Source organism: Cryptomeria japonica, chromosome 7 (assembly GCF_030272615.1).
Source record: "Cryptomeria japonica chromosome 7, Sugi_1.0, whole genome shotgun sequence".
NCBI classification, from domain to species: Eukaryota; Viridiplantae; Streptophyta; class Pinopsida; order Cupressales; family Cupressaceae; genus Cryptomeria; species Cryptomeria japonica.
In genome coordinates this window covers 450436347-450508435 of record NC_081411.1, presented here as the reverse complement: position 1 = coordinate 450508435, position 72089 = coordinate 450436347, and the positions used below count along the sequence as shown (strand labels likewise).

General features: G+C 36.4%; 1 protein-coding gene across 1 annotated transcript; it reads right to left on the bottom strand.

The window, feature by feature from the left end:
* Positions 1-31921: 31921 nt before the first annotated feature.
* LOC131030448 (uncharacterized) lies at positions 31922-63217 on the bottom strand. Its single transcript, XM_057961281.2, has 2 exons — positions 62956-63217; positions 31922-32195 (listed from the first exon to the last, which is right to left on the bottom strand). Exons 1-2 carry the CDS (start codon positions 63058-63060, stop codon positions 32109-32111), a joined length of 192 nt encoding a protein of 63 aa, XP_057817264.1. The 5' UTR covers positions 63061-63217; the 3' UTR covers positions 31922-32108.
* Positions 63218-72089: the final 8872 nt, after the last annotated feature.

Genomic DNA, 72089 nt, shown 5'->3' with positions numbered 1-72089 from the left:
GTTTTTCTTCGTATGTTTCGAAGATGAAACATACTAGGCAAAGAGTAAATGTACCTAGGGATATGCATTATAGTGTAATAAATAACTTATTGGGTGCATATGGTTGTAAGTCATCACACTAGATAGTTGAAGTATTTATCTCACATGCATGGGATAGTAATTGTCTATATATTGGAAGGGCTTACTAAGTGTAAATGATCAATTTTGAATAGTGTAATTGTATTTTATGATCTATAGTAGGTTCACCCCCTCAAAGTAGATATTATATGGTGATGTCATATCTTAAGGGTTTGATCATTTTTTTATAATGCAACATTTCTATTACTTTATGTGAGATTCATAATTTATGTCCTCTACAAACTCAAGAATTATCCCCTATCTAGCAACTTGGAATGCTCTCTTGTTATTAATAGGGACTCTCCTTCAATAGGAGGTGAAATTATATAAGGTCCAACTTCCAACTAATGAAGGGGAACTGATGGTAGGCCCCAAACTTAGCTACACACTACAAGTCATGATAAGTATGAGCCAAGATGTCAACCCCCCAATTGCGCTTCCTCAATTTTTTCTCAATCTCTTCCACTAATTTACCAACTAAAAATTAACTTGTATGATCCCTTCTCATCTTTAAAAATAGTGTCAATAATCCCCATATCAACCTTTTGAATGGTTGGGATGGTCACTTCATCTACTAATCTCATCCCCATCCTAGGCTTGACACTCACATCAACTATAACATCACCAAAATAAGAGCCACAAGCATTTATATATAGCCCATACAAAGATTTTGTACGATGAGCCTCTTTCTAGTAATGAAGACACTCATTATTTTGCATCTTAGAAGTGATAGTCTACTCCCCCTCCAACTATAAGAGTTAAAAGGAGTTTCAATATGCATCCCAATAAGTCAAATATTATCTTGTTGGAGGGTGGCAACAAGGAGATTTGTGTCTCTCATAAGCCATTCCCTCTCCAATTTAACCCTCTCCTTATTTGTCAATAAATATAAGGTCTATACCGACCAATTCTACTCATGAAAACTACTCCACATAATATATCCACCTTGTGCACACCCATAAAAAATTATCTCGTATCGTTGAAAAAATGTGTAAATTATTAAAAATAAGTATTCTTTCCACCTTAACATTTCCCCTATTTCATCAATAAGAATTTCAACACAATTTCAATGATTTATTATTTTCAAAAGGAGTTGTTCTCAAGCACAATTAATGAATTCATCATGTAGCAGTAAATTTACTGACAATGGCACATAACTCAAAAATCATCATAAAAACACAAGCTAACCAAATTTTAAAACATCATACTACACTTATATTCTAGACCCATTTCAATAATCAATTCTACACTACTGGTTCCTAAATATGTTATCCTTATGTGGAAAATATAATAGTTTTCCATTTCAAACAAAAAAGGAGGCTTATCTCTTATTTTATAACTATCTTTGTCTATTGCCCTTTCATTGTCATATTCATTACCATCAGATCAAGTTCTCTACATTGACTACACATGTGCTTAATATGGTCATCAATGTGTTTGAGATCTAAATTTGGTAGGTGTGTAGGTGAAAATGGCCATGAAACTCTAGATATGTTAATATTAGTATATCTAACTTCAAGAAAAATAAACCCTCTTGTAGGTACATCATGGAAAGGAAACCCAAATAGTCACATAAATTCCATGTGCATGATAATGTCTCCCATCTCCCATTTTGAATGAAGTGTTTTCTCTAAAATTTCATGACTTGAGTTAGTCTTATTTTTAATTTTTAGGTACTTTATGGACAATTGATTATGGACAAGAGATCCATATCATACCCTATGTAAACAATAGGCTATCTTGCCCGTCTAGGCATTCATTTTTATTCAATATTTCTATATGTTTCAATTGATTTCATCCTTTTATAATTTGTGATATCAAGTGCATGAAAACAACCACACATTGTTGTTGGTATGAATGGGTCAATGACTCAAAACACTTGTCTCATTTCAAAAAACTATGTTTGCTAATTAATCTAACAAACATATATTGATAACATAAGCATTTGAAATGACTCTCGTAAGGTCTCCCACTTCGGTTGCAACGACTCTCACCACTCCGGCTAAAACAACTCTCACTATGGTTGAAACTACTCCTACAGCTCTTGCCCCTATCCCTATGATTTTTGTGCCCTTGACTGCTCTTGTGGGCTCTTAGTCAGGGTCCTTGCTTCCTATTTGTGGGTTTTATGTGCCCTTTTATGGTCTCGTGGGGTCTACCTCTTCACCTCTGGCTTCTGTAGTGGATTTGGTAGTGGAAAGTGGTGCTTTTGAACTAGTTCTCTTTGCTACTCAAGTGGAGGATTTTGTGGTGGGTGTTGAGGGTGTCAGTGTCCCTTTTGTGGTGGGTTTTATGGGTGTTGGGATCCCTCCTCCCAAGCCTTTTCCTACTGCTAGTGGGTGAAGCTTTGCTCATGTTGCCAAATTTTTCGTTGCTCATCCTACCAAGGAGAAATGTCATCCTCTTCCTTGTGCCAAGACTTTCTTTTTTGTGGTTTGTGGCCAAGATGTGGTAGAAAATGTTGCTTTCTACCAACAATGTGGGTTGTTGTTTAGATTTGTTGGGCTCTATCCTTCCCTTTTGAATCTACATCACTAGGTGATTGATTCTTGGAAACCATTGGTTGTTGGTACCATTGAGATTTTCTCTTATGCTAAGGGTTTTTATTGCTTCCTTTACTCCTTCTGATGATTGTGACTTGGTGTTGAACAAGTTATGGGCTTGGGGAGTTAACTTTCTCTTGGTCAAATCCTAGACTGCTTCTTTTAACCCTCTTATTGAACCACTCAATGTGAGTTTAGTGTGGGTTCGTCTTCCCAAGGTTCCCCTTAATTTTTAGGAGTATTCTTGGTATGAGGCCATTGGCAACTCTATCGGTCGCTTCTTAGGGGTTGATGATACCACTTCCTTCATGGGTCAATCTACTTTTGCTCACAATTTAATCAACATTAACATCTATATGCCTCTCCCTAGGGATGTGGTTCTTATGGTTGGGGATAGGCCATGGAATCAATCATTAGATTATGAAGGCCTCCCCTTTCATTGTCGTAGATGCTTCTCAATTGGTCACTTAGCTACGGATAGTTCTCTATTGCATTGTAAAGGTGCTACTACTTGGTGTAAGGACGCTAATGGTGATCATTTGACTGTCAATGCTTTCGATTTTGATGACTCTTCACATGTTGATGAATCCTCCTAGGATGAGATGGTGCCTCTTACTACTAATGTGGCCTCCTCGATCCCTGTGGATCATACTCCTCCTCTTGTTATTGGTGTGGCCTCCTCTGGCCCTACGAGTTTACTACTATTGAGTCAATTTTGCAGCAATCTTTGATGGTTGGTCAACAGTTTGCTCCAAGTGTTGACAAACCCTCTAAGAGGATTTTCCCCTCTTGATCCCACTTGCAATGATGTTCCTAACAGTAGTATTGCTTGGACTATTGTTTGTCGTAGGCAAAAAGGTAATTCTTCCTCCCCCCAAACTTTTTCTGAGTTGTGGGTGAAATTTCTCCCCATTCTTGAGTTGGGTTCCTAGTTGTATTGCTAGTGTTTTGTTGAAGGTCTATTTTGGCCTTTGTTTTTCTAACAATGGTCTTGTGACCTACTATTAAGGCAAATATGTACGCAACCAAAAACATACAAACCAACACAAATCCTAAATGTCAATTCATGGCATGTTAAAATTGAAATTGTGATAGCTAGTTTACATGTCCAAGGCAAAATCATACATATTAAATCTCCTAGACCCATCTAGTTGTCTCTAAAAGTTTTCCTTTGCCTCTTGTTATTCTTTTGTACTTTCATGTTTGTCATTAAAGTTAAATTTTTCCTAGCTTGGTGTTTTCACTTCTTTCTATAGGTAGTGAAAGATTTTTTTCACATGTCAAAAGCATCGCTCTATTGTGCACATATTTATTTCCAGAAATGCAACTTTTTTCATTTCTCCTCCAATTCTACCCAATTGAGATCTCATTTTTGTGTTTATTTATCCCAATAGCACTCCCATACAAAATATTCAAATGAATAAATTTGTAAAGTGTGCAAGAATGTACTATAAAACAAATCAAGCTTTGTCTGAATTTCCTTATGACTACAATCTAATCAAGCCAATCACACATTATTTTCCCACCACTCAAAATATTCCATTTTCTTCTTCTTTCCTTGGAGATAAAGCCTATTTATTTGTTCACAAGGAATGATATTTAGAGAGGATTTGGTATCAAGAACTATCTAGAACTATTTAGTCACAACCTTCCTCCATATCTAAAACATGTCTATTGGAGTGGATTCTCTAATTTTCCTATTATATTAGTATTAGATTTATTGTTTCAATCAACTTAGAACTCTTGCATTTAGTTAGTCTAGGTTGTTTTATTTAATTAAATAGATTTAATTTACTACTCTATTTGTTAAATTCCAAAATAGATATTTATTTATTCTTAACAAAATGAGTTGTTCTTAAATTAACTTGTTTTGTTTTATTAGACCTGTGAATTAGCATAATTGTTGCAAAAAAAATATAAAGAATTCAAAAAATACGGTAGGAATAATTCACAATCTAAACCTCAAACTCTTCTCACTCACAAAAAAAGGTTTGTAAGTGTTATATTAGATTTCATGGACACCTAAATTGGCTTAGTGGTGGAGAAATTACACTCTTGAAAGACAGGTCACAAGTTTAAATATTGCAGGGGGTAGGGTATATATGCCTTGTTTGTAGCATAGTTAGGTTGACTTCTACATGGAGTACAAGATAATTTCCATTTTTAATTTTTACAATTTTGTAGTCTTCAAAATCCAAACCTATATCGCCAAACCATTTTGTCAAATCTCATTAGAAAATTTATAATATATTATTCTAACCAAGATAATTTCTATATAGATTTCCTCTTGAAAACCTTAGCATAGGAAATTTCATTTAGAAAACATCTAAGAAAACCAGATTGAGATGATTTTTTCTTCAAAATTCTCATGTGAAAGCATTAGAAGAAAGAGGTGTTTTTTAATCAAGAAAAGTAGGAAGTTTGTTTCGAAGAAATTTTCATTCTCAATTTGTCATGAATGATTTAAATAGTTTGTGTACAAAAAAAATTTTGTGAAGGAATTTAAGCTTACATTAAAAAAAATCATGTATTTCTATTAATAGTAGGTATTTTCATTAATTAAATACTTTCATTATTTTATTTAAAATTGATGAAAAAAGGATATAATTAGGCATACTAACACATTTCTTGCAAGTTAAAATAGATTATTTTCAATATTTATCTTTTGCAATTAAATAAAAGATAACCATAATTTTAGTAATTAAATCAATGTTTGTGGTTAGATTGTTTCTTTTAATTAAAAATAAATAAATAAATCAAAACATTATAAAACAACTAAACTATTTGAAAAATTTCACATTTTTTTAAGTGGAAATATTTAAACAAACCAATACAAACATTTAAACAATCTTATATATTCATCTAAGATTAAGTGACCATGCAAAACCCCTATCTAGAACTTCCCTATAGGACAATGTGTGGTGCAATGCTCATGACTAAAAACTGGCCTTGGACTATGGGAGTTTGTTTTGCCTCCACCTTGGTTCTTCCTGTTATTGTTGACTAGTTGAATAGTCTAAATGAGCAAGTCATTTTCATAAGAGGGGAACAAGTTCTAGGGGTGCTTGTTAAGCCTAGGCTAAGGTATAGATAAGCCTACTTACTTTATTGCTTGTATTTCTACTTTATCGTGGTTACACATAGAAGTTACAATTTTAAGAAATTTTAATGATGTTTACTACATGTTTGCTTCAAAATTAGCAACTAGATCAATAAAAATTTGATTGTGATAATTGGAGATTCATGTTCATAAAAGAAGAAATTAAATAGAGTACTTTTGGTAGAAAAATATGTGAGTTCTTTTTTAGTGTTTCAGTTCATGCTTCATGATCCATCATCAAGTTCTCCCTTGCCTAATGATGGATCTCAAAGTGTGATATAAAGCATTGCATTAAAAAAAATTAAAATGCTTTTATTCCAAAAGCACTCAAACTCAAGAAATGAACTATTTACCCTATTTACAAATCAAATATTCAAGATGTTCATCAGACAGGTTAGAGTTATTACAATGATGTTTGTAATCTATACATTTGGTAGTTGCATGTCATCTTGTTTTTTATTAGGTAAGTAGGGATTAAACCCTTATACAAAAAGAAAGATTAAGCAACAATTGTTATAAAACAAAATAGGACAACTAAGAGAATCAACTATAGCACAATATAAAGATGTAATTCCTGTGTGTGTGAAAAAAGTGAACCTATAGCTGCAAGCACAACACTTCAATTAAGTCATTATATGCATGGTTAGTAATCAATAATCAATAAGAAATAAACCATAGCAAAGCAACTAATTGCCTTCTAAAAGATGCAAGTATAAGATTGCTCTCAGATTTTTATAAGCAATACCAGTGACTAGACTACACCAAGATGAAGGATTTAATCTATATGATATTAAGCTATATGGATGCAAGATGGATGAGTAATTCAAGCAAATTCAAGCAACAATGCATGCAAGCAATAATGAATGTAAAATGGATGCAAGTAATCTAAAAAAGCACAATGATTTCAATGACTCCAGAGCGAAATTAGCGTGATAATAATTTCCAAGCGTGTTCTCAAAAATCTCTGGGGTGAATTGGAATGAGAGTTGAAGATTGAATTTATAGAGAATTACAAAAAAACTCAATTTAGGATTAATTGAAAATAATTGAGAAATCAGGTTGAGTTAACCTTGAGATAGATTCCAATTATAGTTTAATTGAAATGCATTCAAATTAGAAGTCCAAGTTGCATTGAAAAATAATAATAAATTAGTTCCATGCATATCTATTAAAAATAGATAATTCTTCAATTTAATCAAGAAAAGAGTTTTCTTAATGTGACTGAACTTCTTTTTCTGAAAAGCTTTGAGTTCCAATTTTAGAGAATAATTCAACAATTCAATTAAATTGATTTTCTGATTTCAAGTTCTAAATTTAGAAAAAAGAAATAATATCTCAAGTTTGATTTCTCTCTCAATTCAATTCTTTTTTTTTACTTTTGTTTTGTTTCAATTCAACTCTTTGTAATAAATTAATTCATCTTTTGTAATAAATTAATCCTTTCGCATGATTGAATGGCAAATTTATTAATTAATTAAATATGCAAAGATATTTAATAAATTAAAATGGGATAATTGATCAAAATGATTATTCTTGAAATAATTCAATTAATTAAATAAATATTTAATTGATATTGAGTGGTTGATTTGCCATGTGATTTTTGATAATTAAAGAATTAATAATGTGCTCAAGATTGATTTAATTGCCTTTGGTTAGAACCTTGGTGATGTTGTCGAGATTAGGGGCCCATGGTTTAGATGACCAATTTTAGGGTATTACATTTGCCCCTCTTTGAATTAATGTGCGAGCAGTGCTTTGATTCAAAGAATGTGTGATGTCTAGAAGATGCTAGTTCTGAACTTGATTGATCACGAACTAGATAAAAAGCGAGATGTTAGCTTGATTCGAAGAAACAAAGCTAAATGAGGTCTGATTAAAGTGATATCAATCTTGAACTTGATTGAACTGAGGAACGATAGAAAACAAAGATACCGAACTTGAACTTGATTGATCAAGAAGCAGATCTTACTGATCTAGAACTTGATTGATCTTAGATACAGTGAATGATGATAAAAATTGATATTGAACTTGATTGATCAAGACATGATGAGCGAAGAATAAACCATCCAGCTTGATCAAGAAATGCTTAGATTTAGAATGACTAGAGAAACTCTTTAAACTTTTGATTGAGTTTAAATGAATAATTAGTTTGATTTGAAGTGATGAAACTGATTAATGTTAAGAGATTAATTCAGATGAAAGACAAATATCAGCTTGATTTGAAGCGATGAAACTGATATGCCCCTAGCGATTGATTGATTCAGATGATCGAGAGATTTCAACTTGATGTGAAGCGATGAAGTTGAGATGCCCCTTAGCAATAAGGGTTTTTTCCTTTAATTGGAAAGATTTAATTGGAAAGATTTTGCTCAACTTTTGATGAAGATTTGAAAAAAATTCTCAACTTGTAAGATGTGAAGTCATAAGGTCATGAGTATGCCCCCTTAGGAGCGAAATCAAAAGATAGCGAGGGTAGTTGATTATAGGCAATTGTTTGGCAAAAATAAGTTATTTGAGCACAAATTGATTTTGAGGATTTTTCTAAAGATTTGGCAATGATTGATGAGAAATTGAGCGTAGAGTTGATTGGTAGAATTGAAATGTGGATGTGTAGAATTGAAATTGAATTAAGATTTAGCGTTGAAATTGAGCATAATTTGAAGTAAGAATGAGCATTAATGAAAAAAGCGCTAAGTGGTCAAAATTGTGAAATTGACTAGCAAGACGATCTTGAATTTTGATTTTGATCCCGAAAATGGAATCAGAGCAGGCACATTAGCCAAGGGTACAATTTTCGTGTCCATCGGAGCAAGTTGAAAAATTAGGTTTTAGGCTATATATAGGACAAAAGTGGCATTTTCAATTCACTTTAACCCTCCAAGTTTGAAAATTCAAAAAGCCTTCTGAGAAGAAAAATGGTGGTCCCTACTCGTCAGCATCGATTTGAGCGCCAGAGAAGACATAATCGACCCCGAAACTACAAGCCAGCGGTAAGTGATCGATCTTTAGCCTCTGTATGTTTCCAATTTTGAATTTTTTTGTGTATTTTTCACGTTTTTGATGGGTTTTAGGTCGGGTTTCTCGGTTTATCGTGCGAGACAGGATCCTGTCTCGTACGAGAAACCAACAAATTTTGTTTTATCATTTAAACCCATTAGAATTGTCGTACGGAAGCAACCCTTGTGTCGTACGACAAGTTAGTTAAAAGACCATTTTGTCGTGCGTTGTATAAAACTTTGTCGTTTGGGGTTGTTTGCTCGTACGAAGGCCATTCCTGACTCGTACGAGATGTTGTTTAACTGTGTTTTGTCGTTCAGAAAACAGTGACAATTTTTGAAAGTGTAAACATGAAATTTTGGTTTTGTATTTAACTTATTTGGATTTGCGTGATGTTTAACTTCTCTTGTAGGCTAATTTGGAATGTTTTCTGACGTTCGTTGTTGGGTTTTCCAGGTTTGTTTACCTCCTGTGCTCTTCAGATGTGTATATCTGCCCATGATGGCTTTAGTTCAGGATTTGTCTGAGGTTGAGCAGGCTCATGTTGATTTATGCGGCTTGGCTCATTTGATGAGGTTACCTGATATCCGTGTGAACCACGGGATGCTCACGGCATTGGTAGAACGATTTCATTCAGAGCATAATACCTTTCATTTTCCAGTTGGGGAGTTGACCATCACTCCTGAGGATGTGTACAGGATTCTTCGTATCCCTTTTGTTGGGGATAAGGTGGACTATGATACTGCATTGTTACCTAGACTGCAGGCACTGAGGAATGTATTTAGGGATCCAGATATCTTGACTCGTTCTATGAGTTGGGATATACTGATGAGCAGGTACAGTGAGGAGTATCCACTGGCATGTGTCGTAGTAGGTTTTATTGGGTGCTTTTTGATGGTAGACCGAGGGCAGCAGGGTTTCCAGAGCGGATGGGGTCGGATGCTCGAGCGATTGATAGAGTCCCCTCAGAGACTTGGCTGGGGTGCTTGCTTATTGGCCCACATGTATCGAGAGATGCATGAGAACGTCTATAGAGAGGGGCGGAGCATGGCTGCTGGGGTGTACATTTTGCAGATGTGGGCTTGGGAGTACCTTCCCGTGTGTCGGCCGATAGTGACAGACAGTCGAGAGCCAGGACAGTCGGTCATCTTTAGATATGCTAGATATATTATGCAACCCCATCTAGGCAAGACAGACTTCTGGAGACGACAGCTCGATGACTTGATAGTTGTCGTATGGCGACCATATAGAGGTTTAGAGCCATGGGATGACTGGCGGGCAGTGCACATAGATCTATTTGTCACACGCCCATTTATTGGGAGATCGCAGACTGTTGTGGAGCGATTCATCGTGTCACGAGTGATGAGGCAATATGGCCGACCTCAGGGGATCTCACAGGAGTTTACAGCGTATGCTAGGTATGTTGACGAGGAGAGGTAGGGTTGGGCACCTAGGCTATCTTATGCCTTGGCTATGCAGGAGCTGACAGGTTTACACCGCCTGAGGTGGGATTACCTAGAGGATATAGAAAATGTGGGGGTATTGCCCTAGTACAGGGATTATTTGCAGCAGCATCCATTCCCTCGGTTTATGGATCTTGGAGAGCATGCTCCTCATATCGAGGATGTGGAGGATGATGCCCCCGCACCGACACAGGGACAGGCACAGAGATAGGGTCATAGGCAGGGACAGGGCTAGAGACCAGATGCTCCACGACAGACTGGTGGTGATCCTGGTGCCAACAGCAACAGAGTGCGAGTTGACATTGAACAGCAGAGGGGTGAGGGTGGATCCCTTGGGAGAGTAGGCGTGAAGTTGGGTGGGGGAGAGGAGGAGCGAGCAGCTCCGAGGCAAGTCCGTCAGCAGCAAGAGGAGTAGGGCGGAGCCACAAGTGGAGATGGTGGTGGAGATGGCAGCGAAGAGCCTGCGAGAGAGCAGGGGGCTGACGCGGGTCGATCGATGAGAGCACGTCTTGCAGAGCTACAGTCACAGTTGTTAGTGGTGCAGACTCAGCTGGCGGAGCGAGACCGACAGCTGGCTGAGGTGAGGACTGAGCGTGATCGCCAGATTGCGGCTATGAGAGCAGAGTCTAGAGCAGAGATAGAGCCTCTACAATAGGAGGTCCTTCTCCAAAGCAGTAGGGCATCTTATTATGTAGTCGTGTATAGTGTTGTAGTTCCTGTTGCACAGCAGGTGCAACCTTATTCACAGTATATGGCCAGATCGGAGGGAGCGCGAGCACCTCGACAGGATCCCAGGCATCAGGCTCCTCCTCCTCCACCAGGCGATGAGGGAGAGGGTGCCAGCTAGATGATACTTTTTGTAGCTTGGATATTTTTTTTGTAGACACACCCATTTTTTTTAGCCTATACGATTCTTTCTCCGATGGGAGTTTGTACATGTCATTGGACATCATTTTGTACTCTTAGACTTGAGATGATATATATATACGAGATCCGATTTGACTTCATTGTACTTGTGTCAATTCGATTATAAGATGTTTCTATATGCTTTATTCTATATGTATGCATTTCTTTTTTAGCATGAATGTATGTATTACAAATGATAATGGATGTCTATGCTTTTGTTTCTTTTTTCATATGCAAATAAATGAATGAAAATAAACAGTGCAAAAAAAAAATTTGTTTTCTATGTAATAAGATGAATACAAATGATTAATAATAAAATGAATGAATCTATATGAAATGTTATGTATGCAGCTAAACATGTCAAAACACAAGTACTCGATCGGAGAAATAATGATAAATAGACCACCTAGCATAAGAAATGATGATGCTTTCAGCTCTCATTCTGAAGATAAAGAGATTATTATTATCACACCAAAATCACCCTAGATTCACTAAAATGCAGAATGAAATGCAAAATGATGTGCAAAATGATATGCAAAATGCAACCTAAACCTAGTCACTGGATTTAAAATACTTAAGATTCATCACTGAGCATAACGAACACAACAGGAAAGGTAGAGTTCCTTTCTTTTTCAATGTGCAATATTAATTATCTTGTCCGCAATGACCCCTTTTTTGTTCATATCCTTGGACAGATTTCGCAGGGACCCGAATTGCATCATAAAGAAATTCCCTCAAAACAGACAAAGAAATGACATGGACCTCCCTGTAGCATACAAATAAATGGAGTCGAGGTATGTGAGGCAATTTCACCTTAATGTGAAGGCTCTTATCACAGACACCCAGCTAATTTATATGTTTCCAGATCATCAAGATCATTCCTACAAGCAGAAAACAAAGAACATATTATGCCCCAAATCCTTGCACCTCTTAGTCAATACAGACTTCCTCGAGTTACTCAGGGGGATAATAATCGAAAACCAATATAAAAGACAACATACAAAGAAAATTTTCCATTCATAGCTCAAACTGTTTAGTAATTGTTCTTCGTTATGTTGTTTTGCTTGTGACCTCAGTGATAGAAACTCTGTAGTAGTTAGGAGACAGGTGACTAACTTGGAGTGGCTGACCAGGTTTCACTGACGGAATAATGACTTGGTTGACACTGCTTAGGATATGTAATGTGCTATGTCGAGTAACCTAAGACTAAGACATTGATCTGTTTCAAGTCATGAGGGTTCCAATGAACCAGGATGTCACAAAAGTGACTAAAAATATGTACAAGCGAAAACAAAAGATACTTGAAAGTGGGAAATGCCAACGTTGCGTTGATAGATGGAGCGCTTGAGTACAAGAGGCGCCTGTTTGCTAGGTTTTCACCTGTTTGGCAGAGAGTCATCATCATCATTTTTTTTTTTACCAAGGTGCTTGTTTACCAGGTTTTCACCAAGGCATTTTCTCTCTTTATGTTTTTTTTTTCTCTTTTTCTTTTTTTTTAAATTTTTTTGTATTTTATGATTTTTCCATTTTTTTTTTTCTTTTTTTTCAAGACTTTTCCAATTTTTAGGATTTTTTTCAGGACCTTTTCAGCTGTACAGTTTGTCGGAGCAAAGAATGCTAAGTAAAGAATCTTTTCAGGTGGATGGTGTTAATCGTTTCTCAGAGTTGTTCTCCTTCTGATGTTGAGAGTTGATAGGCACCAGAGCAGAAGACTGCAGTAACGATATAGGGACCCAGCCAGTTGAGTTCAAACTTGTAAGGAAGTTAAGTAGCGGAAACAACTTCCTACACTAACCTTGAGAGGAGGGTAATGCAAAAAATTTTCAGATTGTTACAACAGTTACAGAAAATAGAAATAGACATAATAGCATTCATACCACAGCACAGTGATTTACGTGGGGAAAACCCTTTCGGGAGAAAAACCCCACCCTCCAAAAGCAGCTCAATATTTTATTCAGCAATCAAAAACAGATTACAAAATACTTGCAGAGCAAGCTCTTCGCAGGAGTATCACTAATCAGAGATTCAGAGGCAACTCAATAGCCATAAGACTCTTACACACAACCTCTATCTCACACACCTCATAAATAGGAGATACAATACAAGAAACCGTCAAACGGTATTACAAAACCATGGGCTAAAACCACCCAATAAGGTGTAGCCGACCTTATCTCCCTTCTATGACATGTTAAAGCACACATCAACACGTGTCGCTCCCTTTTACAGCTCATTTATGTATTCGATACAAATTATTTTTCCTATTTCAGGAGTACAAACTTCCGGAGGCCATAACTTGAGAACCGGGTGTCCGATTGACGAACCGTTTGAAGCGCCGGAAAGCTCGCGAAGTGCTCTATCACCTCGTAACCCACTTCGTCGGTTACGGCAACTTTTCAGGGCGTTTTGGAGCCTCTAAAGTCCCCAAAATTAAGTTTAAACATTTTATTGCACCCCTCCAAGACGAAAACTTTAATATCTTCAAAACTAGTTGTGACCTTGCGACGAAACTTTACCGGAATGCTTATCTAGCCAACCAGAAGCTTTAGGGAGAGTTTCGCACCATTTCGTGCTCAAATGAAAACTTACTATAAATAGTAACCTCACATAAATGCAAGGTTGAGACACCATTTTTCCCAACAAATCTCCCACTTGTCGAACACCTTGCATGAGCGGAAGGGAATGTCAACACAATAAATCAATTGCTAGGGGCCATAAGGCCCATAGACTCTGAACACCATCTGAACTTCTCTGTGCTCACAGCCTTAGTTAAAGCATCTGCAACATTCATCAAAGTTTCCACCTTAACCAGCTTTACCCTACCATCTTCGACCATATCTCTAACAAAATGATACTGAACATCAATATGTTTGGTCCGGGCATGAAATGTCGGGTTCTTAGCTAGGCTAATTGCACTCTGACTGTCACAGTAAACTGTCACTGTACCTTGTTTTATTCCAATATCCAAACACAGTCTCTTAAGCCAAATGGCCTCTTTACAAGCATGAGTAGCTGCCATATACTCTGCTTCAGTAGTGGATAAAGCAACCACAGCCTGTCGCTTACTCATCCAACTAATTGCACCACCAAACAAAGTAAACACATAAGCACTGGTGGATCTTCTGCTATCAATATCACCTGCCCAATCTGAATCCACATAACCATGGATATCAAGGGAAGTCATGTCTCCAACTAAATTACCATGATAACACAAAGAATACTCTGAAGTACCCTTCAAATATCTGAAGACTCTTTTGACTGCATCCCAATGAACTCTACCAGGATTAGACATATATCTAGAAAGTACTCCCACTGCTTGGGCAATATCTGGTCTAGTACAGACCATAGCATACATCAAGCTTCCAACTGCACTCTGGTAAGGCACTCTGCTCATGTCTTCCATCTCCAATGGGGATGTAGGACAATCTGAAACAGATAGTTTCGTTCCAACTATAAAAGGAACACTCAATGGTCTACAATTCTGCATGTTGAACCTCAGTAACACTGAATTCACATACTTACTCTGGCCTAGCCATAGCTTTTTGTTCACCCTATCTCTTCTAATTTCCATCCCAAGAATGTGCTTTGCTGCACCAAGATCTTTCATTTCAAATTTAGCAGCGAGCTAAGACTTCAGTTCTGAAATCATACCTTTCCCTTTACCAATGAATAACATATCATCAACATACAATGCAATGAATAAGAAATGATCACCATAAGATTTATAATAAACACAGTGATCTAATTTAGAACGTTCAAATCCCAAACTCAACACATATGTATCAAATTTCTGGTACCACATCCTAGGACTTTGTTTGAGGCCATACAAAGATTTCTTCAATTTACAGACCAAATTACTTTTGCCTTTCACCACATAGTGCTCCGGCTGTGTCATATAAATATCTTCCTCCAAATCACCATGAAGGAAAGCAGTTTTCACATCCATTTGCTCAACCTCTAAATCATAAGCAGTAGCAATAGAAAGCAAAAATCTAATGGACGTCATTTTTGCAACAGGAGAAAATATCTCACCGTAATCAACACCCTCAACCTGAGAGTAGCCTTTTGCAACCAACCTTGCTTTATACTTCTCAATGCTTCCATCTGAATCAATCTTTTTCTTGAACACCCATTTACAACCAACAGGTTTTCGTCCTTCAGGCAACGGTACAAGATCCCATGTATCATTCTTTTTCAAAGCTGCCATTTCTTCCTCCATAGCAATCTTCCAGGATTCTGCATCATTCATACCTAATGCCTCTTCTACAGATTTTGGTTCATCCACACTAGTATTCAGAGCAAAAATACATCTCCAATCATCAGGTGAATACCTTTCAGGTGGTTGTCTATGTCTTGTAGACCTTCGAACAAGCTGAGTTGGAGGTTCTTCCTCCTCTTCTGAAGATTCAGAGCTAGACGAGCTCTCCTCAAATTCTTGCCTATCTAGGGGTCTCGATTCAACTCTTTCAGGTGTAGAAGGAAGTTGAATCACATCTTCTTTTTTAGTCTGTTCTGGCTGCAATGTAACAGAAGGAGACTTAATTTCTCTAAAAATAACACTTCTACTGTGAATTACCTTTTGTGCAACAGGGTCCCAAAGCTTGTATCCTTTCACACCATAACTATACCCAATGAAGATACATTTCACAGCCTTGTTCTCCAACTTTGTTCGCTTCTCCTTTGGCACATGTGCATATGCCTCACAACCAAAAACTCTAAGATGTCTCAATGAAGGCTTGTGACCTGACCATGCTTCCATAGGCGTTTTAACAACAAGAGCTGATGTAGGAGACCTGTTAATCAGGTAGCAAGCAGTCGCAACAGCTTCAGCCCAAAACTTTTGTTCGAGACCAGCACCACTCAACATACTCCTAGCCTTCTCCATCAGTGTCTTGTTCATTCTTTCTGCAACTCCATTCTGCTGTGGAGAATACGGAGTTGTCTTCTGCCTGTTAATTCCACAGTCTTTACAGAATCTATCAAAATCATTAGAGCAAAACTCACCGCCATTATCAGTTCTCAAACATTTTATTTTCTTTCCAGTCTGCAACTCAACCATTGCTTTAAATTCTTTAAAACGACTAAAAACTTCAGATTTACTCTTTAGAAAATAAACCCATGTCCTTCTACTAAAATCATCAATAAATGAAACATAATATGTGGATTTTCCAATCGAAGAGACATCTACTGGACCAAACACATCAGAATGGATAAGATCCAAAACACCACAAGTTTTATGAGAACTCGAGTAAAACTGAACGCGGTTTTGTTTTCCATAAATGCAATGCTCACAGAAATCAAAGTCAAGATTACAATCATTCAAACCTTCAACAAGATTTTTATTTTTCAAGGTCCTTAGACCCTTTTCTCCAATGTGGCCAAGTCTCTGGTGCCATAACATAGTCTTCTCTGCAGGTAACTTTTCTTCAGACGAAAGAGCACCCTTAGGTACCCAAAAACCATTTCCATCTGCTGAAGGTGAAACCTTCAAATCTTCCAGTGAAGTATCCGCAGATTTACTTTTTACAGAAGTGCTATTACACTCAACAGTGTATGTTTCAAGCTTATACAAAGTGTCAAACCTGACACCTCTAGCAACTACCATAGCACCCTTAATCATCTTACATCCTGCTTCAGAAAAGACTACCTGCACACCCGCATCTATCAGTTTGCTCACAGATAACAAGTTTCGTTTTAATCCAGGGATATGCAGCACACCATTAATCCTTTTTATTCTACCATCAGAAAACCTGATTCTAACTTTACCTCGACCAACAATGTCTAGTTGTGAATCATCACCCAAGTACACCTTACCTCCATTAAATCCTTCATATTCAGAAAACCAATCTCTATTGGAAGTCATATGAAAAGATGCACCTGAGTCAATTAGCCAGGCATCATTACCTGCATGAGTCGCCAAAGTCGCAATAAATGCATCGCCATCTTCCTTGTCGGACTCAGAATCAGAATCGAACTTTTTCTTTTTCTTCTTCTTTTCTTCTTTGCAGTCCTTACGGATGTGACCCGGTTTACCGCAATTCCAGCAAATGACTTTGGACTTTCCAGGAGATTTCGATCTCCCTTTGGATTTGGACTTGCCGCGCTTCTCATTCTTCTTGCCTTTCTCCTTAGGTCTTCCACGAATGGTTAGGGCTTCCTTTGAACTGATGGATACCTTCCTTCGCATCTCTTCACCGAGTAGGGCACCCACCACGTCTTCAGATTTCAAAACAACAGAAGTACTACCGATAGCCATAACAAGAGAATCCCACGAATCAGGCAAAGAACAAAGCAAGATCTGACATTTCTCCTCCTCATCCATCTTAACACCGACGGATACTAATTGAGCCACAATCATATTGAATGCTTCTAGGTGGTCTGCAATTCGTCCACCCTCTTCCATCTTCAAGGAATACAATTTCTTTCTTAAGAAAATTTGATTTAATAAAGATTTCACTTGATACATCTCACCAAGCTTAGTCCATAGCTTCTTTGCAGAGTTTTCTTCATGGACATTGATTAGAACAGAGTCTGCCAAGCACAGTCTGATTAGACCCTTGGCTTTTCGGTCCATAACATCATATTGAGCTGTCGCAGTAGGATCTGAGGGCCTTTGGACATTCGTATCAACAGCATCCCAAAGATCTCGATCTATTAGCAGATCTTCCATCTTCAGCTTCCACATCTCAAAATTACTTCCATTAAATTTCTCCACCTCTATTCTCCCTGACGAACTCGCCATCTGAATATTCCTGCAACAAGATCAAAAAGTGTCTTCTGCACAAGCTCCCACTCAAATCTAGATTAGTTCAAAAAACCCAACTGCCCACAATTGAAACCAAAGGTGATCAGGCTCTGATACCACTTGTAAGGAAGTTAAGTAGCGGAAACAACTTCCTACACTAACCTTGAGAGGAGGGTAATGCAAAACTTTTTCAGATTGTTACAACAGTTACAGAAAATAGAAATAGACATAATAGCATTCATACCACAACACAGTGATTTACGTGGGGAAAACCCTTTCGGGAGAAAAACCCCACCCTCCAAAAGCAGCTCAATATTTTATTCAGCAATCAAAAACAGATTACAAAATACTTGCAGAGCAAGCTCTTCGTAGGAGTATCACTAATCAGAGATTCAGAGGCAACTCAATAGCCATAAGACTCTTACACACAACCTCTATCTCACACACCTCATAAATAGGAGATACAATACAAGAAACCGTCAAACGGTATTACAAAACCATGGGCTAAAACCACCCAATAAGGTGTAGCCGACCTTATCTCCCTTCTATGACATGTTAAAGCACACATCAACACGTGTCACTCCCTTTTACAGCTCATTTATGTATTCGATACAAATTATTTTTCCTATTTCAGGAGTACAAACTTCCGGAGGCCATAACTTGAGAACCGGGTGTCCGATTGACGAACCGTTTGAAGCGCCGGAAAGCTCGCGAAGTGCTCTATCACCTCGTAACCCGCTTTGCCGGTTACGGCAACTTTTCAGGGCGTTTCGGAGCCTCTAAAGTCCCCAAAATTAAGTTTAAACATTTTATTGCACCCCTCCAAGACGAAAACTTTAATATCTTCAAAACTAGCTGTGACCTTGCGACGAAACTTTACCGGAATGCTTATCTAGCCAACCAGAAGCTTTAGGGAGAGTTTCGCACCATTTCGTGCTCAAATGAAAACTTACTATAAATAGTAACCTCACATAAATGCAAGGTTGAGACACCATTTTTCCCAACAAAACTTCCCTTTGTTGTCTCGAAATTGTTGATTTTTTGGATTTTCTCTTAGAACTAGGTCACCAACTTGAAATTCTCTTTGTCGAACTTTCTTGTTATACCCTCTGGACATTCTCTTCTGATACACTCTGAGATGATCAAATGCCACTTGTCGACGCTCATCCAACAATTCAAGTTCTTGCAATCTAGATATTCTATGATCTTCATCAGTAACAAGACCTTGCAATGAAACTCTTAGAGATGGTATTTCTACTTCAATAGGTAATATTGCTTCGAACCCATACACCAAAGAGAAATTTGTAGCCCCAGTAGGTGTTCTAATACTTGTTCTGTAAGCCCATAGTGCTGGATTGAGCTGCAGATGCCAATCTTTCCCGGATTTGTTCACTGTTCTGTGCAAGATAGTCAGTAGGTTTTTATTAGACGCCTCGGCTTGTCCATTACCTTGAGGGTAATATATTGATGACCATTGTTGCTTTATTTTGAATTTCTCACAAAGTTCATCCAGGTCTTTATTCTTGAACTTTCCTCCATTATCAGTCACGATGGACGAAGGTATCCCATACCTGCAAATTATATAGTTTAGGATGAATATGGCGACTTGTTTACCAGTTGCTTTGATGAGAGAAATCACCTCTACCCACTTGGTGAAATACTCAGTGGTCGTTATGATGAATTTATGTCCATTGGATGAAGCAGGATATATCTGGCCAATGAGATCAAAGGCCCATTGTTGAAAAGGCCAGTGTGTAATGAATGGTATGAGATCCCTCGCCGGGGCATGTATGAGATTTCCATGAAGCTGACATTTCTCACAAGTCTTAGCAAATTTTATGGCGTCGTTTTCCATATTTGGCCAGTAGTAGCCAGTCCGTAATAGTTTCCGAGCTAAAGTAAAACCTTTCGAATGAGATCCACAAATACCTTCATGGACTTCCGATAATGCACGTTTTGATTCTTCAGTTTCTAGACATCTAAGCAAAGTATCGTCCAAACCTCATCTAAATAAATCGTTAGCTATGATAACATATCGTGAGGCATTTCAAGTTAGGTTTCTTTTCTCGTTACGAGTAAGGTTTTCAGGGATAATTTGGTCACAAAGGTAGGAATAGATATGGCTGTATCGGAATGAATCATGTCCAATAATAGAACAGACTATTTGGGTCTCAGGAGAATCATGACCAGGGTAATATAACTCTTCCACCAGGAAATAAAAGCGAAAATTGGACTCCTGTAGCTCAGGTATAGATGCCAAGGTAGCCATAGCATCGGCTGCTCTATTCGCTGATCTTGGAATTTTGTTGGAATGATACAAAAGCAAAATACTTCTTGAAATCATCTACCATCCTCTTGTAAGGCATCAATTTCTCATCCCGAGTCTGATATGTATCGTTGATTTGATTGATGACCAGCTGAGAATCTCCATAAATATGTAATTCAACAACCTTCCATTCAATAGCTAGTTTTATTCCATTTACCAATGTTTCATATTCTGCAATGTTATTTGTGCAAGGGAATAGAATCTTGTAAGACTTTGGAATTGAGTATTTCTGAGGAGTAATGAATAGTATGCCAGCACCTGAACCATTTTGAGTAAAGGACCCATCAAAGAACATCTTTCAGGGTTGTTGAGTAAGATGCATTATTGATTCATCTGGGAACTCAATGTGTAGTGGTTGAGTATCCTTAAGTGGAGCTTCGGCAAGTTGATCAGCAATTACCTGTCCTTTTATGGCTTTGCATTCCACATATTCAATGTCAAACTCTGTAAGGATCATTACCCACTTTTCCAATCGTCCAATGAGTGTTGCTTTATTAAGAAGATACTTGAGTGGATCAATTTTGGCCACCAGCTTGACTGAATGTGCGAGCATATAGTGCCTCAGTTTCTGTGATGCGAAGACTAATGCCAAGCATGCTTTTTCTATTATACTGTAGTTCATTTCATAAGACACCAATGTCCTGCTGATGTAATAAATAGCTCTTTCCTTTTTGTTGTCATCCTATTGCGCCAGAAGTGCCCCCAATGATGAATCAATTGTTGATACGTATAAGATTAGTGGCTTACCCTGAATAGGTGGCATCAATATCGGTGGATTTGACAGATACTCTTTGATTTGCTGAAGATGTTGTTCACATTCTTGATCCCAATTGTATAATACGCCTTTCCTTAGTACCTTTGTAAAAGGTTGAGCTTTGTCTGCTAGTTGATAAATAAATCTTCTAATGGATTGGAGACGTCCCTGTAGACTTCTCATTTGACTGATGTTCTTTGGAGGCGGCATTTCCATTATAGCCTAGACCTTCTCAGGATCAACCTCGATGCCCTTCTTTGAAATTATGTAGAGAAGTAGTTTACCAGATGTCACTCCGAATGCACACTTCTTTGGATTTAATTGGAGCTTGAACTTTTCCATTCTGTCAAGTATAGGACCTAGCTCTTGAATATGCATTGATCTTTTCATAGTCTTCACTAAGGTGTCATCAACATAATCTTCCATATTCTTATGCATCATGTCATGAAAGATAGTTGTAACTGCTCTTTGATAGGTCGCTCCCACATTCTTTAACCCAAATGGCATAACGTTCCAACAAAAGGTTCCCCATGCACAGGTGAAAGTTGTCTTTTCTTGATCTCCAGGAGCGATTTTAATCTAATTGTAGCTGGAGAATCCGTCCATTAGTGAGTACATCTCATACCCAACTGTCATGTCAACTATCATATCAATATTTGGCAATGGAAAGTCATCTTTTGGACATGCTTTATCGAGATCTCTAAAATCTATACAAACTCTGATAGATTTATCTGCCTTTGACATAGGTACTATGTTGGAAATCCATTCAGCATAATCTATCGCTCGGATAAATCCAGCTATGAGTAGTTTCTCTAGTTCAGCTTTGACCAATAGTGCGACATGCGGGTGCATCTTATGAAGTTTTTGTTTAATTGGTTTTACTCCTGGTGTGATTGAGAGATGGTGCATAATGAGATCAGGATCCAAGCCTGGCATATCAGAGTATGTCCATGCAAAATTTATTTTCTTCTCTAGGAATAGCTGAGTGAAATCCTTCAATTCCTCTGCTGATAGTGATTGAGCTACGTGAATAATTTGTGGTGTGTCTTGATTCCCGATATTCACTGGCTGAGTTGGCTCGATCAATATGGAAGACCGCTCCTGAAAATGACTGGGCAGTATACCAAGTATCTCACCTTCAGGTGCCTCAGAGAGGTTTTCACCTTTAGGTACGTCCTTTATTTTCTCTTTTTTAGATTCTGACACCGCCACAATGTGGTTTTCACCATCAGATCTTTTATTTTTATCTTTCCTGTTTTTGCGACTAAGATACTTGATATCCTCTTCAGTCATATTTTCACTCCATTCACTGGTGGAAGAGTTAATAGGTTCGACTGCATTGAGATAATAGGATAATGTTTAGTCATTGGCAAAAATAGGTATATCCATGGGTTGATTCTGTAAAGTACAGTCAATCAATTCGAGATGTATGAAGGACAAATTTTTGATAGGTTCAAGAGCGTTCACGGTATTGTTATCACAGCTGCGGATCGAAAAGTCGAGTTCCAGAATGATACCTTGCGTAAGTGTCTCGAGACCAGGAAGAGTCAGATCATGATTATTAAAGTTCACGTTAATATTTAATCTATCTAATCCAATAGGCATACTTATAACATCATTGACTAAGTCGGACTGGACGTCATGTCGTGGTTTAACAGCAATAAGACTAGTAGGCAAATTTTCATTGTTTGTATCAGATGATTTAGAATTTGAGGATGAGTGGGTATCATCATGAACAAGACTGTCATTAGAGTCATCAGAATCATCAGATTTATCTGATGAAGTTTCCAAGTCTCTTTCAAGTGATTTAGTAAGCATATGTATGGTATCAATACTAACATCTTTAATGCTACAAATTCCTTCATATTGTAGTTCATTTGTCATTTGTATCTGACACACCTGTTGACATGGTCTCATTGTTTCTACGAATTTCTGTCATCTACTCCATTCAGCTTCTTCTAGACTGACAACTGGTTCTTATTCTGCAGCTTCTAACTCTTCCTATGTAGTGCTATAACTGATTTGTTTTGTTTCAGGATAAGGACACATAGATGAGAAGCTTTCTGGTATTGTTCCTTCTTTCAGTGCTTGTTCATAATTTGCTTGCCTCTTTTGTCTAATTTCTTGTATTTCCTTCTCTAGTTTTAGGTGCATCAACTCTTGAGTATCATCTATGACACCACTAGATTCTTCTGGAGTTTCTGTAGCGGATGTGTCTGAAAGATAGTCAGGACCCCATTCATACTCATTTGAATCAGTCTCTGAATCATCTACCTGTTGCCTGCCAATATATGTGACCGGAAAATTTAATGGTGCAAACAATTCTCTAATTCTTACAAATTCATCTATTATATCTTCAAGAACCTCAACTTCTTGTATTATCGTAGCCGATACCGTCGAAGCTTGAGCACTGACTATTTCTTCTTTCTTGATTGTTGATTCCTCTCTCTCTTTTCTACACTCTTCTTTTGTTTGTTTAGCGTTTGCTTCATGTAATGTTAAAGGCGATATCTTTTTCAAGCCTTTAGATTTAGAAACATGTTTTTGTTCTGATGTCTTTTTAGGATTGTATCCCAGTCCAGCTTTATCATTTGTGGATTTGGTTTGTAGTTGAATTGGTTCAGTAATACCTTCTTTTTGTTTTCCCAAAGGACCAATACCTGAGTACCCCATGCGCTGAATCATTTTGTAACCACGACCATACTGGTTTGAGGAAATCTCACAATGTCGTACCTCCTCATTTGGACTATCTTCCTTATAGAGCCAGTTAAGTACAGCATCCTCTTCTATTTCATCTGCCAAGGAGGTAGAAGACTGTATAAAGAGACCATCATATATAATATTCGGAGCTGGAGTTTGTGTTCTCATAGCCTCTGATGGCTTGCCTAACTGTTTTGGCAATGGAGAAAGAGAAACTAATGATAATATTGGTTCTATCTTGTAGCTATCCATGCTGGTATCTGTAATCTTCAATCTCTTTTCTAAGTCTTTTATCAATGTTTATGGATCTTCATTTGGAGAGGTTGCCCTATTATGAGGCACAAAAGTATCTGCACCTTTTGTCAATGCATTACAGATGACATTTGTATCAGCCGAAATATTGACTTCAGCTCCATTATAAGGAAACTTTAAGCATTGGTGATATGTTGAGGGTACTGCCTTCATTTCATGAATCCATGGCCTGCCCAGCAATATATTGTATGACAATGGAATATCGAGAACCTGGAAAAGGACATCTCTCTCTACCGGTCCCACTCTGATTGGTAATGATACCAAACCTTTGGATGTCCTCTCTTCTTCATCATAGGCTTTAATTGTTATTTTCTTGCCTGGATCAATGACATTTTCAGAGAATCCTAGTTGTGTAAGCAGATGATAAGTACAGATATTCAACCCCGCGCCTCCATCTATCAAAACACGTTTAACCCTGTGTTTGTGGATCATGGCTTCAATATGCAATGGTTGGTTATGTGGATGATTTAATGAGTTGTCATCTTCCTCAGAGAAGGTCAAATAGTGAGGTGAAGTCCGATGACCCACCATAGACTGAAACCGATCAATGTCTAAATCTTTTGGAACGTTGGTAGTGAGCAATGCTTTATGTAGAATTTCCTTGTAAGCAGATGAGAGCTATATCAATTCAAAAATTGAAATTTGAGCATTTTTCCTTTTCAACTGTTCAACCACGCTGTATCCAGAGGATGATGAGGAGGTTAATCTTTTAAATTTGTCCAAGGTTGATTCCTTTTGTTTATTTGGCACAGCTGTCGGATTTGATGTTTCTTGAGCCGGTTTGGAAGAGCTAGCTCCTTGGAGGGTGACTTTCTTTTGAGATCTGGTCAGAGCTTTTGCATATCGTGATTCATTTGGTTTATCTTGAACTATAATCACATTGCAATATTCTGAGTGTGAAGGTTCAATCATGTTGATAATGTTGTCCTGGCTGGCATAAGCATAATTTACCTTCGCACCTCCTTTGGTCTTTGAGGAATCACCTTGTTCATAAGTAGGCAAAGGGTCTTTAAATGCTTTATGATCAGCATTGATCTGGTGATTCCCAACAACAACTTTACCAGTGTTTATGAGATCCTAAATCTCATGTTTTAGCTTCATGCAATTGTTTATGTTATGACCCTTATTCCGATGGAAGTCACGGTATTCATTTTCTCTCCACCATCTTGGTTTGACATCTGGATCATATGGTCTGGAGTTATCTGGAAGTGTTATCAAGTTGTTTGCCAATAGAGTTTTGAAAGCTAACTCATATGATTCTTCAAGAGGAGTAAATCACGCTTAGGTCTGGAAAGCCACGGCTTTTCTTTGAACCATTCCTTTGTTTTCTTTGGCTGATTTTTTGTTGCAATTTCAGCGGCTTTAAGCGCTTGTGTACCGCTAGCCAGGTTGAATATTGTTGATTTTGAGTTGGTTTTGACAGTTTCTACTACTCCATCATTAACAACATTCTTGTTGTTGTCTTTGGCAAATTTCCAATACTTGTTCTTCTCTTTAGAACTGGATCCTGTTTGTGTTTCTTTCCAAGGTGTGATATCTCCCTTTTTTATGAGCACATCTTCCATTCGAATGGCATTATCTACCATTTTGTTAAATGATGGGTGTACTTGCATTTGTACGCTATATTTCAGTTCGGGGACCAAGTTATTGACAAATATATCCATATTCTCAGAGTCTAGGATAGGTCGTGGGTACCTAGAGAACATCCTTCTCCAGCGTTGGAGAAAAGTAAGAGGTTCCCCTGTTTTCTGTTGAGTATTACAAAGATCGATCATAGTCACAGGATGTCAAATGTTGTATGAGTATTGTTGTAAGAACAGTTGGATTAGTTCTTCGAATGTTTTTATTCCTTTGGGTAGACTTGAGAACCATTCCATTGCTTGAACCGGGTAGCTTCTAATTTTAAATTGGATTTAGTCAGGGATCCGTTCGGCGCGTTGAGGTATAAACTCAATTAAGAGGTCTCCCAGCCTTGAAAACCAAGGTTTAATATACCTGAAGGTACAGAGGAGAGCTATTCCCGAGCACTGTCGTTGACTTGATTTTCATCAAATCACGTTTATTTTATAGTGGGTTGGAGTACTTGGCGTCTAGCCATTCTCACTTAGGTCGTTCCCCTCACACCGGCCGTAACGGCTTTAAGAGTTTTTCAACCCCTCGGGAGGGTAGGCCTGCTAAAGATGTACAAATCTCAAACAAAGAAAAAGCTTCAAGGGTCTGGATTTCTGATTGTCTAGAAAAAGACAAGAGCATACTCTCCTACCTCTCAAAATCTTCTAAAAGCACAAAAGACAGATTTGTTCTTTAACCAGATAGCAAGTTAGGCTCCTAAAAATGAATTTAAAGAATACATGATGTTTAGTTGATTCTCCTTAGGCAACCTGCAAAGACAACGAATCAGTAGTCATATTGTCTTTGTGCGACAAGCAATATTCTTTGACAAGCGTTCTGCAAAAAACTAGTTAGGCTGTGAAAAACTCTGAGACAGACAGATAAACAGTCAAGGTCAGTCGTCAGAAATGAAAAATATGAAATTTTGCCTCTTTTACCAGAAAATACAGAATCGTACAACAGAGTCTCGACTCGTACGAGACAAGATACAGTACGAGACCAGATTGCTGATGATGTTGACTCGTACGACAGATGATTACTACTCGTATGACAGAGGATCTGCTCGTATGACTAGCGTGTCTACTCGTACGATAATATGTTTGTAATTCGTGCGACACCTGCAATTTGTCGTTTCAGCCTATGGGAATTGTCACACGAGATGTACGGACGAAAAACCGAAAAATCTGAAACCTGGAAAATAAGAAAAAATAAAGCAGTCAATCTTGGAGGCCGAAAAAAATGTAGTCTTCGGGCCCCACGGTGGGCGCCAAAAATGTGTGTGTGAAAAAAGTGAACCTGTAGCTGCAAGCACAACACTTCAATTAAGTCATTATATGCATGGTTAGTAATCAATAATCAATAAGAAATAAACCATAGTAAAGTGACTAATTGCCTTCTAAAAGATGCGAGTATAAGATTGCTCTCAGATTTTTATAAGCAATACCAGTGACTAGACTACACCAAGACGAAGGATTTAATCTATATGATATTAAGCTATATGGATGCAAGATGGATGAGTAATTCAAGCAAATTCAAGCAACAATGCATGCAAGCAATAATGAATGTAAAATGGATGCAAGTAATCTAAAAAAGCACAATGATTTCAATGACTCCAGAGCGAAATTAGCGTGATAATAATTTCCAAGCGTGTTCTCAAAAATCTTTGGGGTGAATTGGAATGAGAGTTGAAGACTGAATTTATAGAGAATTACAAAAAAACTCAATTTAGGATTAATTGAAAATAATTGAGAAATCGGGTTGAGTTAACCTTGAGATAGATTCCAATTATAGTTTAATTGAAATGCATTCAAATTAGAAGTCCAAGTTGCATTGAAAAATAATAATAAATTAGTTCCATGCATATCTGATAAAAATAGATAATTCTTCAATTTAATCAAGAAAAGAGTTTTCTTAATGCGACTGAACTTCTTTTTCTGAAAAGCTTTGAGTTCCAATTTTAGAGAATAATTCAACAATTCAATTAAATTGATTTTCTGATTTCAAGTTCTAAATTTAGAAAAAAGAAATAATATCTCAAGTTTGATTTCTCTCTCAATTCAATTCTTTTTTTTTACTTTTGTTTTGTTTCAATTCAACTCTTTGTAATAAATTAATTCATCTTTTGTAATAAATTAATCCTTTCGCATGATTGAATGGCAAATTTATTAATTAATTAAATGTGCAAAGATATTTAATAAATTAAAATGGGATAATTGATCAAAATGATTATTCTTGAAATAATTCAATTAATTAAATAAATATTTAATTAATATTGAGTGGTTGATTTGCCATGTGATTTTTGATAATTAAAGAATTAATAATATGCTCAAGATTGATTTAATTGCCTTTGGTTAGGACCTTGGTGATGTTGTCGAGATTAGGGGCCCATAGTTTAGATGACCAATTTTAGGGTATTACAATTCCTTCCAAACAACCAACCCATATCTAGGGTGGCTTGAAACTAAATTGCTACAATAAGTTTTGCTTCACAGTGCACAAATCTACCAACTCAAACTACTTTTTTGGCAGGAGGAGGATACACAAGTTCACAAGCAGATTTATCATTCAACCTTGAATCCTTGAAAGAGATATCCATCTCTATATAGTCAATGGGGGCTTTCCCCCTTTTTTCTACCTTGTGCGCATCCTTGGTAGTACAACCCTACTCAACAACAACCAGAGTTTGTTCTTTTTTCCTCCAAATAAAATGACTTTTCTTGTTACTAGGGAACCCAACAATAATATGTCCCACTTTACAACAATAGTGGTAAACAATTGAAGAGTCTTCAATTTCAATTTGTTGCACCCAAATGCCATATTTGGAAGAAAGGGTACCCTGAGATGGGAGCTCCTTGTTTTTTCTTAAGCACATCAAATTGAGCAAAGAGCAAACATTTCTTAAATTTTGTGATTGGATTAACATTAAAGTATTGCCCAAAATTATTTTTTATAAGCATTAAAATCTCTCTGTCTCAAGATTCCAAAGGCAACCTTGGCAATCTAACACACACAAGAAACTTGAAGGTGTTAACACTCATAAGATTGAAAACCTGAAGCCCTTTTTTTAAGGCAAACACCATTCTACCCCAGAAACCAAGGATCGACTAAAGGGTCCATGAACAATCATTTGAAATGGAAAAGGAAAATAAGAAAAAAATTTAACATTGCAAATACCTCAACCTTACCTCTCTGAATCGCTCATCTTCAAACAACACCAATATTGAGACGATTACCACAAAACCTCCCAACGAGCAAGTTCTTAAATCAAGCAATCAACTTACCAGTACGAGTCAACAATAGCAAGTAACATCCCCTCCACCTTGACCTAGTTAAGGACAATAGCATAAAAAATCTCTTTAAAAAGGACCCCTCACTCGAATTAGAAGAATAGGGCACCTTTGCAATTGAAGCATCAAGCTCACCTCCATCAACAAGAGGGAAAACCTAGGAAGCTCCTTCACACCAACATTTCCAACAGTAACATCAGAAGAACTCTCGTCAAGAAAACAAGGTCGACCAACATCCTTCACAATGCTCATATCCAACAAGGAAGAACCATGTTTCCCAAAAACTCAAGGGGCCCTACCAAAGGTGAAATAAGGTAAGTTGTCTCACCTTGCACTGCAAGGTACCTAGGAGAGGGCAAATGAAAACCCCTCATAAAAATATTTAACATTGCAACAACCTCAACCTTACCTCTCTAAATCGTTCATCTTCAAACAACAACAATGTTGAGACAATTACCACAAAACCTCCCTATGAGTAAGTTCTTAAATCAAGCAATCAACTTACCAGTATGAGTCAGGGATAGCAAGTAACATCACCTCCACCTTGACCTAGTCAAGGACAGTAGAATAAAAAATCTCTTTAAAGAGAACCCCCTCACTCGAATTGGAAGAATAGGGCACCTTTGCAATTGAAGCATCAAGCTCACCTCCATCAACAAGAGGGAAAACCTAGGAAGCTCCTTCACACAAACATTCCCAACAGTAACATCAGAAGAGCTCTCATCAAGAAAACAAGGTCGACCAACATCCTTCACAATGCTCATATCCAACAAGGAAGAACCATGTTTACCATGTTTACAATGCCTCAAAAGAAAACCCCTCATAAAAATAAGACCTACGTTTTCAATGCCATTTTTATCAAATTGGAAAGGAAGATTTACATACCATCTTGTTAGCATATACACTCTATAAATGCTTTTTAATCACATTGATACATTTTAGCTAAATCAAATTGTCTTGATGGATCAAATAAAGAAATTAAGAAAAAGCTAATGTATTATTATTGAAAAATTAATCCACTAGAACCTTCTAATGAAAAATAGTGAATCTAAAAAAAAAAAAGGTCATATTCCAAAATAATAAATTTTGTGGATATTATTTAAGAAGCCACTACTCCCTATTAGCTTTTGTTTTTATAATGTATGCAAATTGACTTAGAAGTGTTTGCGTAGAACAAATAACCCTGCTATCGTACACTATATAACTATCTTCAAAAAGCAACTTCAATATTGAAAGTAGTACTCAATATTTTAGTACATGGACATTTGTTTTATTTAAAAAACATATTTAAAAAGTTCAATTATGCAAATTATTATCAAAACATGCAACTTTCTCGCAAACAAAGATCGATGCATTAACAATAGTATCTTAGTGATAAATATAAGGATTCGAAATAAATTTTCCTTAAAAGATTGAAGACTCAAAAAGATTGTAATACAAATCTTACTTAGGAGGACACTCCCTTAGATATTTAGGTTAAAGATTTAAAAGATAAACAAATTAAATATTTTAACTGGTTTTATCCATTTGAATTATGTGAGACTTTTCCTTCATTCTAAGGGTTGACATTTGTTTTATATAGGCATCGGGTGTTATTTTTCTATTGGCAAAAAACCCTTCATGAGATATTTCACTCCCTCAATTATGCAAAAAACATCATTAAAAAAAATTGAAAATACGACATTTTTTATTTTAATATTTTTCCCTAGCCCTAGATGTGGGGGACATCTGGCCGTCCCCGGGACGGCTGGGATGTCCCCAATCCGTCCCCAGCCGTCCCCGGGACGTACGGACGTCCCCCACAGCTAGGGAAGCCGTCCCCCCGTTTCGGGGACGTCCCCTCAAAATTTTGACAATTTGGGGACGGGGGGGGGACGTCCCCTGGCCGTCCCCAAGTCCCCGAAACGTCCCCGGGACTGGGACGGGGGGTTTCAGGTAGGGGACGCGTCCCCGGGTTTCGTAGTTATTATTCCATAAACGATTTTATTTGTGCTGCTCTGCATCCGTATATTTAGGCAGGCATTTTTGGCAATGTATTATGTTGGATAGAACCTGATCCACCTTTTATTCATGCAAGCGTATCGGTTTCAATATTATATGTTATTAGTTGTAAATAAGAGTGGTCCTATTTATAGATTCCCATACTTCAAAAAATTTATGCATGATTTTTTATAATATCCCCAAAAATTCTACGATCTACTGTGACACCCATGGGATAAATGGCCATTCCAAAAAGGGCATGCAACTTTATCATTGACAACACATTGCAACACTAAGAACTCATTATATCTTAGTAACCATCTTTACACCCCAGGCATTTATCTGAAAGACAGAATATTTTGCAACATATTCTTGATTCGACCCTGACTAGCAGGGAATAACATCTGGAAAGATTCAGGGAGAGTGCAAGAAGCAGCTTTATTTAGATCGTTAAATGCCATATGCATGATGGTGGAGGCTGATCAATGCTAACAAATATTTCACTTTGGCAATAACAGACAGACACGTTAATCATAAGCAAGGCCTACTCTAAAAATATATTCGGTGTTTGAAAGAAAGTGAAGAACTATAGATGAAAATAAAACGAATCCTTTACTAAAATAAAATAGAGCGTACGGTAAAGGCAGAATAGAAGACAATCACGCATTAATCTCTCTGCTTATCATTTTCTAAGGCATACACTCTCAGAAAGCCTAAGCCCGAGAAAAGTACCATCAATCAAAAACTCTCTGCATAGACGGGCTTAAATTCGTATGCACCAGTTGAAAATAGTTTAGTACAATAAATTAGAGCATTGGGCAAAAGTAGAAAAGACAAAAAAATCAGACATCAGTTACTCTGCATATTATTTTACTAGGCATAGACTCTGATAATGTCTAGGGCACTACCAACCACAAAATCCCTGTAAACACTGGCTTCAATACACATGCATCAGGCCAACAGTAGATGCCCCAGATTGTTGACCACAAAAGCATTCCCAAATATAACAATGACAAGCCATGCACGATAAGTTTAGGAAGGTTCATTCCACAGCTGAAATTCGCAAAGCATGCAAGTATAAAATGAACAAAAAGAAAATTTATTGTGACAACCATATTAATCCAATCAGACACCACCATAGGTTTATCTCAACAGAATCATTTCCAACTAATCAGTTTTTCCACCATGGGATCTCATAGCAATTGCTTTGAAAATAATGTTTTATCATTAGTTGATGTGCATCACCAATTAACATTGTCCACGAAACTTTCTACACCGTTGATTCTTTTTCTTTAAGTTCCCTTAATAACTTCTGTCTCGTTCGTACAATTTCCATTTCCTGTAATTCTTTCTCCCTCTGCATAGGATAAGGAACACGATGAATATACAATAATAGCATACATTCAAAAGCCATTTAAAAGCATACAATTTGGAAAAGAGAGACAACTTCACACTGTTCTTCAAACCTTGGATAAGAACCAGGGTTGAAATTGATATACAAGAATCGAAGAGCACACAAGATATAATATACTTTTGAAAAACAAAATAAAAATCAATCCTGAAGAATACTACCATTGACAATATAATTTTATGAAATTCTAACAGGGCTATACCCAGCAACAAAAAGATAAACAGCACATAAATACTTTAGAACAAATAAGTGTATCTGCATATCAGCTGAACAATACGTATATACTATATAGAGGTATTTACAGATGATCCTTCCAAGCTATTAATAGTCACGTTTCGATATTCTTCCAAAGGTGGTATGATCATAGTTCACAGATACTCCTTATGAAGACGGTTATTAATGTTCTTTTTATAAAGATAAAGGTGGGGATTTTGATAAACTGGGTTTGGCCTTCCTCATAAAGTTATTACTATTTTCAAATGTTAGATAAATTTGCAGATTGCAGAGATTTCCCCAAGTTTTGGGGGGTCACAAGTTTTTAAATTTTTTGGCCAACTATGTTACAAACATAGAGCAAACAGCCCAAGATCAGCCTCATCAAAGCAATATAATTTATAAAACAATTTGAAGCCAAACTGTTCCAAGGAGCACTCAACCACCCCTTCCAATTTTCCTCCTGGCTGGGACTCCCTATTTTAACAGCCTCTCTTGAACCGGAAAGTTGAACTATTATAAATATTTACTTAAATATTATATTTATAACAAGTCATTTACTCAATACTTTAAATTAGTGAATCGCTAAAAATGTTAATACATTTAGGCTAGCTATAAAGTATAAACAGAAAGCCATAAATATATCTGAGTTCAAACAGCCCTTACACTAGATTTACCTATATTTCTATGGTATACTCAACGTGTGGTGCTTGCTGAACCACAACTGTGTTTTGTGATTAAACAGCAGCATTTTTTTCTGTGATTCGGTTAGTATCTTTTCTTTGTTAAGTAATTGTGATTTAAAATAACAGTGCTAAATATATACTATAGTTACAGGAAATTGTGACATGTACAACAATTTGTCAAAATAATACGATACAAGAGTTAAAGAAATTGCCAAAATACAATTATATAAGATGTACCAGCAAAAATGTATGGGAATAAATCAACCAACCAAAGAATTTTCAGTTGGGATTTAATCACAAAAAAATTGGAATTTCAGAAGGGAAAAAAAAGCTTTTGTTTTCTAAATTTGAAGGCATTTTAAGTGCATAGATATACAGAACAAATAAAAATGATAGTTAACCCCATCAATTTTGGAATACAGATTTTGCATTTATGTTCATGTGAACAAGAGAACACAGCATAAAAACAAGACTTGAATACAAGAAATTAAATCTTTACTTTAGACCCAATTGCACCTCCATTTGAACTAAAGAGGCAAATGCACCCATGTAGAGAGACCTCAAAGCAAGCCTCAATATCTCTTGTTGCAGACTACAGGTGTGGAAATGCTCCAGATTTGGATGTAGGATTGTAGCTATGTGATTGCTCACTCAAGCAGCATAACTTCGCATTCATGGCAAGAGATGCATTTTATTGATCTTTGGGATAGATGATCAATGGCTAGAACTGGATTTGAAGATCAAGGGTTGGCATTGAATAAAAGCCTTTAAGTCATGAGAGGCTACCAAATGACATCTTGTGAGCTCCATGATTCAAGGGGATCTAATGGATGAGATCGTCTTGGAAAAAAATGAAGGGATGAGACCAAAAATACAGTTTTTAGATCTAAGTTGAGAGTTAAGTTATTTTTTGAAGAAATGAATAAATGATATTGAATGAGAAGATTTTTGGAGAAGTGGGAAGCATAGGACAAATATACATGCAAAGTCCTTATGAGGACATGTGCATTCTAAGAAATTGGCCAAGATTTGCATTGATTAATCATGCTCTGATTGATGCAATGATTAGCTAAATTAAATAATTAGCTTTAGAGTACTATTGATGTAAGAAGACAAAGGTGGAATTAAATCTATAGACTTTATTTATTTAATTTTTTAGAATGTGCATAATGGGCTTAAATAAATAATTTCATTTATTTAAGGTTAGAAGAAAGATTGATTAATTGAATAAATAAACCTGATTTATTCAGCTAATGCTGGAAGAAAGATTAAATGAATTAATTGAATAGTTAAAATAATTTAATTTCGCCTAAGGCGACTCCTATATGAAATGGATGGGCTAATTTTTCCAATCAACGGTCAATATTTACTGAGGGACGTGCAGGACGATTGCAACGCCGAGCACCGTGGATCGTTTTACCAGCTCTACTACCATTTATGCATTGCACTTTTTGTTTCTCGTCACCGTGCATTTTGTTGGTTTATTACCACGCATTTTTCTTGTTTTAAGTGAAATGATCCAAACGAAAAATGCGTGGTAATAAACCAGCAAAATGCACGGTGACGAGAAACGAAAAGTGCAAGGCATAAATGGTAGTAGAGCCGATAAAACGATCTACGGTGCTCGGCGTTGCAATCGTCTTGCACGTCCCTCAGTAAATATTGACTGCTGATTGGAAAAATTAGCCCATCCATTTCATATAGGAGTCGCCTTCGGCGAAATTAAATTATTTTAACTATTTAATTAATTCATTTAATCCATAGTTAACTTTTTGTTTTGATGCTATGGATTTCATAATCTCAGTTTTGTATACAGATGATAGTAGTTAAATATTTGAAAGGTTGTTTCCTTTAGCTAAAATCGACTTTTGTACTTATGTGATCAATATATACTTGTGTATGTGATCAAAGAAGCTTCTATTTAATAAGTTCTACGTCTTTAAAGTTTACTTATTGAAGGGTGCATAATAAAAGCTTTAAATCCTTAAAAATCTCTACACTCCATGGTTTTTCAATTTGGCATTTTTTGCTAAGTCTTCAGTTGAGTCTAAGAGGAGCTCAAATCCAAGTCAAAAATCAGCTTGCCAGTTTCAAGTCTTCTAACTATGGTTGAACATCTAACAGCCATGGATTGCAAAGCACATCACCATATTTGACCTTCATTGCAGTTTGACTTCTACAGTTCCAAAATTCTTCAAATCCTACTTGAAATTCTCCAAATCTTGCTAAAAAACTTCAATTTTGGCACAAAAATTCCATGCAAATCTGAAAAAAACAATGATGAACATTTTTATATTGAAAGAAATCCCTGAAGACATCAAAATTCATCAAACAAAACAATTTATCAGTCAAACTTGCAATTAATCATGATTCTAACAAGTTTATTCCACCTTTTTTGCAATTTTTTTGGGTAAAAATTGGCAAAACATCTTCCCTTCCAAGTCAAAGTAAAAAATCACAATTTTAACAGTCAAAAAATCACCCCAACCTGCAGTTGCAATTAATCATAATTTTTTTTGCCAGTTTTTGTTTCTATGAAAAATATAAAAATGTTTCAATTTTTATAAACTCATACTCAAAATAATGAAATAATGTTCATAAGTTCAAACAATTGAAATAATTAAGAAACATCTAACAATATATGCAAAATCCATACCGACCAATTACACAACATGAAAGGCCAATGTCAGAAAGCAAGAGGATTTGAGTGCTTCCAAATCAGACCGAAAAAAGCCTCAATAAGGTTTTTGGAGAAACAGTTCTATCTCACTGTTCAGCAATCAAACCCAAGAACTAAAAAAATAATCATCACTCTTACATTTCATCATATATTGAATTCCTACTTTTAACTATATTATCAGCAATAACTGAATAACCGTTAAGAGTTTTAACAGAAGTTGATGGCTTAGATTTCTTTGTGTACTTTGTTAGTCACAAGAAAAATCCATATGCAAGACAGGAAATGCATTATTTTATTAGCACAAGCTGCTAATGAAATACCACTCGTTCCCATTTCAACCAAATGATAATGCTTTGGTTCAAATCATCTTAACCCTTCATGTGTTCTCTATTCTTACTAGCAACACTTTGGGATTTGATTAGACTCTTTAGCATTAAAGGTGTCTTCAATTGTCATGTATGAATCAGCGGGATACTGTAATACCACCAATCCTAAGCATGATGGAGTCTGAACCACTTTCCTACCTTAGGTGGGATTTAAAACTTTCTTATAATGGCATCCCTTTCCAAAATTCCCCACACCCCCATAACCACTTCCTTCTCTCCCATAGGCCTTCAGATTTCTATTTCCCCATTCACCTAGCACCTCAATTCCTTGACCCCCACTTCTATGCTCACAGATTCCTCTTCAAACCTTTAGTGCCAACAAGGTATTTTGGATCCTCAAATCCCTATACCCTTGCCACATTGGTCCTATCAGCATGTGAATCCATAAACTCTTGTCATATTGAATCTTGAACTCTCATCAGAATCCCATTTCTTGAGTCCTCAATGTCAAGCCTATGAAGTATTATTTGTTCCTTTTACTGGTGAGCATTTAGACCCTCGCCTTTTGGCATACAATTTCAAGGAATGCCACAATTTGAACAAAGAATTCATCAATCTTCAAGGTAAACCAGAAATGCTATAAATGGGCCCAAATTTAAAAGTAAAATGGCAAGAAACTCTCAAACAACTCTCAATGCATTTGGCCCATGCTAGGCCTCTAACTCCTATATAAGGTGGGCAATTTCATCTATTTGGATCATCCTTTATTATCGCATCAACAAACCCCAACCCAATTTTGAGCATGTGTTCAGCTGTTGGATTTAAGGACAAAAACTCTTGGCCTTGGAGGCTAGAGGACAAAACCTGTTTGGTTTTTGGAAAACATCTTGATATGGAGGTTGCATTTCTACTTCAATTGGTCAGTCTACAAGTGACCCATAGAAGCAAAAGTCTGCAAAAAATCGCGATAATACCCGATTAATCCTGAGTCCTGGAGCCAGCTGATTTATTCCCCCAAAAATCCCAATTCACAAGAAAATCGTTTACCCAAATTTCAATGTTTTTTTGCATTTAAGTCGCGTTAAAAACCCCCAAAAAATGGCAAAAAAAGGGAAAAAAATCATTGTAAAAACTTGCAAAACCCTAGAAAAACTCGTCAATTTACTGAATTGCTTAGAAATAGGGTTGATTCTGTTGAAACATGGACCAGCTAGGACTCAAACCTAGGACCTTCCATACGCTACTGGAGTGCTCTACCACTGAGCTACTGGCCCCTCTTGGACCAGTCCATCATCGGTCTGGGTGTGGTTTATTTCCAACACCAACACCCCCCCTTAAGCCACACCTCTCGTGTGCTTGGGGCTCCTAGCCTGGACCTGGCTCTAATACCATGTTGAGACATGGACCAGCTAGGACTCGAACCTAGGACCTTCCATACGCTGCTGGAGTGCTCTACCAATGAGCTACTGGCCCCTCTTGGACCAGTCCATCGTCGGTCCGGGTGTGGCTTATTTCCAACACCAACAGATTCAAGACTAAATCAGTCAATGTGGAATCAACGTTGAAAAAGTTTGTAATTTTGTCCATTTTGGGGGGGTTCATCATTTTCCACACTTGTTCAAACCCACGAGCTCGATGAACCAACAAAGGCAAAAAGCCTACAAGCTCAATGGCCCAACAGGGGTTTGAACCTTGGTGGCTGCCTCACCAATGGAGTGTTTCTACTACAACACTAAACATCTGAAGACATATATAATATATATATATATATATATATATATATATATATATATATATATATATATATATATATATATAATTTATAATTGATATAGTTAATTTTTGCTCAAACAAAGACATACAATTCATTATGTGAGCAATATATTCAAAGTGCTCCACAAAATAAATCTGAATGACAACAAACAAGCTTACATAGTTGTAATAAAAGAGCCTCCAACACAATCATTAGAATGTATCATTACCTAAAATAGTAGTTGCAAGCTAGGTATTGCCAAAACCAGTGGCTTGCTAATCTTTTACTTCAGCTAAACAAATGCCTTTTGTTGAATTCTACCCCATATAAAAAATTTACCAATTGCCATCAAGGAATACAAAGCATTGCAACTGTGGAATATGATTTGATAAGCTTTCTCAGATATTGAACTACCCCTAGAAAACTCCTTGCCTCAATCACAATGGAAGTCTTGGATCACTTCAAAATGGCTTCCACTTTAACTAAATTCCTAACAATAGCTGGATCTGTGTCTGGTAAATTTTGATCTCGGCTACTTCATAGACTTAGCTAATCTTTGATCTCAGACTTAGACAGCTATTTGATGTATTTGGTGACGGCCCTTTTAAAAAGTTAAATGAATATTTGCCTATGTAATCAGCAATATGAAAATAAACAACAAAAAACTTTTTTCTACAATCATGGGTTAAACTATATTTTATTTAATCTATATATTTCTATGCTATGGAAATGCCCTCAAGTTTTAATAAAAGTAGTTTGTGTCTATTTTTCTACAATTTTTTACGATTTTTTTAAATCCAATTTTTTACCCACTTTTTTCAAAAAATCTTGTACTTTTGGTTTGCTGTTTTTTTTCCCAAATGATTTTTGTTGCTATGATACACAGCATTGCAATTGTGGAATACGATTTGATAAGCTTTCTAAAATATTGAATTAAACCTACAAAACTCCTTGCCTCAATCACAATGAAATTCTTGGATCACTTCAAAATGGCTTCCACTTTGACTATTTGTTTGTTAACTTTTGATCTAAGTTACTTCATTGACTTAGCTAATATTTGATCTTAGATTTAAACAACTATTTAGTGTATTTGGTGACTGCCCTCTTAAAAAGTTAACTGAATATTTGCCTATGTAATCAGCAATATGAATATAAACACCAAAAAATTATTTTCTACAATTCATGGGTTAAACTCTATTTTATTTGCTCTTTATATCTCTATTCTATGGAAATGCCCGTAAGTTTTTTAAAAAAAATAGTTTTTCTCTTTTTCTACAATTTTTTATGTTTTTTTAAAATCCAATCTTTTCCCCATTTTTTGCTGATTTTTTCCCGATTTTTTCAAAAAATCTTATACTTTTGGTTTGCCGATTTTTCCCCAAACGATTTTTGCTACTATGTGACTACAACAACATTTGGGTATTTCAAGAGCTTGATCATTTTCAGAACATCTTTATAACTATCGTAGTCTTGAATATCAACAAATATTTCTAGCAGCAAATTCATGTAATCATTTGAATGAAATACTCTATTCCAGCTAGCTAGTTTAAATGTGCAAATCTGTTTATTTTATGTAACCATTTCAATCTAAGTATTTTGTATGAATGTTTCGGTTGATTTTCATTGCATTATTCCATATCTCAGTAATTTATATTTAGTTGTCATTATAGACACATGTCTAATGGTATATTTTGTTCTTTTTAATTCATCAATCAATTAGTAGCACAAGAGTTAAAAACGAGAATGACATTTTAAAAATAATCTATAAGAATTTTCAATTTACTTATGTTATTGAATCGGCTGGTAAACAGGTACAAAATGTTTCATCTTTCAAGTATGGGCACAAGTACCCTACGGAATTGCACAAGGTACCCATGCTTTTTTACGAATCATATAACCTTCTATTTATGATACAAAAAAGTTGCAGTCATATTTCAGATGATATGGTAGTTCCTGGAAAAAAAATGAATTAACTTTGAACTATGGTACAGAACACTGTAAAATGTTACCAGGTTTAATGCAATTTCAAATGTCTGAAAAAATGTCTTCCTCAGTGAAGAAATCTGTTTCCATATGAATTTTGTCAATTTTTCAATTAGGGATATTCTGCAACAGGAATCCTCTTAATTTTCAGACCATGTGTTGATGTGTGTGTTATGCACATACGAACACAAAATAAAATACTGAAGTATTTTACCCTCACATGAACAAAATCACCTCAGATGCTAAATATATGATCAACTAAGACAATTCCAAGGTTTCTATGGTCAGTTCTTGACATGTGGGTAACTCAATGGCTTAATGTGATAATGTTGTTTTCACTTGGGGACTTCCATAATTGTTCGATTTGGGAGTCTTTCATGGATTTGGAATTGGAATAGGTTATGCCAATGACTTAAGATTTTGCAATTAAGCTCTTGATCTGATCGAACAACGGTTTCTAAAAAAAGGACAAAAGGAATAGGGTTTAGGAATTCTATTCTAAAACCTAGAATGCAAGAAAAGGGTGAATGATTCAATAGAATCCTACTAGGCAAGGTCTCACCATCAAATCAAACAATTTGACACAAGCTTAGTGCAATCATCTAAGGTGTATTTTAAAGATGCTCAAATCATTACCATCAAACATTGATACCATTCAAGGCAATGCATAACAATGGATGTATAACAATTGAATTTAAGTTTGCATAAAATTTCAGTTGACCACAAAAGGCACACTTACAAACAACAAGAGGCTAGTGGTATGGATTAGATGGATTCCACATAAATGCATTCAACAACTTCTTTCATTCAATCTAAAATACTTGAAAGCAAATTCTAATCTAATTTGGAGGCAATGAGAACCACAAATCACCATCAATGGAACAATGACTTGTATTCAAATTTGCAACATATAACCGACAATTCTCAAAAATCTCTCCCTTACAAATGAGAGGCAATGGGGTTTTTACAGAGCCTCAAAAGAAATGAATGGCCAAGATTCATTTTGAATCAAGGGCCAGGATCATACCAACACAACCCTAGAGTTGCCCTAATTAGGGTTTACATAAAAAATGGAGCCACCAACATGTGACCCAATGGAATGGCGCCTAGAAGATTCCAGCATGCATCCCTCTTTCTCATAGCATATTCCAAGAATCTAACCAATACTGAATCTAACTCCTCCATGATAATGCTTGGCAAAGTATCTTGTTGCACATCAATCACATCCAATGCATCAGAACAAGCATCCAAAGTATTCTGCCAATCTGGCATAAGCTTCTGCGAATTATGAACATGGATCAACAAGGAAACTAAATCATTAATCTGATTTTTCAAAGAATCCAACTGGTTGAAGTACATGAACTTCATCTTATCTCTCAATTCTTCTGTGTAGATTGCTAGCAACACTGACATCTATCCCCAACAATTCTTCAATAGATGTAAGGATCCTTGATTGTATCTCCTGAATCGATCCTTCCATCTCGGCACAATCCCGTTGTGCATGCTCATAAGTGGATTTCTACATGGCCAATGAACAATACCATGGAATTTTCTTCAACACTTTGAGGCGGGGAATAGTCTTCTCCTGAATAGGCTAGAATTCATCCCAAACTCCCTCCAAATATTGTATCTTGAATATGAGCACCATTGTCCTGTCAAATGCCTGGACAAATTGAGTAAGGAAATCATCCGCTTGCCTCTTTACATCTTCAATCCAGTTTCCCAACTCTGCAAGTGTATTTCTTGCTACCTCATTATTAAAATTATGTCCATGATCAACTGCAATTTGGGAGACAAAGGCGGGATCCTCACGCCTTATCCCTGCAATATACACTCTTAAGTTGATATTCTCTTCTCTTTACATTTCTTTCTTCTTAATCTCCTTGTCTAACCTCGCATTGATCACTCGAATTGTATCACCAAGTTCCTAGAATTCTTGCTCTTTTGTAGTCCGCCCAAGGGCAACCGAAGTGATCTGGAAATCCATAGGAGTAGCATCATCTTGAGTCACATCACCAATTGGGATAGCCGCCTGTGCAATCCTCATTCCCATTTCATCTTTAGCTATATTTGAAAGTATCTTAGCCCTCTTAGGTTCTTTCTCCTTATTGCTCCTGGCTAAGTAGTCATCAATATCATCAATAGGCTAGGCCTCTACCATCTTCTTACTCTTCTCCATACTCTTCATCAACCAATCGGGAATGGTGGACATTTCCATTCCATCATCAAGACACATTTCCCGATCCAGTTCCCTCAGTGCCGAGATAAAATAATCATCATCTTCCTTGTCCTTAGTCAAGTCATGAACATGATTACCCAAGCTAACCTCCAATAGGACAGTAGGAGATCAAGACTACTCATCATCTTCATTAGGTGGTAGATGGTGTTGTGGCATGCAACTCCTGAGTATTATCTGGTGAAATCACTGTGTTGGAACACTGTTCAAATTCTTTGTTCTGTTTTGGTATGTCAATCTCCTTTATTGATGAGAAACTAAGGGGAGACAAAAGAGCGCTAGGCTTTTGCTTCTTCTTCTTTGACGGCTGACTAACTATCTCCTTCCCCTTCGTCTTGGATTCTCCAGGTGTATTCTTCCTACATTTAGGAGCTTGACTCTCCTCATCTGCATGAATCCTCACATCACTAATTGTTCTCTGATCATCCTCAAGAGAGGATTCCGCCTGTTTCATCTTCTCATATGTGAAGACAACGCCCATATCTTTCAATCTGTTCATCTGCTTGTCTATCCATTCTCTGGAGAAATCCATGACATCTCTCATAAGCACATTCAAATTTGTTACCTCTGGCTCTGACCAACTAGGTAATAGGATAGATTTCTTCATTTCATTTTCATACTGAGGATGAGTATGATCACTATCATCCAATATCTTATCAAGAATGAGAAAGAGTTCAAATTTTCTCATAAAATCCACGGACATTCTGAACCACATTCTCCTCTTCACTTCTTGTTCATCCATCAAGTTAGCCCAATAATCTTCAATGTCCACCTTGTAAATGAATTTGTCTCCTTTGATCCTTTCAACATTCTTATGCAGATCAAATCTGACTCTTTTCTTATATGTTCCAAGGCGATAGAATGCAAGCTCATGAATCATCGTACTAGCTGCGGTGGCAAATTGGCACACTTCCAAAGTTTTTCCTATGGCAATAGGAAAAGTCATTCCTGTTCTATGCCTCTCCATCTAGATGAAATCGAATTCCAGAAGTTGTCTCACCACCTCAAGTAAGATCATTATGTTTGTAGCATACCTAGGAAGCTTGTATGGTTTGGATCTGAATCCCTGAATCCTTAGGTATGTGAAAGTGGGAAACTGTACGTAACAAGATCCATATTGTTCAATCAATTCCTTTGCCTCCTTGGACAACCTCTTGTGGATTTCACCTTGCAACATCCTTGTAATATACATGGTGAATGCATTTTCACCCTCCTGTAATCTTCAATTTTATGCATATCAAGCTATGGATAATATTCATAGCTTCTATATTTCCCTTGTCTGTTCCCACCTTCACCTTTGCATATCAATCCTTTGTATGTGACAAATCTAGCAAGCATGTACACAAGGTAGGAAGTCATGGTGAATGACTTAGTTCTTTCCACATTTCTCAACTGAAAATCCAGATTATCCCTGATGATTTTCAACCAATTGATCATTGTTCCTCTTGTACAATCCTGGATAAAATAAAACATCCATCCTTCAGATAAGGCACCTTGCGGCATCCCCATCACTCGGTAAAGCAGGAATACCAAATCACTGTATTCCTCTTTCAAATCTATGCACATGAGTGTCTTAGGTGCCTTGGAATGATGAGGCCTTGGCTCAATCATCCATTCTTTATTCACTACAGTCTTACATGCATCCACCTTCAACTTATACTTCGCTTCATATTCATCCCTCATTCTATCCTTCATGTCTGCACTGCAGGGAAATCCAAACACTTTGACAATTGCATCCTCAACAAGGTAGACAACGATTACCCCTTTGGAAGTCCAAATCATTCTAGAGAGAGGATCATAGTGCCTTGCGCATTCCAGAACTAACTCGCTGCATTGTATGAATTGTGGAAATCCAATGGCACGATAAATACCATTGCTCGTGATGTTTGCATAGGTAGGAGAGGGAATCTGGTTCTTTGTTCCGAACATTCTCTGTTGCATCGGCTCCATATTCAGGAAATGCATGTTTGTATCTGTGATCTCTTTCCATCGGGATGACAATTTGGAATCCGGATAAAATCCCTCCTAGACCATCTTCAACTGTTCCTTCCGAACTCCAATCCCAGATTTAGACATGGTACTTGTACGAAGCTAGAAGTCAATAACTTTAGAAAAAAAAATTATCCTGATCACTATTTTCAGAATTGAATAAGTTCTGATTTTTTAGGATTTAGACAATTTTTAGAAGTGGAAATCAGAAATCATATTCTTATTCCTAACAAATTCTGAAAATAGGATGTGAATATGACAAGAATAGGGTATGAAACCCTCATTTTCAGACTTAGATAAGGTCTGATATGAAAAACTAAGTCTGAAGACACTTAACATACTCAGAAAATTCATCAAAGTTAGGGTCATAGGAGTATACCAAAGGTCAAATTTAACTTGGAAAAGGTGAACAGAGTTCTGATTTTCAACTTTAAATGTCTGGAGACATCCTTCCAAACTCAACAATGGCTGCCAATAGGTCTGAAGACAACCTGCAACACTCAAAATCAGTCACCTAACAAGGTTGCAGCCATGTATAAACACTTGCGATTGATGAAATTTACCTCCCAAGGCGAAGATTGCCAAATCTGAGCACAAACAAAGGGCTGGTAACAAAGATTCAAGTTTGACCACAAAATGTCTTAAAAATGCCCCCTCAATGAAATCGCCAAAGTGTGGAAGGCTGGAAAGAGAACTCCAAGTTTGAAGACAAACTGAAAGTGGACTTTCAGACCTGCAATAACTCTAAAAATGTCTCAAGAATGCTCCCAAAATGGTCTTCAATCAAAATCGCCTAACTGGGAATGAGCTGGAAATGAAAGTTAAGTCTGAAAACCAAGTTTCCAGCCAACCATGGAAGTCAAAGTAGCTCCAGCAATTGTGGAATATGCAGGTCTGAGAACAATGGCAGCCCTCCAACAGCAATGGTGACCAGCAAATACAAGGAAATCGCCCACAAAATGAAGGAAATCACCCTCCAAGCAGAATCACCAAACTCCCAAGGGTGGTGCCACCTCACCAAAATCAACTTATGTGGTCAAAATGACCACCAAATTCGCTGCAACCTCCCTTTAATGGCAGCGGCCAGGTGCTTTTGGGCAAATAAATCTCTAACTTGCAGCTTCAGCTCTCAAATGGTGTCCAATGGACACTCCTCCAAAATCGCCCAGCTGTAAAAAGCTCTTCAATCGGCCACTTAGCTGTTTTCAATCAATCAAATCAGCAAATATAATAATATTATATTGCTGGCTGGTCATACTTATTCTTGTTTTAACCTTGTTGTTTCACCACACAAACAATGTGGGATAAAAAACTTGTGTTTTTTATACTTGCCTGGGAAAATCAGTTTGCAATAGGAAAACATTTAATCATTAATTATTGTTGCAAATCATTTAATAATTGTTTTTGATAATTAAATAATCGTCATCAAATGCAAAAACAATTAAATTTGGGCCCATTTTATTAAAATCTTTCAAAATTTAACCAAATTTGGGCACCTAGAGAAAATCGCCCCATGTCTGGATTAAAAAATCCAAATAAAACTTATTCAAAATGCCATTAAAGCTCTATGGGGGAAAATCGCCCTCCTTTGGGATAAAACTCTCCCAATCAAAAATCGTCACGTTTGTCAATAAACATCTTTGGGGAAAATTGATTTACACTTGGACTCAAAAATTTCGCTTCATTTTCATCACTTAGTCCAAAAATTCAACTTAGGGGAAAATCGACCTCTATCTGGATACTTATCCAGATCAAAAATTCATCAAAACTTGCACTTGGAGAAGTTTGCCATTCATCAGAACAATCATCTACATAAAAATCCATTAAATTTGATCACAAATTGTCTTGGTGGAAAATCGATCTTCATCACAACAATAAATTTCACCCGCATCAAAGTCATCTGCATTCCCAAGGGAAAAACGTGGGTCATTAGGATAATTTCCCATAGTCAAAATTTTAGCTTCCCTGTGGAAAATCGCCCTCCATCAAGAACTTGAATGGGGGGAAAACAAGGTCCATCGAAAATGTGGGGGAAATTCACCTCCCATAAGGATTTTGAGTGGGGGAAAATCATGGGTCATCGGAAATGTGGGGGGAAAAGCACCTCCCATCAGGATTTTTAACCTTTAGACCATAAAACATAGATTAACATCATAAATTTAATGATTTTTCCACTCAAAATCATCAAGACACTTCAAATTTTCAATAAAATGCATCGGGACTTGAGCCAAATTCATCAGAATTTGAGCGAGACAAAAGGAATTCCATCGGGATAAAGTGCAAATTTGACTTGAATTACCTCCTAAAAGAAAGAAAATAACCCCTAATGGACCCTTTAACACTTAGGCACAAAATATCTCCGACTCGAACACTTTAAATTCAATCATGCTCGAAAGTCTACACTTAGACAAAATTAGGATCACCTAGACATTTTACATTTTACACACTTGATCCTATTCCAAACTCAAAAACACTAATAACAAATAGGCATGATCACACTTCAAAATTCAAGACTTGAACACTGGAAGCTCAAAATTACCGTCTCGTTACCAAAACCCTAAACTAACAAGACGGGGAAATCAGGAAAGAGGGGGTCCCCGTTTACAATGGGGCGATATGTGAAAAGGTCACAACACCATGGTACGCTGATTGTGCACTCAAATATCACAAAAACTTCACTCAAAACAATAATCTTTGAATATGCTAATCTACAAACACATATTGCTAAAAATATGAAAAGCAAATACATGGTATTGAACTCTCAAACCTGCAGTTGTCTTCTCATGAAATTTGAAATGAACTATACCACATTGGAATGAGATTTTAGAAAAGAGACTCTCTATGCATCATAAATTAAAATTAGAATATGTGCCCTTTAAATAGACACGCACACTAAGAATCTAACTAAGATAAATTAGATGAGGTATGAACTTGAAGTAAATCTCTAAGTCAACACCTTTCAACTCACTGGAGTGGCACTCAAATTGACTGATCAATTAACTAATCTGACTAATCAATCAACCTAGTCTAACAACTTATATTTCCCAATCAAAGTAGTTTTAACTAAGTTACATCCACAAATTGCTAAAATCTCAAATAATTAATTGGGTGCTAATCTCAAAAAAGATCCCCTACATAGTTTGGCCTAACTCTCTTATACAACATCTGCTATGACTGTTTCGCCATCATTGTGAGAACAATAGTCGAGCAACTCAGATAAAACACTAACACTCCCTCTTTGCAAGGAAACGTTCCCCAATCCATCTCTCTCCCCCTAACTTCCCCTTAGTCAAGGGCTACATCAAAATATCTGCAACTCGTGAATCGAGAACATACTCAAGTGCGAGTACTCCCTTTTGAACTATATCCCTGAGGAAATGCTATTGAGTGTTTGTGTGCTTAGAGCAATAGTGAAACATTGGATTCTCATATAGACCAATGCAACTCTAATTCTCACAGTACACAATTGTTGCCTCCAACATTTGATTGGTTGCTTATGCTATCAACTTGGGAAGCCAAATAGCCTTAAAATTGATAGATGAAGTTACCATGTACTCTACCTATATTCAACTCAATGCCAATCCCACTTGCCATGTTGAAACAAGATATTATAGCTAACCCCAAACTAAAACAAAATCCCAAAGTGTTCTTCCTAACAATAGCATTACCTACATAGTCTAAATTGGAAATCCACAAAGCTATGCAACATCAACTCTCCATCTCCAACATGCCTCAACCAATCATGAAGTATATTTTTCACGTAGTGAAGCGTATGCTTTATAGCAGTATAGTGAATTTGCCTCAATTCAACCATGAACTAGTTCAATACATTCACTGCAAAGCAAATATCAAGTATTCACCAAATATGTGAGGGTATCAACTGCCTATACAAAAAATGGTTCACCAAATCTGAATCTGAACCTATAGTCAACTTCAAATGTAAAACCATTGGAGTCGTGTTGGGAACCCCTATTTTTTTGTTTTTTAGGGTGTGTCTTAGCGTCTTAGGGCTTTGTCTCCAATCTCTAGCCTCTACAAATGAGTCAAGTTTGTCGAAATTTGGCGGAGTCTTTGAAATCAATGAGGAAAATTAGTCAAATGGACATTTCTAATGTTACGAATGGGCTCAGATAGGTTGAAGGAGTAAAATCGCAATTTCCTTGGGTCAATTCTGACAACTTGCTTTTCGAGGAATTTTTGCTTTTTTGCTTTTTTCTAAATTTAGAAAGTTTTGATTTTGGCATTTTGGGGCCAATCAAGGAACCTACTTTTTCGACCTGCATTTTTTCTAAAAATAGAAAGTTGCTTTTTGCTTTTTTGATCATGGATGGCTTCAGGTTCAAAAGAAGTGTCAGATTGGAAAAATTCATCCAAAACAGACCAATTGAGAGATGGCTTTCGAATACAGAAGATGCATTTCTAAAAAGCTAAGTTAAAGATCTGAAAAATGGTTAAAGTGTGGGCAACATCATGAAATTTTCCTATCAAGAGGCCAAATCCACCTAGCAAGCATCAAAATTCCTAATCCAAGGTGAAGTCCACCCATGCCATGATGAAATCTTCCTTGTGAGCATGGCAAGTCCACCCAAGGCATGAAGAATCTTCCTTGACACCAAGTAAACTTCACCCAAGCATTTGAAAAATCTTCCTTGGCCTTGTTTGAAGTCCGCCCTAGGAAGGGTTAAGTGTTGGCACTTGGAGAGGAGGAAAATTTGAAATCTTGGCCAAGTATGGCAAACTTCCAAAACACCTAGCAACTCCGCCCTACCTCATGACAAAGTTCCTCAACCTCAAGTGAAGTCCGCCCTAGGGTAGATATGAAATAAAAAAAAGGAATGATTATGGGGCTAAGTGTGGAGGTGTTGAGATAATTGCACATTGGAAGGCTTCCCAAACCCATAGTGAAGTCCGCCTTACCATGAATCCCTAGTCAAATGTGAAATTCGCCTATGGAAGATGAAGGGGAAATATGACTAAGTGTTCAATCAACCTTATATGTGAAGAAGATTCATGTCCTAGTGTAAAGTCCGCCCTAGAAGTGGATATGAAAATGATTAAGTGCTGGGAAAAGTCAGAAATTTGGCTAAGTATAAAGGCATGAGAGAATTATCCTATCATCGTCATGAAGTTCGCCTTGCTAACATGAAAGATTTCCTAACCAACATGAAGACCGCCCTCCTAGTGGGGAAGAAATTCTTGTCAAGACTCCAAGTTCGCCTAGGAAGAGTGAAGAAAATTCCTTAAGCACAGGCAAAGTCCGCCCATCTCCAAGTGCAATCTTCCTTGTATGCATGACAAGTCCGCCAAGCATGATTGAAAACTTCCTTGGTCATGTGACAAGTCCACCCTTGGCATTGGAGAACATTCCAAACTTAGTGCCAAGTCCACCCAAGGAGTAGGTGTGAAAAGTGATCAAGTGTTGGAGAAAAAATCAGAATCAAAGGATTTCCAAACCACATATCAAGTCCGCCTAGGGAGATTGGCAATCTTCCCTATCAACATGCAAAGTCTGCCCTACCTCATTGGAAATCTTCCTTGCTTCATCACCAAATCCACCATAGGTAAGGAAAAGAAGTTGTCAAGGGTGAAAGGGAATAAAGAAAGGAAGAAAAGTAAAACGATTCACCCAGCAAGGAAGGAGAAAGTCAAAAACTCACCCCCAAGTCTATAAAAGAAATTATGGATGGTGAGGTGGATTAAAATGAAATAAAGCAAAAGAAAAAGAAAAATCAACAAGGAAAGAGAAAAGTCAAAGATGAAGTCAGAAATTTGCCTAAGTGTTAGTGACAAGGGGAATTAAAACAAAAAAGCAACACAAGGAAGGAATTCGCTCAAATTTGGAGAAGGAAAATTAGGTGGAAAAGAGAAAAGGTGAAACACAAAAACAATTCGCCCAACTAGAATTTGAGAGTTTTGGCAAGATAGAAATGGATTAAGACACAAAAGCTAGAATTCGCCCAAATCATGGAAGAAGAGAGTTTGAAGTTGGCAAAGTAAGGGAAAAGAAAAAGAGAAAAAACAATTAAAGCAAAGGAGAATTCCAAACTTGGCTAAATTGAAAAGAGAATAAAGCATTAAGAGGAGTTGAAAAAAGAAATAAAGCAAGGAGTAATTCGCCAAAGTTGAAGAGGCTTCGAGAAGGAACCAAAGAAGAGAAATAACCAATAAATTTTAAAACAAAAACAAACAAAAAACACAAAAGAGGAAAGTTCAATTCAAGGCCTAGAATGTGACTACATTAATTACCATTAAAATTCTTTAAAGCACAAAAAACATGGCAGACCAAGTTCGAATTTCCTATAAGTATAGGCTTTGGCAAATTCATTATTCACAATTTTCTCTTCACCCTTAGTGAGTTCGAACTTTTCTAGGCTTCTTTTCTGAGTTGCAAGGCGAATTTGAGAAGAGTTTGCAGGTTCACAGCGAGTTCTAAGGAAGAATTCAGGCATCTAAAGACAAATCAGAGGCTTCTCTCTGAGATTTTTCTTCAATTCTTGCAGGTCTAATGCACTTTCAAGGCAGAATTTACAGATTTGGGACTCCAAATTTCCTTCTTTCATTCAAAATTCTGATTATCAGACCTATGCCTGGATTCTCTGCATCAAATTCTTCGATATTCATCAGAGAACCATATTGCTTTTTTGCGCTTTTTCAATGTTGAAGTCAGAAATTTCGCAAATCAGACTTAATCTCACAATTTCAAGAATTTTTAAAGTCTGATTTTGGTTTTCAGAATGCTCCTTAAGTCTGATTTCCATTTCTAAAGTTCACAATCAGGCTTAATTTCATTATTTCAAGGTTTCACTAACTCTGATTTTCATTTCTCAGACTAGACTCGGTCTGATTTTAAGAATTTAATCAAAACAATCAGAGTAATCTTTCGAAATTTGTCATATAACATCACGCCTATTTGCCTAACTTAGGAATTTTTTTATATTTTTCAGATAGTTGGTGTCAACTCAAGGAAGAGATCTCCAGAAAAGGTGAAGATGAAACAAAGGAACCAGTTGGAAAGATGATTCCACAATGCATGGAAGGACAACGTTCACACTTCAAGGTGGAATCCAAAGATGAATGGAACAAAGAAGGACTTATGCTTCATCAAGACCTTCGAGAAGATTAAGTCAAGCAAGGATGAAAGGCTCTACATCGACCTTGAATTTCTTTAGGAAATCCGAGGATCGTTCAAGAAGCACAAGATCAAAGTGAAGATGAGGATTAGTTCGAACATACAAAAAACTTTAGAATGATGGTGAACACAAAAGATTCCACATCAAGCAATTGGAACAACGTTGAGTATCAAGAGAGATTGCCTAAGGTATCAACACTTCTTCATGATGCGGAATCAAATTTGCAGGACAAGCTGAGGTGGCATCCCAATATTCAATCAACCAATCCAAGGGTTCCAAGTCAGACGTGTCCAGGTGCAATGAACCAGACTCAACAAGTGGCTCCTATTTTCTCATTGATCATCCAAAGTGTTGTAATTTTCCCATTGGCCGAAAGGAGTTTTTTTGCAATTAACCCTAATTAAGGTTTTATCTATTAATCTTGGTTGTTGATCTCGCATCAATCTAGATTGTTGCTTTGTAATGGGATGCCTATATAAACCCTCCTCTCATTTGTAAAGGGAGAGATTTATGAGAAATTGTTGTAATAATACATCTTAAGTGCTAAGACATAATTCATTGTTCAATTGTTGGTGAGTTTTGTCTACCTTTGCAAGTTAGCATGGTTTCTTGGCTCTCCATAGAATAGATTTCATTATCAAGTCGATAGATTGAATGAAGGATCTAATAGAAATTGCTCAATGTGGAATAATGAGTTCATACTTTTGATAATTGGATGATTTTCAGTTATCGTGCAAAGTTAGCCTGAACCAGTAAATGAAATATAACTTCTATTGCTTTATTCATTGTTCAAAATGTTGGTGAATACAAGTGATATGAAAATCTTTTGAATTCCTTAGAAGATTGCACTGTTCTTGTGTAGTTGTTGAATTTAGCGAAACAAGAATTGATTTTGGATTCCACTTTTGCAACTTTCGTCTTCAGATTTCATAGGATTAGCTTCGGATTAGAATTAGCTTCCTAAACCCTCCTTTTGCCCTTTTTTCCCAAGTCTTAGTAGAAGTAGGATTGAAAAAAAAAGTTACAAGTATCGGCAATCAACAGAATCCTTTGATCGATTCACTCCTCAAACAATTGTGTAAGTCCTCCTTGAGATTACCAGCATATCACAACGAACCAACTGAGACTATCCACATGAATCTGGAACCTTGGAGTCATCTTTGTGATCACACAGTTCGTTTGTTTAGCACATAGAACATTTTGATCAAGAGAGAATAGGATATCTCTGGGTATTTTATTCTGAGTTGCGCATGCATAAAAAACACACCAACAAGTCGATAGGAGATAAATCTCTAACCTCATCCAATCCTTGTCACACTTCAAGACGCAAAATAGTGCATAAGGTCAATGTCCTTCATACCAAACCCAAAAGGCAACTGAAACTTGCATCATGTTATGAGGTTCTCATTGCTATCTGTAAGGATCAAATCATCCACATACATGACCAAAACTAACAAATAAAATTTATCAAACAAATAGTAAATGTTAGGATCTACAACACTTTTGGTGAAGCCCAACTTCAACAACTATCACTCAATCTTTGAGCAACAAGCATGTGGTGCTTACTTCGACCTGTATAGAGCCTTCCTTAACCTACATACATGGATCTTTTGCTCAAGCACCTAAAACCCCTAAGTCGATTGATATACACTTATTCCTTTGTTTTGCCATTCAAAAACATGGTCTTTATATCCATCTAATATAAGGACCAATCATAATAAGATAGCTAGTAAAGGTCTCCCCATGGTTAACTCCCTTTTTTTCTAGAAGAACCCTCATGCAATGAATTTGGCCTTGTCTCTCTATGCTCTCTACCATTGCATGCTTCACCATGTACAACCACTTGGAATCAATCACAAGATTTTTGATGCTATCTCCCAAACATCATCTTGCATAATGGAGTGATACTCCTTTGCCATAGCATGTCATCATATTTTCTCTATATTTGCCTCTTCAAATCTAGAAGACTCTACATCAACAAAGGAAGACATCAATGCAACATAACTTATAAACTTCTTAGGGAGATGATTCACTCGAAAATAAGTCTTTGGGGCCCCTATCTGTTCTTGTGCCTCCTGCAATGTTTGAGCAAGCCATTTGGGCTACCTAGACGTACTAGAAGGTAATGAGGTATCTACTCCTCTAGAACTTGATTGAACTACATTTGGTATTATTAGACAATGTGAATCAGAACTTGGGGCAACAATTTGTTCATGGTCAAGCTTCGTGGTACGTTTCAAAGACTTAAGAGGACCAAAGATCCTCATAAAACTTCACACCTTGACTTACTACTATCTTACATTGTAATGAAGCATAGAGCTTGTAAGCCTTGGAGGACTCATTGTCTCCTACAAAGACGTTGCTGTCAACTACAATTATAATTGTTTTATCCTTATTTTCATGCATAATTATAATATCAATTAATATGTATCCTAATAATATTAATGTAGTTTAGTTTTGTGAGGTAAAGGCTCTTGTCTTTTAGCTTTCTTCTTATCAGTGACTACTATTTGTGGTTTGATTTTTTCAATTCGATTAATTTTGGCATTTCTTACAATTCCATCTTTTAAATCTATCCTTATTTTATTAATTTGATTAACAATAATACTATTAATGTTGTTATAAATGTATCAACAAAATTAATATTGTTTTAATATCAATCAATTTGAATTCTGAAATTTATAATAATAATACAATTAATTTTGTTATATGCATAATTATAATATCAATTAATGTGTATCCGAATAACATTAATGCAGCTTAGTTTTGTGAGGTAACGGTTCTTGTCTTTTAGCTTTCTTCGTATTAGTGACTACTATTTGTGGTTTGATTTTTTCAATTCGATTAATTCTGGCATTTCTTATAGTAATTGGTGATGTTTGTAGCTAGGTTGGATTCCTTCTAGGGCTGACCTAGCCTATGGGTGACTAATTGGCCTATCGGCCTTAGTCACATTGATATACAAAATTAAAGTGTAACTTGTAAATTGAGCTGGCCACATAATAGGCAATGAAACTTGTGAATAGGACCTACCCTATAATATGCAAATGTAGCATGTAAATGTGAATAGGGCTGACCCTATACCAAGCGATGTAACTTGTAATGTAATTGGTCCGACCCTATACTTGGGCACCAAAATAAGATCATGTAATTGTTATTTGTGAAGCCGACCTAAGGTGTTTAAGGCGGCTAAGTTACATATATAATCAGAGTTCATGCAAGCATCAAACACATTTTGATTACACACATTCAGTCAAGCGAATTATCTCTGCCTAAGATCAGTGAAGTTCTCCAGCAGACTATTAGCGAATCGTCCTTCCAAGAGCAGCAAACTATCTTCTTGAGGCAGCGATTCATTCCTAGGAACAGCAAAATGTCTCAGGGGCAGCGAATCACATTCACAGTCAGCAAATTCACTCCTATGCTCTGCAAATGATCTGCATGACAGCAAATAGCAAATCTTGATATTGCAGATAAGTATATCAAGCTATTCCTTGTGCCCTAGTTTGAAATCTTCATTCTGCTGTTCTGATTTATGTGTTACTTCAAGTGTTGAAGCAAAGTTGTAAAGAGACACACTGATATTGTCTAATATAAACTGAGATCTTGTTGCTGGGTTTTTCACCTCCGAGAGGGAGGTTTTCCCAGGGTACTATTGTGTTCTGAGTGTTTATTGTGTTGATTTTTTGTTATTGCTATCAGTCTGATCTAAAATTAACATGGTATCAGATTGTGATCAGATTGTGTGATAGTAGCACTCCTACTTCACCTTCTTTGCGCCATTTCTGCATTCAAGATGGTGTACGGTCTGAAAGTTGAAGACAGACCTGAAGAAGCTTCGAATTTCACTTCATGGAAATTCAGAAATCTTGTTACCCTTGAAGAAAATGAGCTTCTTGAGTTCGTGCAAGGAAAAGAACAGTCTAAACCTAAAGACCAAGAAGAGAAACTTCAGTTCAAGAAGAATGCAGTCAAAGCCAAGAAGATTCTGATTGACTCTGTGAAAGATCATCTTGTTCCTATCATCTTCAAGTTGTCTTCAGCCAGAGATATGTTCAAGACATTGGAAGGGATGTATGAGATCAACAACACAAATAGAGCACTTGCATTTAGACAGCAACTTCATCAAGTCAAGATGGCAAAAGGGTGAATCAGTCATATCCTTCTTCATGAAGATTTCAGAATTGAGAGATCAGCTAAGCGCCATTGGAGATGAAGTTGTGGACAAGGACCTTGTCATGCTAGCATTGAATGGCCTTCCTCACTCTTGGGAGCCATTTATCCAAAGCATAAGTGGGAGATCCAAATTTCCCAAGTTTGACTGCCTTTGTGCTGATTGCATCCAAGAGGAATCAAGATTGGCTGCAAGAGGAATCATCAAAAGCTCCCATGGTGAAGACGCTCACTCATGTTCTTGCCTCTCAGTCTATCAAGAAGAAAGGAGGAAATTGGAAGAAAGGCAACTTCAAGAGGCATAGAGATCAAAGATCAGAATCTGCCCCTAATTCAAAGAAGAAGAAGAAAGATCTCTCCCACATTCAGTGCTTCAGATGTGACAAATTTGGTCACTTTGCAAGAGATTGTGTGTCAAAGCCAAAGCAACAAGGAGCGAACATTAATGAAGTTTCAAATCAAAAGGAAGTAGAAGACAACTCCAATGAATTCCTCTTCATTTCAGCCCTGTCAAGCAATGTTCCCATGGATAGTGATACCTGGTTGATTGATAGTGGAGCTTCTAGACACATCACCGGCTATCGGGAGCATCTTTCAGATTTGGTAGGGAGTCTAATCTTCAAGTGATCATTGGAGATGATGCACGCTATTCTGTGAGAGGGTTCGGTGCTACTTCCCTCAACCTTGATTCTAGAATCTCTCTTCATCTCAGCGAAATCTTATTTGTGCCGGGTATCACGAGGAATCTTATCTCCATTTCAGCTTTGGAGGATAAAGGTTGTCAAGTAGCATTTTCAGAAGGAAGAGTTCTTGCATGGCCAAAGAAATCCAGCATCAAATCTGCTCGTGTGATTGGGAATCGATATGAAAGCTTATACAAGCTTTCTATTCGTCCAGTTCAAGCTCTCCTTCATGACTCCTCCAGTTCAAGCAAGCTATGGCATCGAAGACTTGGACATCTACACTTCCGAGCTCTTCCAACATTAGAGAAGATGGTTAAAACTTAAAGGTATGCCTAAACTTAGTCATGTTCATGATGATACATGTAAAGGTTGTGCTATGGGTAAAAACACTAGAGTCCATTTCATAGTAGTGAAAGTAGGTCAAAAGAAATATTAGCTCTTGTACATTCTGATTTATGTGGACCTATGTCTATAGCATCCCCAAGTGGATTTTTGTATTATGTAACTTTCATAGATGACTACTCTAGGAAGACTTGGATTTATTTCTTAAGGTCTAAAGAGTCTGATGAAGTCCAAGGTTGATTTAAAAAGTTAAGGCCTTAGTAGAAAACTTATCTGGAAAAGGAATTAAAGTGTTAGGGTCTGATAATAGAGTTGAATACACCTCGGGTAGCTTTCATGATTTCTGTATTGAGGCAAAGATCAAGAGGGAGTTATGTGTCCCTTACAACCCGCAGCAAAATGGGGTTGCATAAAGAAAGAACAGATCTATTGTTGAAGCTGCAAAAGCTATGATTCATGTTCAAGACCTTTAGACTTTTCTATGGGCGGAAGCTTCTAGAACAGTTGTGCATGTCCAGAATAGATGTCCTCATCGGATTCTATAGAATATGACTCCAGAAGAAGCCTTTTCAGGGATCAAGCATGATATCAGTCACTTGAGGATCTTTGGGTGTCCAGTATACATTCATGTGCCTAAAGCTAAGAGGACCAAGAACCTTCTGGCAAGAGAGGAATATTTGTTGGCTACAATGAAACCTCTAAAGCCTACAAAATCTACATTCCAGGTCAAAGGTATATAGAGGTTAGCAGAGATGTTACATTTGAGGAAGATGTTGCATTCAAAAAATCCAAAGGTTCATGCATGGAGATAGATGATGAAGTTCATGAAAGTCCTCAAGTCATGGACACCGATCATGCTCCTGAGATACAAAGGGAGTCTATTGAACTTATAGCAAAAGATGATCCAGTTGAACCTTTGGATCCTACTGATGGGCCTAGAGATATTGTTGTGAATCGAAAGAGACCTCTTTGGGCAAGGAACACTATGCAGGAGGCAGAACAGTTCGCGGCTCCTAGAGGCACATTCAGAGAAAGTAAAAGACCTCAGAAATTCTCTAGCTATGTTGCATTGATATGTAACATTATTGAGTCTGAACCTTCCAGTGTTGAGGAAGCTTCCAATCAGCAAGTATGGAAAGATGCTATGGATGAAGAATATCAATCCATCCTTAAGAATGATGTTTGGGGCATTGTACCTAGACCTAAGGGAAAGTCAGTTGTATCTTCCAAGTGGCTATTCAAGATTAAGCATGCAGCTGATGGAAGCATTGAGAAATACAAGGCTAGATTTTTGGCTCGTGGTTTCTCTCAGAAAAAAGGGATAGATTATGAAGAAACATTTGCTCTTGTTGCTCGATACACTTCCATCAGGACCATCATTGCCATTGCAGCAGCTAAAGGATGGAAGCTACATCAGATGCATGTGAAGATGGCTATTCTCAATGGAGTAATTGAAGAAGAGGTCTACATTGAGCAACTTGAAGGCTTCGTGATTCATGGGAAGGAGTCTCATGTGTGCAAATTGAAGAAAGCATTGTATGGTCTTAAACAGGCTCCTCATGCATGATATGAAAGAACTGACAGATACTTAGTAGGTTTGGGTTTCTGCAAGAATGATGCTGATGTGAATCTCTACTTCAAGGTATTCAATGGTGAAATGTTAATTTTGGTACTATATGTTGATGACCTATTTGTTACTGGGGAAGATCATCTTATCCTTAGATGCAAGAAGGAGTTGACTTCTGAATTTGAGATGAAGGACCTAGGACCCATGCACTTCTTTCTAGGTTTGGAAGTATGGCAAAGGCCAAAGGAAATTATTCTGAGTCAAGGGAAATATACCATTGATATCTTGAAGAGGTTTGGAATGTTAGATTGCAAGTCTATGCCTACACCTATGGAAACTAACTTGAAGAAGTTAAGTGAATCTGCGGCTAGTTCAAATCTTGTGGATCCCACTATGTACAGACAGTTGATCGGATCCTTGATGTATCTAGTTAACATTGGACTGGATATTTGCTATGCAATAAGTGCACTTAGTCAGTTCATGAGTGAACCAAGGCAGATACATCTAGTTGCAGCGAAGCACACCTTGAGATACTTGTGTGGCACAGTTGGATATAACTTGAAATATGCTTCCAGTGTGGACCTAAATCTAGAAGGCTATTCTGATTTTGATTGGGTAGGGAGTGTTACTGATCGGAAGAGCACCTCTGGTTGTTGTTTCAGTTTGGGATCTGCTATGATTTCCTGGTGTAGTAGGAAGCAGTCTTCAGTGGCACTGAGCACTGCAGAGGCAGAATACATTGCAACATGTGTGGCAACTCGCGAAGCAGTGTGGCTTCAGAAGCTCCTTGCAGGATTGTTTGGACAATCATTGGAACCTACAGTTATTCATTGTGATAACCAAAGCTGTGTGAAGCTTTCTATCAATCCAGTGTTTCATGACAGATCAAAGCATGTGGAGATCAAGTATCACTATGTTAGAGATAGGGTGCAATGGAATGCGATTCAGTTGAGGTACATCAGCACTGATGATCAGACGGCTCATATTCTCACCAAGCCTCTTGCTCGAGTAAAGTTTGTGTACTTTTGAGACAGGCTTGTAGTTGTGGAGAATGAAGCCCTAGCAAAGAGGGAGCCTCAATATCAATGATTTCTTGAGGTGCAAGCCCTTGTTAATGCATTCTTCTTTGCGAGAGAAGTTTGAGGTGCAAGCCCTTTTTAATGCATTTTTCTCTACGAGAGAAATTTGAGGTGCAAGCCCTTGTTAATGCATTCTTCTCTACGAGAAAAGTTTGAAGTGAAAGCCCTTGTTCCACCCTCTGCGAGTAGGTATGGTGGATCCACCCTCTGCGAGTAGCCATGGTGGATGTCATGGGAGAAATTCCATGACCTAGCACTTGTGTTTATTCACCCTCTGGGAGTAGCTATGGTGAACGTCATGTTGAGATGACGACATCACGATTCCATGATGGGCACTTGTGTTTATTTGTTTTTCTTCCATGGGAGTAGCCATGATGGACCCACCCTCTGGGAGTAGCCATGGTGGTTGTCACTAGGTGACTCAGATATTGAGGAGGACTCCTTCCCTAGCTAAGAGGGAGTGTTGATGTTTGTAGCTAGGTCGGATTCCTTCTAGGGACGACCTAGCCTATGGATGACTAATTGGCCTATCGGCCTTAGTCACATTGATATACAAAATTAAAGTGTAACTTGTAAATTGAGCTGGCCACATAATGGGCAATGAAACTTGTGAATAGGATCTACCCTATAATATGCAAATGTAACTTGTAAATGTGAATAGGGCTGACCCTATACCAAGTGATGTAACTTGTAATGTAATTGGTCCAACCCTATATTTGGGCGCCAAAATAAGATCATGTTATTATTATTTGTGAAGCCGACCTAAGGTGTTTAAGGTGGCTAAGTTACATATATAATCAGAGTTCATGCAAGCATCAAACACATTTTGATTACACACATTCAGTCAAGCGAATTATCTCTGCCTAAGATTAGTGAAGTTCTCCAGCAGACTATTAGCGAATCATCCTTCCAAGGGCAGCAAACTATCTTCTTGAGGCAGCGATTCATTCCTAGGAACAGCGACTTGTCTCAGGGGAGTGAATCACATTCACAGTCAGCAAATTCACTCACATGCTCTGCAAATGATCTGCATGACAGCAAATAGCAAATCTTGATATTGCAGATAAGTTTATCAAGCTATTCCTTGTGCCCTAGTTTGGAATCTTCATTCTGCTGTTCTGATTTATATGTTGCTTCAAGTGTTAAAGCAAAGTTGTAAAGAGACACACTGATATTGTCTAATATAAACAGAGATCTTGTTGCTGGGTTTTTCACCTCCAAGAGGGAGGTTTTCCCAGAGTACTATTGTATTCTGAGTGTTTATTGTGTTGATTTTCTGTTATTGCTATCAGTCTGACCTAAAATTAACAGTTATAACTCAGGAAACTTTTAAAGCTATCCTAGTTTGATTAATTTGATTAACAATAATACAATTAATGTTGCTAAGAATGTATCAACAAAATTAATATCGTTTTAATATCAATCAATTTAAATTATAATATTTATAATAATAATACAACTAATTTTGTTATATACCCTTTTTACAAAAAAAAATTCTCTCAATTTGATATGGTTGGCTCAAACTCTAAATTTTGACTTGAGGTTTTATTTGTATTTCAATTCCTTTCTTCTCACTTTAGTTTCTTGGCATTCTTCCAGTTGATGTTTTGCATTCCTTTAATGCATCTTTGTGCCAAGTGTAATGTGTCTATTTTTGTTCATTTGTAAGTTTGTCCCTAGTCTTTTCCACGGCTCAGTTTTATTGTCGAGGTACCTCATTATTACTTTCCAGGAATGTCTCTTAGGGCTCTTGGTTTCTGCTCTGCCTTTCCCCCTCTTTATAAATAACTAGTTTTGCAATCTAATCCAATGATTATTTCTGTTTATAATGATGGATAATGGAATGTAATCTCAAATTTCAATTTAAAAAATCTCACAGTATTTTCCACAATGTCTTCATGTATGAACTCCTTGATTGTTTAAAAAAAAGCCTATAGAGGAGCAGTAACTTATGTGAGGTAATTAAATGACTGCAGGTAATGGAATATAATTGACCTCTGCGTCAACTGAACCTTTATTGCTTGTAGTTGTGAAGAATAAAGGAAAATGGAAGTTAATTACTTTATTTGAGGCTGAGAAAAAATTAACCATATATCATTCAATTTTCTTGAAAGGTGTTAGAGAATCCCACATCCTACCAACCTGCAACTTCACTCACAGAAGAACTACCTAATGCAGATATTTGAAATAAGAATTCATATAAAAACACTTTTCCTTGTATTGAAAAACAAATCATCTGCAACCAAATGGGGGGAATTATCCTTAAGGGAACAGACTAGAAGAACAGCTTTGCTTAGTATAGCATGTTTTCTACAAAGCAATGAGAAAGATGGATTACGTAACCTTGACATTGACTGTTGAGATATATTATAACAAATAAATTTTATGGTTGTTTTGTTTATTCTATGCATTTTATGTGGTTATCTGAATTTAATTCCTGTTTTTAGGCTATAATATAGATGTATCCCCAACCCTAAAAAGTCATTGTTGTAATGTACCTGTACCTCACCAGTAACTCAGGAAATTACCAGCTTTTTATGGATGTTTTCTGGAGATATATGCAACACCAAGAGACACCACAGGAAATCTGCTGATGTTTGCTGAGTAATCAACCGTTTCAACAAGAAGAGAATGTGTTTGCTGAATTCCATCAAGAATGATTTGTTGTGACCATGTTACAAAAGTCTGCTGCAACCACATCTTGAATTACAGTAGTCTCCTGGTAACTTCTCTTCCTCTCTCTAATGTGCCGCATTAAAATCAACTTCCCAACCCATGATTCTGAATCTTCTCCACTTCTATGAATTTTTTTCATTTTTCTACACAAACGACCACCCATGATTCTGAATATTCAAAACATTATGGAATCGTGATAAAACAAAAGTTTGCAATTAATTCCCAAATTTAATATCCACTATAAGGTAAAACCACAACAAGAACCTAAAAACGAACATAAAAAACCGAGGATGCTATAAAAATAAAACATAAAGTCTATGGTTAACTTGACGGAGAGAAACTAGTCATATGTGAAAATTGTAGTATTTTAGTCTGTGTCTGAAGCCTGACACAACTCAATCTCTAAGGGATAACTGAACAAACAAACAGAAATTATTAATTGTTTTACTTACAGCAATCAGTAGGATCTCACATCTTTGGTAATAATATAAGAGCGACTTCGCTGTAATCTAAACCTTAATTAGTATATGAATCACAAGCTTAGGTCACCAATTACACCTAGAAACCATCCTCAACGAGTCCACATTATTCCAAATTTGCCAAGGTCTTCTCTATGGTCTAGACTCCATATTGGTGTTGCCTACTTAACACAGGTAACATGATAAGCGTGCGGCTTTCACAGTTCACATGTATGAGCATAGGATTTTCCCTGCTAGACCAGATAGGATAGGATTGTACGGGAATCATCATAGTGGCACTCTCTCCGCTGTCCAACGCGACCATGGCCTTATGGATCCATTCACTTTGGTTGTTAAATAAATAAGCTTTTTAAGTTACAAGATACTGTGAGGTTTCATTCCATAAAAATGCGCCTCTATCTCCTTCCTTGTGAAAACAAATATTGTAATAGAGTTTGTTAATTAGATATAAGACAATGAACGAACCTGGATCTCAATTCAACCCGCATCGCTTATCAATCTAGATCATTCACATGTTAGTGGGCCTAACATAATGTTGTAATCCGCTTAACCCTAAGGTAAGCAACAGGATTTCGCGTGAAGAGAAAATATAAAATCATCCAGGAGAATATTAGGTTTAGGTTAAGTGAAATCTTATAGTTTAGCAATGAATCAAGTAAGTCGAGTAATGGTTGGATTCTGAGAGTAAAAGTGAGATGAACTGAGAAAAACCTTTTCGTCCTGGTGGAGAGCCATCCAGACATGGGCTTTATCCATGGTCTGCCAGAAAATGAAGGCGCCAACTGTCATCGCTGCAAAAGTTATAACCTTCACCATGATTGTGTGCTCTTCTTCAGGTCGCCCCGACTGTTTCGTATATGTTTTTCTCAATTACTCATTTTTCCGCCGTATTTTATGTCAAATTTCAGTGTTGGTGTTAAGGGAAGGATTGTTGCCTTTGCTTAAGGAAGTAATAACAGGTCGGGCACCTATTTCATTAATTCGTTGCTCTTATTTGGGAGTGTGTGAACTTCTAGGGGAGGGGCATTGTTTACATAGTATTTTTTTAAATCTTTTGTTATGCAGATGGAATGTTTATGTTATTATTTTTTATTTAGTTTTGTGAATATTTTGGTGGATATTGGTAAATGTATATTTGAGTTGGATCAATGGTGGAGAATTTGTATTCTTGAAAGAGAGGTCACAAATTGAAATCTTGTAAGGGGTAGGGTATGTATGCATCATATTTGAAATATGATTAGGCACCTCTTGCATATTGAGAATACGAGATAGTCTCATATACTAAAAGCCTTATATAGACCTAAAAATAGACCGTCCAATAGAGTGGACTATAGTTGGATCCATTTCCATTCCATTTTATGTCAATGCAATCGTGTGGACGAAATAACTCAAGTAAAAAAAACTATTATTTCAAGTCATTCAATCTTTCATGTGACCATAAGTAAAAACAAAATACAAAAGTGCATAAAAAATAAAAAGTTAAAATGCTAATAGCATTGCTAAGTGTATGCCAGGATTAGTGTAATCAAAATATGAAAATTAAGATCAAAAGCTAACATACCAATGAAACTTTTGAGTACAAAGACTAACTAAGCTTAAACTAATTTAAACAAATTAACTCCCAAGATGTGTCTCATTGTTCTCTATCTCATAGGATCCCTCAATTCAATGTTTTCTCTCAGATCATTGAGCAACTGACTTAGGAATGACAACTCCAAGAATGAGTGATAAAAATGATCTATGTGCAAGAATGCATCTAAGATCTATATGATGATTAAGATTAAGATATGATACTAAGCTATGATAAAGATATTAACAAACTATACTAACATGATTCGTGATTTAAAATGATATACTATATGTTCCTAAATGATTAAAGATGTTATGATAACAAAAGAGAGACAAAGTGTTTGATAGAATTAGACTATAGTGCAGATGCATGAAGACTTGGATTTTGATAATGAAGGAAATGAGTCCTATTTATAGATGAAATAGGGAAATGAATGGTTAAGATTCAATAATCTTAACAAGGGCTAGGATTGAAAGCTATTCAATCCATGTTTACAATTTTCACCAAAGAAATGGTGACAATTGTCAACAAAAGGTGGCTTGAGAGGGGATGCAAGAGGCATTAAATGTCTGAGAAGACATGAGGGTCACCCTAGGAGGGTGTGGTTAGGGTTAGGTTAGGGTTAACTAGTGGATAAAGCTTTTACCCAAAGAGTAAACTCTTGTGCAAGGGTTAATAGGATAACTAGGGTCAAAGCAATGAGTGATTGATGAGACCCCTGGGTTAGATGAGGGTTAAGTTAGAGAGGAAGTCTCTAACCATGGGTTGAGGTTGGATTAACCATTAATGGTTAGGAAGACTTTGAGGGTTAACTTTTTGAGGACATAAAGCCTTTAATGCATTTCAAAGACTTTTGAGGGATTTTTGAGAAGTGACTTCTCTTAAGGAATGTGCAAATGTTTAAGAGATGGATTATGCTAATTAGGGTGATTAGAAGAATCTAGAAGAATCTAAAAGATAATTAGTCATGCAAGTGGAAGAATATTTTTTATTTTAATTTTGAAATAAAGTGATTTATTTCACAAATGTGGATTACAACTTGTATTGGAGGATATTTAAATAAGATTGATTTATTTAAATGAGAGAGATATTTTAATTAAATGTAAATTTAATTAAATGGAAAGGGAAATTTAATTAAATAAAGGTGATTTATTCAATTAAAGGTAGGATGTGGCTAGATGAATTAATTTAAATAAATTGAATAATTTATTTAATTAATAGAAGAATGTGGAGGGGAAATTAATTAAATATAATTTAATTAATAGAGGAATTGATTTAATGGATTAAATAAATATTAAATATTTATTTAATTAGATGGTCAGATTTATACATCTACACTAAGAACTAATTCACACCATCTTGGGTGTTAAATAGGGAGGTATAAAACACCCAAAGAGGAATGAATTGATAAGGTTTGTCTTGCACATCAAGATCACCGAAAACATAGTGAAAATATGTCATGGAGTATGTGACATATGAGGACATATAAATAAGATGTAAATATTCTAAAAGTGGAGTCTTTTGCAACCATGTTCAAGGATGAATGGATACCAAAAATAATAAATTACTTGATCAAAATTCATAGCGAAAGATCTATGATCAACAAAAACATAGGGGATAGTCAGAATTAGGTGTTGTGGTTTGATGGTTAGACTTTTGTATATTGTTGTTCAATTCAACTCTTGGATAAAATAGGTCATTGGTCTTGTGGATATCATTAAAAACTTGCAATCAATCATTCAATCCTTATATGTATTCATTTTATCCTTGTTTACACATATACCCTACATTCATATCCATGCCTCAAAATCACCATTTTAGTCTCATGGTTCATTTACACACTACTTGGGATTGACCTAGTTCAATCATAAAGCATGTAGAAATGAACCCAAAATCCAAATATTCAAATTTTGAATTCCTTGCTCCATTTTACTAACCATTATGAGTCAACTTTAAGAAATGAAGGTCAATATCTACATTATTGAAATCGGAAAATATGTTGTTAATCTAAAATTTTAACTTGTATTATATCAATGAAGATTTAAAAGAAATATAAATTAACGACAACAAAGAAATCAACAAGCATAAAATGTTTACACGACATAGTATTTGCACAAAGATAAATTCTTGTAGGTGAAAAAATCCACCAAAAAATAGGTTAGGTCTATAATATCTTGAAACAAGAATGTACAATACAATCACTTCCTGGATCCAAACTAATAACATCCAATTACTTGTGTAACCTCTAACATCACTCTTTTTCCTTTACCACCTAAAACACTTGCAATATACAAGAATAAATTTGCAATTCAAAAATTGGTGTGCATACTTATGAAAATTTCAACACCATAGTTTGAGGCCCATCTACATGCTAAAATTAGCTTCTTAAATGATTCTTGCAACTCGTACAAATTTCTCATAATTGACTAGTCCAATTCCACTAAGTTTGGGTGCCTAGTTTGTCATATAATTCCTAAAAATTAAGAGATACTCTTACAAGATTTCATAGAGTAATTGTAGCTATATAAATACTCTCTTATGTGTATCATTACTCCCAAAAATTAACTACACCAACATGGGTGATAAGTTTGACCTTATCAACTATACACTCCAAAAATATAATAATTAAATGATTTTCACTACCAATGGACCCCATATCCCTTATGATATATATGGTTCTCAAATAAATATGCTCTCAGGTATCCCCCATCTTGTGTGATTAATTTAGAACTAAATAAATGGTTAATTTTTTATGGGTTTCTCTTAGAGTGTGATGGTGTTTTGAATTTTATTTCTAGATCTCTTGTAGAGAATGCCAATTATGCCAAAACTAGGAAACTATCTACATTACCTTCAGTTTATGAATTCAAAATTATTAGAGATTATGGATTCAATAAAGACCCTCGTGATATCGATTTCCATAAGAAGATTCTTAAAAAAGCATGAATTGGTGCCCTTCCTCTATTGGTTTGGATAAATTAAACTTTGATGGAGTCTATAAGGGAACCCTAGTATGAAAAGTGATATTCTCAAAGGTTACTCCATTCCATTTCCATTTTGGAACTTTCAAGGGTTCATTCGAGTATATACAATTCCTTTTTGAGTCTTATTTTTTGAAATTGTCTTTTTTCTTAGCTCTATGCAATGGACCTATTAGATATTCTTGATAGTATCTCCAAATTGAACTATCAAGATATACCTTATTTTAAAAATCTATAAACATAAGTCATTAAATCAACCTAGTGGAAATCGTACATGCACTAAAAACAAAGTACGAAATCATTTTTTATTTATTTTTAGTTTTTGAGGGAGAGGACTCTCACACTAAATCCATTCCATTTAAATATTATTCATAACCCTCCTACTAAATGGAAAATCAAATGTAAATATCATGGAAAGAAAAGGCATGAAGTAGAAGATTGTGTTCATCACCAAATTGATGATATTGTATTAGGTTTGATCATAATATCACATGTAAAAACATCATCTCACAAGACATCACCATCAATTAGGGATAAACAATATACTCCCCTAGTTTGAATTTAGATATCATCTCCCACGTCACCTATTTCTACATCTAAATCCAAAGTTGATATCTCCATGGCTTCCAATGATTCTATGGACCAAGACATTGACATCATTTTTTTAGATCCGCCACATTGGGGTGCATTTCTACCAAACTTGTCATCTATGTATGTACAATTTAGCATTATATATTTGGAAGATATTATTTAGGGCATGCACCTTTTATTTGATGATAGTCACATCAACATTGTCGTCACTGCATCTTTGGATCTTGCTCTTGCCACACCTACATTAGCTTCTATAGCAAAAATTTATGTAGATATTTATGAGTTTAAATACTAAACTTATTTGTCATCTATTTTTATTTCATCTATAATAGTATCAAATTCTCATTGATCTAATTATCACCATTCATACATGATTCTTGGACTTGAAACATCTATGTTACCTGAGCCATCATTTCAATATTTGTCACAATTAAATAAATTCTATTTGAGATCTTTGATTATCATTAGAAGACATCAAGGGAACCATCTAAATATTTGGATCATGTGAATAATTCATAAGCATTCATATTACTTTCTACATGTTCCTATTTAAAAAGGAAAGTAATTCTATACACATTTGTGGTGTTGTTTCTTCCTCGGGGGAAAATTATTGTCTGAAGATCATGGATCATCTTCAAAATCTAGTGTTGAGCATCTACCATCACTATAAATGCCATTTTGAGTAAATTTTTCATGGTCTCTCTTCTCGTCTCAATCTTGGGAGGGAGCATTTACTTACATAGAGTTTTTTTCCTTTCCGTCCTATGGGGGATTCATATAGACCTTCTCTATTTTATCTCCTATAGTTGGAACATTAATTGTACATTGTGATATAAGTAGTCCTTAGGGTCATCATGAGCCATTATTCTATCTTCTTTATTTGTGCATTTCATTGTATCATTTCTCTTTTGGAGAGGGGTTTTTGTTTCCTCAAAAAAAATCTTCTTTACTCAATTTATGATAAACTTGTACATGACTATCTAAAATTTCCTAGTAGTATGGACTCATTATATTTGCTTACATTACTCCCTAAGTTACACTTAGGGGGGATGTTGGTATAAATAGAGACATTATCTAGCTAGCTAGAGTTTAGCCTACTTAGGAGAATTCCTATTCACACTAGTTAAGTCTCTATTTAGGAATTTTTTCTATTTTTGTCTCGCTTCATTTAGTTGACACATATGTACTCACCTTTTGAGACACCTAGTTCATGTGTACCTTACGCAGGCTCACACATTTTTCATTTGAGCATACAAGTGTTGCACATTAAGACGTGTAGTCAATCATTCAATCTTACCTTTATACCTCCTCTACCTTGTCTATATATGTAACGATAACCATTGTATTTACAGACTCTTCATATTATATGATAGATATCCTATTGTGTATTTTTTGTTCACTAGTGGAATGTTCATTTGTTCTTTTAGATATTGGCATTCTCCAACACCTTTATCCTATGTGAGATTCACAATAATAATATTTTATGGAAAATAAGCAAAGGAGGCAATATTTCTCTACATCGAAGGCTTTGTGTGGTTTTAATCAAGTTCTCTAAGAAAATTCTTGTATACACATAGAAATTGGCAATGAGCGATTAAATAAATATTTTAATGTTTATTCTTCTATTAAATAGTTAATTTGAAAAGATTAATTTATTTAATTCATTTCGTGTCTTTCTATTAATTAATTTAATTGAAATATTTTATTAATTAATTCATCTATCCTATTCCTCTAATTAATTAAATATCGAATATTTAATTATCCTTCTACTCAATTAATTAAATATCTAATATTTAATTATTTCCTCCAATCACTTAAATACCTATTATTTAATGATTGTTCTCCTATCCTATAGTCTCAAATATTAAATGATTTCCTAAATTATTTAATTTCATTTCCAACTCACCTTCCATCTTCACTTCATCTTTCCTTTGCCAACTCATCCATCATGTGGCTAAATTAATTCAACAAATTAAAATAAATAAAATATTTATAAGCCACTTATCTTCAACCTCCAAATTTAATGAAATATTGTGTATGTACACATATTTCATAACCTTCTTCTATATTCTCTCCAACATCCCTACATCTTAGGAAGGACTTGAGTCCACTTGTCCTCTCATGCCTAAATCTTCTCTAACCATCCCTATATTCCCTCAGTTAGCAACCCAGTCAAGGTGAGATGAGTGACACTTGTCTTCTCCTTCCCCCTTTCTCTCAACCTTCACCTTTGCTCACAGCCATCCAAATCTACAAATCTGATCATGACCATTGATCCAGGCCACATCATCTTATCCTCTCAAAGTCTATAAGATCAGGAGTTTGAGATGAGAGAGAGTTAGTCTTCAAGTGAGTTTTCAAATCTAATCATTTGTGAAAACTTATGCATACGTGAGTTTTTAATCTTGAAGCAAATAAGCACAATCATTTAGCATAATCATTTTAGCATAGTCATTTAGCATTGCATATCATATTATCAGTTAACTACTAGTTATCAGTCCATTCTTCATATGCCATCTTGGAAGCTATCAATGCTTGTCTGAGAGCACACCATCTGCAACCAGGAACAGTGGAGTTAAGACACAATGAGACATAAATCATGAAGGTAATAATAGTATTTTTATTGTATATGTATTTCATGTAGTTTCATTGGTTGAGTTTGGATTTCATGTAGCATTTCCTTTGTATTTTGTGAAACTAACTTGTTGCGGGTAGTATTTTGATAATGAAATTCAAGTCGACACCATTTTGGCGCCCACTGTGGGGCCTAGAGCCTCGCATATTCTTTCTAATATCCTATCTAATTCTCGCAAAAAGCAAATTTAATGCATTTGTAATACAAATTCACGCATGTGTGAATTCTGACAGAGCCTTTATTTGATAGGTTAGCGCTTTTGTCCTTCAGGTTAGCACATGTGTCATTTAGGTTAGCGCTTTTGTCTGTAAATCAACACATTTAATCTTTAGAACAACGCTTTTGTCCTTCAGGTTCGCGCATTTGTTAGTTTGGTTAATGCTTTTGTTAGAGGATTCTCGCTTATTAGTCTGCAGAGCAGCATTTTTGTGTTTCAGGTTAGTATTTTTGTCCTTTAGGTACGCTTTTGAGGTGAAAGACAATGCATTTGTTAGGATAGTGCTTTTGTTTGCAACTGACTGAATTTTCTTGCAGGTTCGAATGTCCAAGAACTTAAAATTTTCAAACTACTGACATGCATGTGCAGGGTTATTTTTAAACAAATTTCATGCATTTCCTCACCTAGTTTATTAAGAGTTATAATTTGGAAAGTAACACATCATGGCATGCTCATTTAGCTTAACTAAGGGGGATAAATTAATAGCATTCAACTTGCATTTTTGAGTGACTTCTTTAAAATAGTTGCACATAGATGTTACAAAAGCTAAAATGGACTTGTGTTTTCCATGCTTGATGAAGTAGTAGGTAAGTATGTTCTCACCATTATACAATGATTAGAAAACCAGACCTACTTCCTTTTATGTATAACCTTTAGAGGGCCTGCCTTCCCGAGCTTCCTTGAGGGGGCCAATGAGAGGGGAACAACCCAAAGTGGAAATTGGCTAATACCGAGTCCTTCCAACCCACTCTAAATAAATCATGTTTGTGATGAAAGTCATAAGCAACATGTGCTGATAAGTTCATACCGACACTATGTTTCCCCATAAACCCTATGGAGCGTAACCCCTATAGGTTGGGAACCTTCTATATTTACAGAGCTGAAAGTGTCGCATGTATGGCCACATGACCGGAAGCCTTTACTAAAAACCACTTGTACTAGTTGCCAAAATCCTTCTAGTTGTTGGTGCAGGACGTCAGACCTCTGAAGCGGCTCACACACATACGGTTCTTAGTAGAGATATAAAGTTTGCCATGGGGAGTTTTCATGGAAACTGGTGCTTGGCTGCCCTAGAGAACTGAGTGCCGAGGGTGGAGCTAGTGGGGTCAAGCATCTAAATATCTGCTTTGAATAGCGTAGCCTCGGGGGAAACCCCATGTGAGATTCAATAATTATTGTCTTAGCTTGCCATAGGATTTGTACTTGCTTATGCATTTTGTTTTTCAAAAATATTGTGTCTTCTATGTCTATGACATGTTCAAAATGGTCAAAAATTTGAGAAAATCATCATCTAAAAAGATGAGCGAAAATCCAACAACTTGTTGAAGGATTTGAGAAGAATCCTTGAAACATAATCAAAATAGCTCTTTCAAACAGCAAAACAATGCTTTTATCCCATAAGTTAATGCTCTTTACCACAAGAGTTAGCACAAAAGCTTTTTCCACATCTAAAAAGTATATCAAACCAAAATTTCAACATCAGTATCAAAACACTTCTTGAGTAGATTTGTCTTTAAACTATCACACATTTTCAAACTAGTTCAACAGCTGGGTCACTAATCCAATAGGCTATTTTTGAAAAGTTTCCATAAGCATAAGCATTCAACAAGATCTTGATTCAAACATTTTAAGTGCAAAAAAATCAACATAATTGTCAAGTCTCTCATCAGGATATATCAAATCCTCTATCACGAAGCTTGATCAATTCATCTTATGTTCATTATCTTGGATATGTCTTTCCTATTTTGAACCTAGGTCATATCAAAATCAGATTTGCACCAACATTGGAATCAAACAAACTTGTGAACTATCAGATGCTTATATGACTTTTAAGTATCGCCTTAAGAAAAG

Coding starts and splice junctions, on each gene's coding strand:
- LOC131030448 (XM_057961281.2), bottom strand. CDS start 63,060: ATGGTGAAGGTTATAACTTTTGCAGCGATGACAGTTGGCGCCTTCATT. Junction 32,196..62,955: donor CTCTCCACCAGGACGAAAAG/GTTTTTCTCAGT, acceptor TATCCTATGCAG/AGGGAGAAAGAATTACAGGA.